The following is a 50,731-nucleotide window of genomic DNA, read 5'->3' as shown; positions in this document are numbered from 1 at the left end:
CTACGTTTAAGTTTTTAAAAAACGTTAAATTATATATTTAAGTTTAAGTTAAAGTTTCTTATTAACAATTGAGGTATAATATAATTTAACTGATTCTAAATACATATGGCTAGTATTATATACAACCATATTTTATGTTATAATTGCTTACTATGAAAAAAAAAACATACCATTTACCTATTTTGTTGTAACTATGGATACCTACATACACGGGTATTGATTAACTATTATATGTTTATTTGTAAATTTTGATAAAAAGTTGTATAATTATCAAAACAAACCTTTACCAATATCGAAAAGATGAAAGCAACTGAAGAAATAAACGGAAAATTTAGGTAATAAGTAATAATTAATGCAATAATTATATCTTAATAGTTTAACTTTATAGTCTAATGAGGAAATTTATCAGTAATTGGTAGTTTTTCATGGTTTATTATTTATCATTTGTATGATGCTAAACGATGCGCTTAATCTAATAATATAATACGTTATTGACTCGCATTTTACATTGTTTAGTCATATAATTATATAAATAGACATATAATACAAATATAATTTTTACGCACTGGGTATTTAAACAATTTTTAACTTTTTTTTTAACTTAAAAATTATAATTTTTTTGTTATTGGTATTGGTAGGTATAACCTTATTTAATTTAATATTTATAAAGAATCAAATATTTAGACTAAAATTATTACTAGATATTATTTTTTTGGTAGGTCCGGAAATTTGATGTTTTTATGTTACTAAAAATCTAAAAAAAATAGAATTAAAAAAATTAAAAAAATTATTTTATTATAATTCTATTTTACCTCTAATCTGTTGCCTAATAGTATAAATTCGTTGTATTTAATCTTAACCAGGAAAAATAAAATATTTAATTGTTTTATTATTGTGTATGTATATGTAATATAATATCACTGTAGTAAAATTATTGAATATAATAAACGGTTTACAGAATGACAAAAGAAACGCTGAAAGATATTTGCAAACAAAATAAGTTATATAATACTCCCAGAAATAATGATGTACTATATCTTCATTTTAAAGGTATTTGAAATAAATAATAGAAAATAAATATTCATTTATAAATAACTTATGAAAATATTATTGTTTATAGGTTTTTCAAAAATCGAAAATTTAGATGAATACACCGGGTTAAAAAGTTTGTGGTTAGAAAACAATTGTATAATGAATATTTCTGGACTTGACAATCAGACGGAGCTAATTTGTTTATACTTGCATAATAATGGCATATCAAAAATAGAAAATTTAGATTCTTTAGTTAAACTAAATACGATCAATTTGAATCATAATTTTATTAAAAAAATTGAAAACTTGGGTGTGTACTAAAAAATCTTAAAAAAAAAACTTGCTGACATTTTTTTTTTATAATTTTAACATATTTTAGATATGTTACGAGACCTAACTTCGTTGACCTTGTCTCATAATAAACTTTCCACAGCGGATGAAATTGCTCATTTGGCTGATTGCAAAACTTTGTCTGTGGTTGATCTTTCATACAATTACTTAGATGATCCAGATATTGTCGAAGTAAGTAATTTTATCTTTACCGTGTTATATGATAATTTTTATCTACTAATCAGCTACATTAATTTTATAATATACAGATACGCTATCCAATTGTAAAAATTGGTAATGGTTATGTGGACGCAGCCACTAGACCGCGTTATAATCGTTTACATTAAATTTGATAAAAACATATTTTCAACTATATAATAGTATTAATAATTGTTGTTTCTATTGTTGAAATTCTATTTTTATTCAGTTGAATGCTAAAGATTATAGTTACGTCTGATGGCTGCGTCCATATATAGCCGTTATCAATTCTAACAATCTGCAAATAAAATATAAATTATAAAATCAACGCTAGTTATATACATAGATAATATGTCAATTTTATTAGGTGTTTGCCAAGATGGAATCTTTGCGTGTTTTATCTTTAACTGGAAACAGTGTTATTTCAAAAATAAAGAACTATCGAAAAATATTAACCTTAAAATGTGTAAGTTGTACCGTCAACGTTGTGTTTTCGTATTTTTGACGTATTTTCATCAGATATTAAAAATTTCCTATTATTTTATTATTTTGTAAACATTTTATTTTATATGTAGTACATATTTTATTATAAATGTTAAATCGAGTTTTATTTTATAGAAGGACCTTCTCAATTTGGACGAAAGGCCCATATTTAAAAAGGACCGATTATGCACAGAAGCTTGGTGAGAATTAATTTTAAAATTGAAAATAAGTATGGGATATTAATATTTGTAAATATTATTTAGGAGTGCTGGTGGCATTGAAGCTGAGCAAGCCACGAGGGCTAAATTAAACGAAGAAGAACAAAACGCGATTTTTGATTCTGTAAACGCGCTAATTAGTTTACGTCAAAAACGTAATAAACAAGTAAATTTGTCAATTCCCAAGGGCAACGATGATAATTGTGTAGTCGATAAAAATGTCTTAACTGATAATTTAATCATTTCTAAAGATTATTACGATGAATTTGGTTCTTCAGATGATTCTATTGACGAATCAGATAAACAAAATCGATTGGCACACGATATTAGTAGTGATAGTGAAGATGATTCTTCTGCCAATGAATCACTTAAGACTAGTCCGTTGATATGCGAAATTAAAAGCGGCAATGAAGATGATTCTGAGGATGACGGTTTAGTTCGCTCAATCAATCAAGAGTTACAGAAACCTAGTGTCACCCTAGAGATTACACAAAAAGAAGGTAATAACAAATTTCGAATTGGTCACAATGATACCGAGTCAGAAAGTAGTGGCGATTTGTCAAATGTACAAAAAGAAGAATTTTTGGAAAATAAAACAATAAATGTAGCAACTGAAATGTGTCCTGAAAATGTTCAAATACATTACCCACCTAATATAACTGATGATATTAGATTTATTGGCAATGAATCAAATCAAGGAAACGATGACAATTTTGGGGAAAAAGTCTTAGTTTTTAAAAAAAAAATTAATGATGAAGATAGAGTGGAAAAATTAAATAATCTTGAAGTTACTAATGATAATATAGGTATAGAAAAGGAATACAATTTATCTGTTACGTATGAACCTAACACTGATGTAAATGATATTTCTATTAAGCTTCCGTGGAAACAACCGAACAATAATGAGTTTCACATTAGAAAAAGTTTCAAATAAAACCATCAGGAATTGCATTTATGCAGAAATATATAAACATTTTGAACAATATTAAGATAAAATATTTACAATTATAATTACTTTAAATAAACTATGTTTAATTTTTTCAGTTATCCAAAAAAAATCAAAAATATTGAAAATTAAAATAAATTATTTCATGTCATTAATTGTTGCTACTTTATATTAATAAGGTTTTAATTTTTTGAAATACGTAGAAAAATATGATATAGATATAGAGTATAATATAAAACATTATAATTGTACTATAAATTATTGTTAATTTTAATTATTGTCGATTAATGCACAAATTCTTGATCTTATTATTATTTTTTATTTTAACAATTTACTTCTGTTCACTTAATAATTAATTTGCAATTAATTAATTTAATAAAAATTATGTAATGAATAAATGAATAAATAATAAATAACTAATTTTTTAAATTCAAGTATGTTCTGAAAATAAATTATTGAGTGGAAAAAAGTAAATGTAAATTAAATCTATAATATAAAAATGAATCGATGAATGTGTTGCAAAGCGCAAATCTCGAGAGCAGCTGAACCGATTTCGCTAATTCTTTTTTTTTTTTATAATACTATTTGAAGTACGAGGATGGTTCTTACGGAGAGAAAAATTTAAAAAATTGCCTGAAAAAGTCTAAAAACAACACTTTCCTATATTCCCATATATAAGATTCGTATTAATACTTAAAAGTCAATATAAACTTTTAATTTAAGTTTGAATTTAACCATAAAGTTTTATATTAAAAATATATTATAAATTATAAATAATATTAAAAATAATAATCCATATTACATTTACTTAAAAATTTAGAAATAAAACTTTTACCTTTATTTGAATCAACTTTTTTAAAATAGTTTAGTAAACTATTATTCAACATACAAATTCAGATTCCTGTCACAACTACAATAGTTTATATCATTTTTATAACAAACTTTTTAAGAGCGTGATCGGCGAACATTTTAATACAAAAACAATAATATATTTCCAGACGATATAAGTATTTAACCAATAACCATATTATCATGGAAAATGAAATGGAATGTTATCTAACCTGTAGTATTATGGTTAGGTTAAACAAAGCCTGTTATACATATATATATATAAATTATTTTATATATCTATGTGATAAGGCAAGCATATAATCACTTATTTAACATTACTCAAAAACAAATTGCCTATGGTAAAATGTAAATTGTCTGTGATAAAATGTCACTTGAAATGTAAACGTCTCTTTGCTACGCATCTATAATATTACTAAATCTAAAAGCCACAAATTTAAAAAAGTTTTGTGTGTTAGTGACCTACTAAATATGTATCCTATAAGGCAGCGGACAAATTTAGGCACAAGAACCCGAAATGCAATGAATCAAATTAATTATCAATATAATCGTACTGTCCAGGAACGTGAAGATCCCAATGAACGTGAAAGAATTCGATTAAGAAAGGCCCGTGAAGCGCAACATTCGACTAATAATGGTACAAGTTTGAATCGTGCTGCTTTCTGTTACGATATGTCAATTGATTACAGAGCCTACAAATTATATAGAAGTGCATGTCAAGTTATAGCACGTACAATTATGAAATTTGCAAGTGCCTTTTTTTGCTTTTTTCAGCAATTTTAAAAAAAAATGCTTATTTCCAGTATTTCTGATTATTTTTGCTTATTTGACCAGTTTTTTTACGTTTTTATAGTTCATCTCCTGTAAAGTAGTTTTTGATAGAATTAAAAATAAAAATAATTCTTATCTTATCTACTTTGTCATGGAGTTCGTCGCCGTCCGAGGCATCGTTATAGGGTTAACAAAGATATTCCAACGCTGAAAATAGAACTGAGTGTCAAACGTTAGAATGATCAAAAACAGAAAGAATAATTTACATTTTATTTTTCAGAAAAATCCATATAATCCTTAAAGCCTTGAAAGTGAAGATTTATTTTTATTTTGTTTGATTTTTTAGGCAGAATTTTATAGTTTTTTTTTTAATAAATATTTTTGCTTGATTTTAATTTTTTTAAATGCTTATTTTAGTGCTTATTATGATGTTGTTAAACTCTTTTTAAGCGCTTATTTTAATGATTTTAAGTGCTATAAGTCCTAAGCCCTAGTTATTAGTTACTATTTAGTGCCTGTACTCTGTAGTGTATTCGTTATCCAACCATTTTAACAGTTTAATTTAAAAGTTATTCATTCAATATGAACTCAGAATGTTCAATAGATGAAATTGAAATAATACAATATTAATTATTATTAATTATATTTATGTTTTTCAAAAAGAAGTTGATGGTGGGTTAGAGCAGGGATGGCAAACCTTTTGAACATTGTGTGCCCAAAATTACCTTTTTATATATACATACATATATATATATATAGAGCATTCCATGAAAAAAATATTAAAAATATTATATTTTGTTATATTATAATTTGATTGTATAATTAATGTATTAGTATAAAATGGTTAGTTTAGGTACAAAATAATAATAATAATTATAATAATATTGCTTTGTTAATTATTTATATTATATTATATTATCCTATAGGTGCTATAATATTATTTAATATATAATAGTAAAAAATTTCGCGTGCCATCTCGGGCACGCGTGCCATGGATTTGCTATCCCTAGGCTAGATCATTGTAAAGGTTGTAACGACAAATCATCTAAAATTAAAATTTTAAAAATATCAACAATATTCTCATAATGTATTTATATGTATATATTATATATGTAGCATATGCAATCAAACGTTAAATTTTAATGTAATAAGCTTGTACATTGATTATTAATTATTATACTTTATTATGTTATATGAATTTATATTCGATATCAATTGTCCTATTATTGGGTGTCAAATATCCTAGATTCAATAATAATATAATGCGGTAATTCGCACACCCGTGTATAAAATAGAAATAATAACAAGAGTATGGCAAATAGCACCCACGCAATAAATATAAATAGTATAATTATATAAATAAATAGTTATAACAAAAAACAGCAATTCGTGCATATATAAATGAAAAAATTGTTCGCAACGACGTTACGGACTATCTCAAGACGACGTACTGAGAAAGACAAAGATTGCGGCGGCCGTGTTAAGGCGGCAGATAACGCGCCGATACCTGATTTGCATATTATACGGTACAATTCACAAGACACAAAATATAATCAAAACAAAATTGGAAATGTAACTTTAAAAAATGAAAATGGTTACATTTCTGTCAATCACTCGATTGGACGGGTAGTAAATAATGTGGAAGAGTTGATTTCTGCAGTTTATCCTGACATTTTTAATCTGTCCAATAAATCTTATCAGTGGTTATGTGAAAGAGCTATTATCTCTCCGAGAAATGTAACAGCAGAAGAAATCAATGATATCATCCTTCTAAAATTCGATGGATACTCAGGTGAATATCTGTTGATACAGTTACATCAACAAATGCTATTTATTATCCACAAGAATTTCTCAATTCTCTTTCTCCTTCGGGATTTTCTCCTCATAAGCTAAAATTAAAAATTAGTGCTCCAATTACATTATTACGTAATCTTCAACTATCGAACTTGTAAAACAGTACTGGATAACAAATAAAATCGTTGCAAAATAATATTATAGAAGCCGTTTTTCTTACAAGGCCAGCAAAAGGAGAAATTGCATTTATTCCAAGAATTCCAATGATTCCATTTGACTTGCCGTTTTATTTCAAACGGCTTCAATTCCCTGTTAAAGTTTCTATTGCAATTACGATGAACAAATCTCAAAGTCAGACATTCAGATACGTTGGCGTAGATTTTCGAACAGTGAGCTTTTCACATGTACAATTTATACAATTATACGTGGGGTTTCGAACTGGGAACCCGAATCATCTTATGATTTTAATTTTAATAGGAGATAAAACAAAAAACGTCATATTTCCAGAAGTTTTATAAAATTCCTTATTAACTATAAATTACTCAGCATTTCTTTTGTATTTGTATTCATTTTTAATAAAAATATATTTGTCATTAATCCCGTTAGAAATATTTTAATACGTTTTAATTAATCGTTTTTTATATTAACTTGCCGATATTATTTAAAGATATAATTTGAATAAAAAATTCTATATATCATCCGAAGGCAAATTAAACAACCAATCACGGGTGAAGCCGTGACGGGTTGGCTAGTAATAAATAAAAATAAGATTAAGGTTTCATGCATTATTTGAGTTAATTGAGTATCAACAAATTTTTGGATCTTCAATCAAACATTCATTATCTAATGATTTAATCATGTCTTTTATGTATTCTGTTTCTATTTTGTCCATATCTTCCAATTTTTCCTATAAATAAATTTGAAAATATTTATAAAGAAAAAGTGAAAGATGGTTAGCACTACCTATTCTATAACTAACGGCAGTAACTCATGAGGTATTGATGTAACAACATACCCCTTATCAAGGGCGTTCGTAGGAATTTGTCAAGGGGGGGGCGTTTAAATTTTTTAATTTTTGTTTCATTATCTAATTAGTGATAAAGTATCTTATTGTTTTTGACGTGTTTTCTATCATATAGATAGGGAACGTAAAAAATTAAATTATTAATTATATGTATAGTTAGAACGTTAGAATTTAATCTTACAGTATTAATTTTAATTAATTTAGGTATGTGCAACTTTAAATCAACAAATGCATTTTTTTTATATAAATAAAATAAAACCATTGATTTGATCATTTTAGATTACTTATACAATTAAATGTTTCTAGATAATTTAAAATAAATAAAGAAATACCAATTACCAAACCATTTGATAATTACCAACTTTAAATATTCACATATAAAAGTTGAAACAGTTCATCGAAAACCGATGACTTAAGAGGGCGCAACAATGAAAAAAATATGTAATACACCCATAAAGATCCGCATAACATTAGTTGACTAAGTGTCCACCGTGACACACAACGTTTCAAAAAATGTTTTTAATTTAAAAAAATATTTATTTTGTGATATTTTATACTACTTAATGGTTGTGATAATTGACCCATGAAAAAGCCAAGGGGGGGGGGCAAATTCCCGTACTTGCCCTCCACCCTTTCGACGCCCTTACCTCTTATCCCCAAAAAGTGGTTTAATTTTTTCATACACTCTGAACCCATCGTATTTATTATTAATATCGTATCTATTAATTTAATGATGTACTCACTGCTACTAGAGAAATTATTTTCTTTTGATTTTCAACTGTAACTTCTAACTTTGTAATATACGGAATAAGAATTGTTAGCTAATTGATAAAAATATAAACATTATAAATTATGAGGTAATGTGTGCTTCACTCTACCACAATATTGACTGCGAAAATATTAAATACCTTGTCGGTTATAAACTCATTGACTCGCGTAATATAATCTTCACAATAATTAATGTGATTCTCTTGATGCGTGACGCGTTCTTCCAGCGTTTCGACTTCTTTATCTTTACTACTAGCGTACGCCTTTAATTCTTCGATTTTGTATTTATATTTACTGGTCTGTTCATCAAAATATTTTTGGTTTTTGGATATCTGTATGCAATGTTGTTCTTTCATATAATCTAATAGTTTCATAATTTCTTTCATAATGTGCTTGTTTTCACATGCACCTTCGACTAAAGTTTTTAGGTTTTTCATTTCTAACATAAATTGACCCATTTGGTTGTCAATTTGGGTAATTGTGGTTATGAGAATTTGAAAATTTTGAAAATTTTCCATTTCCTTACTGATTTTTCTGTTGCACAGCTTATCAATGTCTGTTTTGATTCTAAAATAATGAACTAGTTAAATAGTAGTTATACATGGAAGCTGGGAAAGAAAGCTGAAGATTGAGTCTTAAAACTTTAAACTCAACCTAGTTTTATTTTTATTTTTTATATTGAAAACGACAAACCACGCATGTCTAATGGAAAAATCTCTTTTTATAATAATTACATAAAATGTTTTAAATCCAGATAATTTACAGTTTTAAATAATTTTGACAGATGTTATGAGATTTAATTGACAATATTATAATAATAATATTAATATTAATAATAAATAAATTAATAATATTAATAATAAATTAATATTAATTAATATTATAATAATTATAAACTAAAATTAAAAACACAGAGCTGAGGCTCCACTTTATTGAATATCCACCTACTCTATATAAATACCTCCACTGAAATTAATACAATACTATCACCAAGGTTCGGAACTTTATGCGTCAAAAAGTAAGAAAAAATGCAAAAATATAAAACTGACATAAATAAAGTAAATGAGGAAATTAAATTAAAAAAAATAAAATAAACGCTGTACACTTGTGTATTGTTGTGAGTTCTTGATTAAAAATATATAAATACTAATAACTAACACTTTATATGATGGTTAAATAAAAAGGTCTTGATAAATTATCTTTTTTCAAAAGATATAAAATTTAGAATTTTGGTTGTATTAGGTATATCTAATATTTTTTACTTAATTATAAATTTGTTTCGTTAAATATGTATATGAAATATGCATATAAAAGTTCTTAAACCCAAAATATGCGAATTCCTACAAAATATAGCGAAATATACAAAATTATGCAACAACAATTTTTGCATTTGGAATCTGTGTACTATGGATCGAATTTTTATCGAACCAAAATTTCAATATGCACTTTCTAAATAAATATGCAATTGCCTAAAGTACCGAGCCTTGACTATTACGACAATAAGTCTTTTATAAATACAAATACTTGATAACTTACTTATTTAACTCTGTTTTTATCATAATATTTTGGTCATTGTTCACTTTGTTTCTGTCGATGTTTGAAAGAACTTGATCAGTCATGAATTTATTTTTTATCTAAATGTTTGATAAATCAAATTGATGTAGTAATTAAACACTTAAATTACTAACTCAAACTGAGAACAAGTAAATCTTTTACCTCTAATTCTTTGAACACTTTTTCAATTGATTTTAATTTAATTTTAGTTTCAGAATTTGATTTAAATCCATCACTATTATCACTACCATTTTTCGTAATTTTTTGATTCTATACATATAAGTTAATAATACAAAAAATGTTGAATAATTAAAATTAAAAAAAAAAATGTAATGCCTACAAAAGCATCAAATTTATATTGACATTTTAAGTAATATATTTTAATAAATAATTAACATTAATTAACATAATTATACGTTAATAAATAATTAACATAACAACGAGTGGCCAAGATTATATGTATTACATTTTATTCACGAAGATAAATATATGTAAATTTATGTATTTTGTGAAGGAATACGAATGACCATATATTATGTATATCTTACGGGTAGAGTTTAAAACTGGGTAATGTACACATTACCCGAGTAAAATACACCTTATCAATATGAACAGTATAAAGTGAACATTATTCATTTTATATATATATATATATATATATATATACAATTTGTATATTAACCGATGTATTGTGAATAAAATATTAGGTAGTGGCATTTAGAATTGCAAAGTATCCTTCCAGATTTACATTTATTTGTTAAAAATTTAGTTTTACACAAACATTTTTTAAAATCTTGATCACTGGAAAGATATTGTGCAATAGCTATTTCACACAAGGATTTTTTTGTAGTGGACAATTCTAAAATAATATCGGATAATATGTCATAATATTTTGATTCCGTTAAATGCACTGAATTCTCATTCTCTTCATTAATTAATTTATTAAAATTCTCATAAAATTTTTCTTATTTAGAAGAAATTTTAATAAACTAAATAATTAAACTTTAATAAGCTGAACAAGCGAACTCAAAAGCACCGTATTTAAGGATAAAATTATTATACAATATCAGAGTGCACGTTTTATCATAATATACAGTTAATATTTTATCGTATTTTATTCTCTCACTTCAAACACTTTATCCACTCCAAGGTAGATACTGTACTTACAAATTACCCGGTTAATGTACAAAATAAACGTTTTACAAATAACGTTATCCAATAGGCAAGGGTAGTTTTCACATTACCCCTCCCATCCCTTCATCGATTTTCGTATTCTATCCGTAGTATATATATATATACCATCAGGATAATTTATTTATTTTTCGAAATTATTTCCATCGTTTTACAATTTTTATTTTCTCATTTACGCACGATTTATTACTACAATGTGTTATAATATTTGTTAATTTTCCGAAAATATCAGATGTATTAAACCAACTAAGGTTCCAAGTTTCCAATCACGTTAATTTTATCCTTTTTGCATACCAATTTCTACCACGCAATTGACCCATACTTAAAATGATGCATATTGCCAATAAGAATCAATCTCTTTTGAATATTAGTTAAAATTGTTTAAATTTCATCCTTTTCGTATTTTTTTCTTATATATAATGTATTGTTATGTTTAACAATAATTTTATTATCTATACAATGAGTCATAGTCCGTTTTTCAATAAAATAAATAAATAAAATACATAATATTTTACCCACAACTAAATTTAATTAATACTTGGGATTTAGTTATTACCTGTGTTGGCTGCACTTCTGAAGTTATATATGAGGCATCATTTGCATAATTTTCATTATTGATATCATATTTTACTAAAAAATATGTAATTGAAAATAATGTGTCTGATATTTTTGAATGACAAAGCAATTTGAATGCTTAATCACTAAAACTTACACAATTTATTGTATAGGTACTATAAATTTATCGTAGTCGTAGGAGCACAAACGCTTAATTATGATACAGTATATAAATTAATTGGTTTAATAATTATGAAAAGTTTAGAAAATAATATTTTTTTGTACTAAGAAAACAATAATTTATTATATTTTGGGATATAGAAAGTATTAATTATTTTACTTTTTGGTATTAAAATTCTTAAATTGAACTAACATTTTATATCAGAGGTTCAATAATTCATTATAATTCAAATGTTTTAGACATTCAATTAACAATACAAATAGGAAAACCAAATAATTAATTCACTTTTCTTATTTTTCATTAACTATTGAAAAATTTGTGATTAAAATCAAATGATTACAGTAAGTTATTTATAATTTTTGAGAAATTTGTTAAGAGGTTCATGTAGTTCACTATATTAAAATAGCTTCTAAGTTTAAGCAACATTGGGTTGAATAAAAAATCAATTGGATTTAATTAAATTAGAAAATTTTAGATGTAATTCTTTTATACATATTTCACAATGCTCACTATTATAGAAGTTGTGATATAACGATTGTTTTTTCTAATTAATTACCTATATGCTTGTCATAATAACCGTTTAGGTTTGTGTATTGATATTTGATTACATTAATTTAAAAATAAGTATACCAAATACATTTAAAATTATATAAATACCATAATAAGTAGATTTTAACGTGTCGTTTGACTGAGTTTCTTTTAAACAAGCTGAAAACTCTTCACTTTTTACAATTTTGTGTGTCATTATTGATATTTTAACAAATTAAATATTTATAAATCACTATAAAATATTATGGCCTATGGAAATACTTTATTATTAAATTTGAACAAAAACAATAATATTAATCTATTGATTTACACACGCATTGTTATAGCTACATTAAAATGTAAATAAAGGAATTTTTTAACTATAAACAAAAATTAAACTACGAAAAATGGTGGTTATAAAAGTACGTCAAACGAGTTTAAGTTATAACAAAATCAATGTTGGTCATTTTATATTATTAAATGTGTACCGTTCCATACGTCATTAAAATATTACTTTTAAAATACAAATTGGAATCATCATTGTTTTAAACCACAAACAAACAAATGTTATCTACACGACGCGAAGCACTTTGTTATAAAATGTTGTTACAAATGTTATAATTGTAAATTCTTTACAATTCTTTGTTCCCCATCTTATAATCTGATTTTCGCTAATAAGAAAGAAAATAATTTATCCAGTCTCTACAGCACGTTTATATTAATTTTATTTAAATAACCATTCAACAATATTATAAGTAAATGGGTAGATAAAAATTCGAAATGCACATATACTATTAAAATGGATAAGTTTAAAAATCTTATAAGATTGAATATTGAACAAATAATGTTTGAAGTTATTAAACATTTAATTATAAACTTCGGTTTAAAAAAAAAAAAAAAAAATAAAAGTAATTATAATACTCAATAATATAAAACAAATACATACAAAATACATTAGAACCTGTTTTTTATTCATTCGGAATTATTATAATTTACACATTTAAATATAAATCATATCATACCATGTATTCCAGTAGGTGCTCATTACTATTATTATTATTATTATTCACAATAATATCTATATAATGTCGTTTTTTTTTTTTTTATTCTGAATTTATATAATGAATATTATAATGGTAATGAAATTAGCAGCAGGTCACTCGGTTAGCAACATGTTTAGTAGTTATACCCCCACCGACCAACCCGTGTGTTTTTATATGTATACAAGGAAATGTTGGCGATTCAGCCAGTTTGTGAACTCAATTGGGCTGGTGTATAGTTCTCAGGGAATTAGTTCTTCTTGTAAGTATATAATATTAATTTATGTTATAAAGTTAAAGATCATATGATTGTTTTCCAAAGCTTATGATATTTAGAATAAAAAATATTTAGTGTGCAACTTATTCCTCTTGATTTTTTTTTTTTTTGTCAAATTTTAAATTAATTTTTTACTATAATGTAATCTTGTTTTTAATGATTCTTATTCGTAAGATTAACATAAAAATAATGCAATTATGTAAGTATACATAAATTATGGTTTACGTACGTCCAAAACTGTTTTGTAAATAAAAAAATCTTATCGAGTATTATTTGTGTACGGTAACGTAAGTAACTTTGAGGAGTGAAATGAAATACAATAAAAATGACTCGGTTAAATGTATTCGTGTGAAACGTATTTTAATTGGTACTTTTAAGTGTTGTAATAAATATTAATAAGGTAAATGCGGTTCATTACGTAACGATAAAAAGTATATTTCGATACGTTTCGATCGGTGAAAATATGAACACGAAAGAAGCAAAAACATTCGACACGCGCTATTAATGTTTTCGTCTTAACACTGTTGTGTCCGGTGTTGACCTAAAACTATTTGCTGAGCGCATTCAACTCCGACGAACGAATCCCGTTTCGTATTCGCTGCGGTACGACGGTTTGAATTAAAAGCGCTACGAAAGTTTTCCGTCCGCTGTTCGGCGGTGCGCGGTGCAACGCTTATGTTTCGTACGGATTTGGACGACGGACGTACCGTACGTCACACCCCGACAACCAGACTCGGGCCGAGCGTCCGGGGGCCGCGTTACGTAGCACAACCGCGCCGAACACACCCGGCAGTAACCATTAATCATCGGTGAGATAAAAAAAAAAAAATCGTGTATGCTAATCAGCGTACCGGTAAACCGGTTGGGACGGTAAACGTAGTGCCGCAGGAGCTGGTGCACACGTCCGTCACCTCTCCGCCCGCCCGCCGCCGGGATCCGTAATTAGTTGCCCGGCCGTCATGAATGGAGGAACAGTTGCTCGTGTGAAGACGTGTGCGGGGACGGTTGCCAAAAGCGGATTTACTCGCGCGCCACGGGGTCGATGATCCCCGGCGACCGGCTCGTAACGCGTACACACGGGTGTAATTACGTATTTCAACGGGCGGTCGCGCAGCAGCAGTGCAATCGTTGTGGGATTAAAGCCCGTGCTCGAAACGATCGACGACGCCGGGGACGTTACAGTCCCACCGAGTTTTCCGTTCCCCGGATCCGTTCAGCCGGTCATCCTACCTCAACCGGATCCCGGGCCGCGTCGTTTTCCCCGCGGCTCCCGGCCAAAAAACATTGCATCAATGACACCGGACCGACACTCGCGCACCTGTCCGTTCGACTTCGCGCCTCTCGTCCGCCGCCGCACGTACGCACGGGCCATCGTATCTGGTCCGGGGAGTTTCGCGCGCGGTCCGATGGTCGTTTTTTTTTTTCTCCTTCTTTTCCTTAATAATTAGGTCGCTCCCATCGGGTGTTGCACGGGATCGTACCGCATTTCAACCTCGTGTCCCGCCGCGCTTACCTCACTGTTGTCGTACGATGAAATGTTTTCTTCGCTCCGGTATTCACGTTTTGATGGATATACCGCGTTAAATATATGATTTGCACTTAAAAACCTTTATACAGAGCGCATTGATTATGTTTTTCGAGTTGGCTTGAAAGCTAATTACAAATATAATCACCCTAGCAATGGTATAATCCGTTGCGTATCAGAACGATAAATGTACGTGATGGCATAAGGCATAACGTAATAGCAACTGCACGGCTTGAATAACCGATTTACATTTCGGTGAAGACAATTGCCCAGCTAGTTAAATTTATAAATAGAATATTTCAATATCAAAACGTGTAAACACTAACCATAAATGGATACGAATTGATGACCAGTAGTGCACTTAATAATATGGTTCAATGTATTTTATTTTTTTTTTTAGTGGCCGTCTCGTTGACGAATTATTTCCAATTGGTTTTTCGTTTACGGTTCAGGATAAAATAATTGTTAGCGTCGATGGAATTTCCAAATGCTAAGAACATGAATTTTCAATACGTTTTAGTGTTGACTTTCGGCATACAACTATCGATCGGGTCGACGAATTCCACTTTCAGGGAACACAAGGTGCACCACACGTCATGATGACGATGCCAACGAGTTCATATATATATATATACTATTTACATGTATACGTATTTATTTCTACGAGTATAGGTCCATAATATCGTACTGTACCCGGACAAACATTCGTGGTGCACGAGCACGTCCATTAAACAAGTCATATCCGCCATGGACTGCGATCCCGTGGAAATCGACAACCGCGTCTGCCTGGGCGCTTGCTTCAGTTATTCCATACCGAGAACGCTTCCGGCCGACAACAGTGACGAAGTGAATTCGTATTGTGACTCGTGTCAACCCATAAAGACGCTATGGATACCCGTAAGTGTTACGACCGTTACGGCAATAATGGTCCCCTTAGGTGGAGTTGAAAGGAGTTCACGGGAGCTTGAATTCTACAAATGTTCTCTAAACCATCTAAAAAATGTCTTGAGTATACAGTGTAAACACTCCTTACTTCTCTATTTAAGTGTATACTGCAGTTAAAAAAAAAAATTTATGCCTACCTAAAATGCTACTCAATATCTTAAATGTCTTAAGTGAAATTTGCATTTACACATCCTTCCTACTATTTTGTCTGCGTTATTTAGATACAATTGTCTTGCAACGGTGGAACGAATCATACCAAACACGTACAGCTGATCAAAGAATGCAGATGCTCGTCCTGTAGCCGGCATTGGGAGTTGGAAAATCCCGTGACCAACATTGAGGACGAAGACACTTCTACTACACAAACGTCGAGGTGAGGGGGTTGCGCGATGGCCATATTTTCTAATTATTAATACTGATTAACTCACTGATCAATAATAGAATGCTTCAGATATTTGGAGCTAATGAAACTTGAACATGACGAAAACGACGAAGATGAAGATAACACTACTGACATAGCAAATACAGAGGTTATTATAAAAATAATTATTAGTAATAACTTATTACTCATTATTAAATTATTAATGTTTATAAACCTATACACACTAATTTGTGTGTGTATAGCATTGTGTGTATGTAATATTATACAGATCATTTTAACTATTTAGATTATAGCTGCTGTAAATTCGACTAGAGTGATGTCCGAAAAAACAATTTGGATTCGAGGTCCTCATCATTCGAAAGTAAATATAACGGAAAAAAAAATAATTTCATGCGTCATAACTACATTACTTCGTAATTACAGGTACTGTTGAAAAAAGAAATCGTAAACGTCCCCGATATTGCAAACGAAGAGGCCCAACAATATTTAGAAGATACAGCTGATAAGAATAAAGTGTTATAATACGTATAATTTTTAACTGTACATTTTATTATAAGTGTACATTACGATTAAATTAATTGTAAAACAAATTATATGGGTGCACCAGTACCAATTGATTCATGTAATTTTTTTAATAACAAGTCTAGATCTATAGCGTTGTTTCTGCATTGAGCGGCCATTTGACCTTCTGGCAATTCTATTGGTTCATATTTCAACAAATTCTCAGCTTGTTCCAAGTAAAACTTTGATCTCTGTAATTATATTTTAATTTGTTTAGCGAACTTTGTCTTAATCGAACCTTTTCATTATCGACTCACCAAAAGAGCTTCCATCACAGTGCCAGTGTTTTGACTAGATCTCCTTGCATCTTCCGCCATTACAGCGTGCAATTCAAACATTAAACTACCTCGGATTCGACATTCAGCTAAAAAAAAAAATAATAATAACAGATAGGTATAAAAAAAAATTAATTCTAACATTGTTTTAACACAACTACGAATATAAATATCTAATCTAACCAGAAAATAATACGTCTGCGATTTTTAAGACTTTCAAACATAGTTCTCTCTTGTGATTCAACTGTTCTTGAGACAACTGATCCAAAGGCACTCCTTCTTGCTGCCCGTAGAGCTGTGCCAAGTTTAGACGGATCTCAGTGAAATAATAATGATTTGGATGCAGATTTCCGATAGTCACATAATGATCCAAAAACATACAGCAATGTTTCGGATCTCGTCGATTCATAGCTGCCATATCTTTGCCCACGTGGGCCAAAGAAAGTTCAATGCTGTTAGGATCCACGACCGTGGAACAAAAGTTACAAGTCCATTCAATATCAAATGGATCGTTAGTAGACTGGAGGACGTTAGGTAATGCGTACCCAATACAATCCCTGAAAAATGTAACGTGTGGACTAAGCATATAATGTACTCGTACACTGTCTGATTATAAGACAACAATGGAGGAGAACACTTGTTTCCTATTGTTTAACTGCAGTTGAAAAGGTTATAATTTTTTCTGCATTTTTATTTATTTATTTTTTTGCTTTTAGAGTTTAAATAATTAAAAGGTATATAAAGGTTATGAATATTATATTTTTTCCAAATAAATTTTATAATAATATTATTCAGCTATTTAAAAGCATTTAAAACAACAACAGTTTGTTTTTTTACTGAAGAATATAGTGGACTAGGTCGATAAACTTTTGTCCGAACATGTATCAAAAATCAAGGAACTGACTTTTAAACTGCATCGAAGTTTCTTCGTATACCGAAAAGGATTCTTTATTATTGTCTATCACAAGTAATTTTGTCTATCTTCACATTCGTTTATCGACATTTTTTTTCGTGCAATAGATTGAATTACAAATTCTAAGTTAAAAAATTGTCTTCTCTCTACTATTGTCCTTTACAATATTTCACTATTCAAGCTAACAACTCACAAAACTCACTCGGTTGTGCATTTGACTCCACTGTAGTACGTCCCTAATTCAGTTGGATCGGAACACCTGGGACATTTGCAAACGAAAAATTTCGTGTCAGCCAGATGAGCAAGTCGTTGAGCGGTGCCCCACAACGAGTCCGTGTAACAAATAGATAAATGTTCTCCTTTTTTAATTGCCGTATCTCTGACTCTGATCAACAAATGGCCGTCGCTAGTGAAAGTCTTAGAACAGTTAGGTAAGCAGCTGTGCTCTAGCATAGAACCCGTATCGTAGATGGCCACGTACGGAGGGTCGGCCAATGGTACTTCGTGCCCGTTCACCTGGACGATACCGCAGACCCTGAGTATCTCATCGGTCGAGTATTCGGATGGATCCAATTTGAAAAACCTGTGCAGGTAGTTCGCAATCCAAATCTTGTCAGACTCGTATTTGGATCCGCCCTGACGACTGGAGCAGTGGGACTCCAAAGATGTCAATTTTGCCCAAACCTCTGGATTGTTGTGCTTTTGATACAGGCACCTGATCACCGTGATCGATTGGTAACTTGGATGGGGAACAGTGAAGTCTTTGATATTGACCTGTATAATAAATTAACATAATTTATTTAAATTTAATTAATAATTTCAATACTAATCTAATTCAGCACAAGGACGCGAGGGTGACGTGCAACTCTAGAATCTAAACATTAATCCTAGATGTTCTAAATGCTTTTGCACATTTAATAGTATTCTGTCATTGACATTCGTGTTTAATATCGACAAGTAAGAGACAACACGCTATTACACATAGTGTAGAATGTAATACATATTATATTATGATACTAATTAAATTTCAGGAATTTACGATATCCTGAATATGCTTTTGAAATGTACAAAATCCTTGAAATGTACGGTCTAAAGTTTTACAAAATCGTAATATACGTCCTGAAAATAAAAAAATTCCAAAATATGCAAAATGAAATGTTGTACGCAGAATCATTGGGTCGTGAAACAATTAACGTTGGTATAAATTAGCAATTGTTATTCCGATCAATTGTTAAAAATATACAAGTGCATACCTGTCCAAATAACAATTAATAAACAGTGTTGTATTTTTTTTTTTGCCAAAAGTTGAATATGTTCCTAATAAAAATAAATAAAAATAAATGTTCAATGCATTTAAAATACATTTTCCAATAATAATAACAGGATTGAAAATCGACCACCGAAATGTTAGCTCTATAGTTGCTCGTTGACGCGTCACGTGATATTACGGAAGTCAAATGTCTCTCACTTTCTGTTTCCTCCGGTTGACGGTCCAATCGCATTCCGCCCTGTGCCACTCGTCGTCCGCGCACTTAGGATCCGAACACATTGGCCATCCGCATTTCTCACATCTCGTTGCCGCGTCCGCGCTTATTGATTTCAAGCATCCCAGACAAACGGGACCGGTGATCTGCGACGGGCCGCGAATCAACGGCCGTTCGTTCAGCACCAATTGCCATTCGACCAAGTCCACGTTAGCGGCCACATATCTGCCCAGAGTCGGATCTTCCAAGATCTGAATTAATACAACGGTCTTGTAAAAACAATACACACCACATCGTTTTTAAATGAAATGTACTAGCGTACAGCATAAGTTTGTTTTATGCGTTTAAAACACTTAAGTATTAGAAAATCACTGCAATAAGTATTTTACGATTGTCGGGTGACTAAAGAACAATAATCGATAATCATTCCTGCGGGTCAGATATTACGGATATACAACTTTTTAAAAATACCGAATCGTCGAACGAAAAACAAAACTAACCTAACCTAACGAAACCCCCAAAATTAATCTGAACTTGTGAACATTATTTTGATCTGATCCGAACAATTTTTCGATCAAATTCATAGAATCGTATGGAATGTGACTCTTACCTTTATTAATTGTTTAACCATAGTGACCGGTGTGATCGAGATAAACGTACTGGGACATGATGCGATCACATAGCTTGTATCAGAGCATAAATAGAACGGTTTCAGCGAGGGATTAGAGGGGATAGGTGTACGAGATGGTGTTTAAAAATAGGATGAATCCAGAGCAGCAGAGCGCCATGGGACATCATCGTCATTTTATACCACATCATTTATATTTTCACAAAATGCAGCAGATAATTATTACAAAATATATTTTGATATATATTTCTTTATTTTATCAAATTACACAAAAGAACACTATACATAGGATAGGCTTAACAAACCACAACTATAATATTCGTAGCAGTAATGTTGATAACTGGAGATAAAAAAAAAAAAAACGATGAGATGAACAACGAAATACCAAACCTACCTGTTTAATAATACTTTGAAGATTGACCCTGATCAAGAGATATTTAATAGTTCCAATTTTTTTAAGTTTTTCTTGAAAATATTTTTCGTTTATACTTAAATGACGTTCATTATTAATAAGATTATATTTAGTTATCATCTCATTATATTTTTTATTAATTTGCATAAAAATGAAAATTTAAATTTCTAACTTGGTATTAAAAATGATATTTTAATAAATTTACAGAAAAATTTTTAATATTTAAAAAATAATTGTATTTTTAATTAATCGTAATTTTAAACAAAAAAAAAAAAAAAAAAAACACTAAATAAAATAAAAATAATTTTTTTGTACTTACAATGTCAAGCTTAAATTCTTGCCCATATTTATAATTTCTAAGAGTTAGGATGATGACATTTTTCCATCTATCAAATTTAAACTTAAATTGTCTAAGGTGGAATCAATTTTATAAACGAAAAATATCAATCAATAAACTTTACTATAATATTAATAATAATATAAATATACAAAATATGTCTTAGCAATTGATGATAGTAGTTGTTCTTTTTTTCCATCTACATGTAAGATATAAATGTTGGCTTAGATATATCTTTCAATTATAAAAATTATAGTAAAAAATATAATATATTTCTTAAATAAACACAAAATTTCTATACTATACAAATATACATAATATACACCAAGTTAATTTTATATTATACTATATTAAGTTTCTATTGATTGTTCTTTACTATTAGTAAATAGCCTAGCATACAAATCACCAAATTCTGATATATTTTCAATCATTGTAAGTCTTAAAGAATCAGAGTATGGTTTTGGTACAGAAACTGCCATTGTATCTCTCCACATACCACCTATATTGTTTCTTAAGAAAAGTGCTGGTGCAGGTATATTATCTCTGGTATAAGTCCAAACGCAATCACGCAGCATTATCAGTATCTATATTTCAATAAATAAATATTATAATTATGTAATATAATGAACCTAAACAGTAAATAGTAAAAAATGTTGTACCTGTTGTGGAGTAAGTTCTCGAACAATAACACCTAGGACGTCTAAAGGTTTAGGTAAAAGCTGACCAAGTGACATAGTGTTTAATAATTTTACAGTATCATCCAACAATTGTGGATTGTCTTTTGACTTTCCTTTAGTATGATTGACAGCCCCCCAGTGGTTTATTAAACAAGCACAGACTGCTCGTAATAGGACTGAACAATAGCAAAGTGCTGGTCGATGACCAGCCAATATTCCAAGTATTGTCCAAAGGATTGGTTTGGTAGTGATTGTATGGTATATATGAACATCTCTTTCTATAGTCACCTAGAAATATAAATATTATCATCCATTGTTTATAGTATACATTATTTAAGTTATTTTACTTTAGTAAAATCTTCATCAGGCCATGGCAAACCGTTGTACATTACATCTGGCGATACAAATTGAACAACTAATAAAGCTAGAGATACTACTGTATCTAATGTCGGTTCAAATGAATAACATTCATCAGATGAATAACAAGAACGCAAAAACGAAACTAGACGTTGCTCATTAAAACGTACACTTTTTGCATCAAAAACCGGCATTTTGTATTTTGGATGTAATCCATCTTTATCGAACTTTAAAGTTATTTTTCTGCCAAACATTGAATTATACTCCTAAACAATAACAATAACTTTATAAAATGGTTTCTCAATTAAAATTCTAAAATATAAACCTGTTGAAAGAATGATCCTGTTAATGAAGTCTTTTCAAGTGGCTGAATTATATAGTCGTTACGTCTATTATCTGGCATGACAAACAGCAATGAAAATGGTTCCTTCAATACACCATCCAAAATATATTTCATAGCAGCTGTCCTAGCAATGGATGACCGATAACTGACAGTATTGACAAATTTGTTCATTCGAAGACAAGCTTTTAGTTTAAACATCTCATCTGTAACAAAATAAAATAACGAATGAAAAATAATTTTGTCCAAAAAGTTATTAAAACAAACCTTTTTTCTTTGAAAAGACAGGTGAAGAAATATAATACGGCTGATTTAACACAATATAATACTTTGGGTACAGATAATTCTTTCATGCACAACTTTTCAGAAACTTTAGACAGTATAAATGACAACAAGTGAGCAGAGTTCATATCTCCACAATGGCAACTTTCAATCATTGATCGGCATATTTTATCTAGATGTGAAACAACTGCTGATGATACACCATATATTGAAATACCATCAGGTAGATCGGATTCCAAACTACAAAAAAAAATAAGTAGTTGTTTTATCAATAAGTCATATAGTATGATAATAATAATAACTGCGACTAACTAATTTAAATTATTATATCAGCAAATCAATATGAAATTCTAGGTAAATTACATCAATGTATCATGCACTAAGTGTATATTTAATGCATAAAAAATATATTTCACAAATAACAACAATAACTAAATAAACCTTTTAGTGAAGGATATATTTTTAATATTTGAATATTCAAAAAATATTCAAATAATTATATTTAACTTTGTGTTTTATTGTCAGCAATTAAGTACAACACATAAAAGATACTAAAAAACAGAAATTTAGTTTATTCATATATTTGTTTACATATATTTTGATACTTGATTATTCAAATGTTTAAATATTTGAATACAGGTTACACTACTAATAATATAATATTTGATAATCACTATTTTAACAACTAATTAAGTAATGACTTACCTTATTAAAGTGTTAATATTGTTCCACATATTGGATAAGGAAACATCAGTTTTGGCCAAAGCGTAAACTAAACTAGCATTAAAATAAGCCATGTTGGATCCAAATGATAGAACTTCAATTAATGTTTCTAGCTGTGTACTATTTTTAGACTCAATTAACATTGTTGCTATGTATGGTAACAAACATTCTGGATCCCTAATCGCTAAAATTGAATTAATTTTAATTGTTATTCTTATGTTTAGTATAAATCCATTCGTAAGAAAAGTACAAACCGACACGATTAAAGAGCCTAGCAGCTGGCTGAGCAACATCAACATTTGTTGACAACAAATATGGTTTGAATGTGTACAAATTAGCAAGTAGTTCTTTAACTATTGGTGGTGATAATAGACTAGTGTTAAGTGTCAATTCAATTTCGGCAAGAAATATTTCTAAAAAAAAAATATTTGACTAGAATTTGTCCAACAATATTTGAATAGTAAAAATATAATTTACCAAATAATGTCTGAGTTCCAGTTTTTAGTGTCTTGAATTTTGGATCTTCACAACCAAATAGCTGAAATATTAAATTGAATACATGTTTGATCCCTCTATCTGCATTCAACAACATTTTTACTAAAATATCCAATAAACTGCATTTTTCATCAAAATATTTTTTCCATTGCGAGTACAATGGTACTAGTTTATTGAGTAACTCAGGGGTAACTGAAACAATACAAATTAATATTTGTTAACATTTGTTTATTTACAGTCGAAGGCAATTTAATGTACATATTTCAGTTTGTATTAATTTAATAAAATAAAATTTTAGTTTAGTACATTTTCCAACAAAATAGGTAAGAAATTAGTCTTCAATAAAAAGGTAATTTATAAAATTAATTATCCAAATAATGTTGAAAACTTAAATTATACAAATATTTTGTTAATATTAAGACATATTATGAGATAAATAAATAAATACTTACTTTGAGTTAAATTTTCACACAACATAGAATTAAGTAATGTTGAAGAACACATAGCCATGTGCAATAGAAAAGGAACTATCATAACATTTTCGGCAGTCAATTTTTGATGTTCTTCACATAAACTCAACTGTATAAAAATAAATATATATTATTTATAGTATTTATATAATTTTAAGTAATTTTATAATATACCAAAAACATATTAACAAACCTTAAATAATTTAAACACTACATCTTTTATGTTGTCGAAGTATGTTAATGAAAGATGATCAATAATTCTAATAAATGAATTTAATTTTTCAGTCTAGACAAATACACGAAATAAAATATTATAACTTATAGATATTTAAATATATAATGATAACTGATACTTTCTAATTTACTTACACACTTAAACTTTTTAGTAGAACACATTTCTTTGATACCATATAATAGCATATCCATTACAACTAATGATGGAAAACTATCACCAATTTGAGCTAACACCCATTCAAAACTTGAACTTTTATATCCCAACATGATTTCTAAAAAAAAATAAATAAAAAATGTAGCTTATAAAGAATTAAAAAATAACTATAAAACACTTACCTATCATAGGGTCAACTGATCGTTCTCCTTCTGCTTTAACCATTTTTGCAATTGTTTTATTATTTATATCTACTAATATATATGCAACTGAACACTGAGACCAAAATCGAAGCATTTCTCCCAATGGCACTCTAGCAAATTCATTAACGTTATAGTGTTTGGAGACTTTGCCTGTACATCAATAGTTTTTTTTACTTTCACAAATATCAAAACTAATACTATATAATGTATTTACCTAATAACTTATATGACCAATGTAATACAACATGAGCCCAAACTAAGTGATCTTCTTCAACTAATCTCAGTAAAACATCTCGTATACTGGTCACATTTTCAATCACTTCAGGTGGAATGATTGGAGGCTCATGTCGTGATGATGAATTTGAAGATTCAACCCAAGATGGCTAAAATACATTTTTTTTTTCAATTAGTTATAAAGATACATTTTAGTCTGTATTTATAAACAAAATACCTGTACTTTGAGCTGTTTCAAGTATGTAGAAATAGCATAGTCAAAAAACTTTCCATAATACTCTAGAACAGCATCCTGTGCAGCTGGCAGTACTTTGAGAAGTTCCATTGCATGAGTAATTTGATCTGTTTGGACATTGATGAAAGGTTGTTTAGTTTCACTCAAAAACACGGCTAATTTAGCAAATTGATCTTCTTGGTGTTTTTTCATCTCCATGATTTAATATTTTTTACGAACTGAATTTGAATGAAAAAAACAAAATGATTTATTACTAGTGAATAAACACTCCAAAAACGTATGCACTATAGTCAATTTCAATGTTAAAATATCTACTTTCTAGATTGCATTTTTTGATTGAATGCACACGAGTTATAAATTATAACATGATATATTACCATTAAAGTATAAAACAGTTAAAATTGATCGAATACTAATTCAACACTAAATAGTAAACATTTTACAATTCAAGAATTGCAATGTTATGAATATACCGATGCGGCATTAGTTTTTACATGCTTTCAATGTTGTACGTTTTGATAACAATAGTAAATTAGTGATAAGATTTCATGGACTAATTATTACGTTTTTTTTTTTCAAATAGGGTTTATTATTGAGTTCTTGAATCATTTGGTTTAAAAAATATTTAATGTTTTCGGGTTCAAATGCATTATCAGATAAATTCACTACTCCAATGAGTGAACGGTTGTTGTGGATTACAGTCACAGTTTGGGCGAGATGATTTTTATCCAGTGGCGTATTTTCAAATTTTTTGTGGGGGGTCTAAATATTAAGTACCTATAAGTTTATAATATAAAAAAAACACATACGAGTTATGATGTAAATATGTAATAACTATATTATTTATATTAAATTATGTATATTTCACTACTAATATGACTCGTTTTCGTCGTAATTGTCGTCGTCGAACAGCGACGACGCGATAAAAATAACTAAAAGTTAAACCAAACTATAAACCCATAATATAAAATTAATATTCTCTTTCTCGGTACCTACGTACCAAGTTTTTTTGACTTTTTAAATTTTTTTCTGGGGGGGGGGTCGAGACCCGGGAACCCCCCTCATAAATACACCACTATTTTCATCCTTGTGAAAAAATTATTATATAGTTATATAATATATATTTATATAGTTTACCATTCAATTGGGTTTTTTATTTTTTCTACTTTGTAATAATTTAATTATTCATCCTGTATATATGTCAAAGGATATTTTAACATACAAAGTATGTGACGCTAGTGCCCCTCCAGTAATAATTGAATGTTACCTAGTGGTAGATGATTGTGCCCCTAACCTATGCATTCTCATAACGACTGTATTGACAGGAGTTCCTTTTCCCTTCAAGTTCCTTTGATAATCAATTTTGGTAAAGTGCCACCCAGTGAAAATTACTTAAAATATGTTCTGATATATGTATTGGAATTAGTTGGTCAAATGTTTATAAATAGTTCAATCACTTATGATTCAATTTATATCAAAATATATTTCTTTCCCCTAAGTAAGACTCTGAAGTCATATCAATATGTTATAAGTTTTGAATATGTATAACATTAGAATTGCATTACGCAGTTGTACAATTTCAATATATTATAAATTGTTTTAAACTTTTAATTATTCATGAGATTTCCAAATAATAATTATCCATACACTAAAATAATCTAAGAACATTTTTTTTGGCTTTTCATTAATAGTTCTCTTAAAATAGTTATACCAATTTTTTGCATTTATAAGCAATATAGTAAATTAATTATAAAAAATAAACGTAACATTATACAAATATGCAATAAAATAAAATTTGTATCTTATTCATTCAAATAATTTACATAATTATTTAATTTTTTGAAAATATTGATCATTTCTTTTATCCATCATAAGAAACTGACCACAGTGTAGGTAAATATTTCGGTTTCATTGTATTCAGGAAATGTTGTCGCCACATTGTTTTTAATTCATTCAAAGCATTTCGTTCCAAAAAATGTTCAACTACCTTTTTTGCAGCATTATTATGTTGACTATCATTTTCATACCTATAAGCATAATTCATACAAGTGTTTCATTAAATTAGACAAAAAATTTATTTTACAAAAATATTATAAAAAATTATAAAACTCAAAACTATTTATAATCTTAGATGAAATCCTCAGTGAAAATTTATATTACATCTCAATAATTCCCTGATTTTCTAATAAAAACTAACCTAATATTGTATACTTGGGTGACCTCCATAATTAACTAGAAAATTAACTATAGTTTTTGATTTATATTAGCTTTTCTTAATTGTATTTTCATAGAAAAAATGAAATTAACTTACTTTAAGGATTTAATAGTAACCAATGTTTCAAGAAAAGAGTCAAACACTCGATTTGGTTTTATATTATATATTTCTGCAATTTCTAATTTTAATTCATATATAATTTTATCTGGTAACTTATGCCGGGATTTCAAAAGAGTTTGAGCAAGACTCTTTGATCTCATTATTTTTACATATGCAGGAATCTAAAAATAAATAAATTCATAAAAGTTTTTTTTTTAACTTGAGTTCAAGACCACAGAATTAAATTACCTTTCGATATTCATTTGGGTTCACCTCATTAGTTTTACAAATATCAAATAGCTTTTTACGTATGGTAGAATCGAATGTATTTGATTTTATGTGACACCAGTAACATAAAAGTAACGTATCGTGAGGTATGTGACTTTTGTAAGCAGCTTAAAGAAAAGAAAAACTTATAACATCAAATGTATATACTCATTATGTCTTCTTCTTGTTCTATTTCACCTTTTTCCCAAATATTGATTCTATTTTGAACTATCTTCTTCCTTGTCCTAAACCTCTATTTGTCTCGATTTTCTACATCCCTTGTGTACACACCAACAGCCTTCATATTGTTCTCAATCGTATCTAACCATTTCTTTCTCTATCTATTTTTTCTTCAACGTTAATTTTCATAACCACTCTCAGGGGCGGATTTAAGGCACAGCAAACTATGTGGCCGCATAGGGTGGCAAATTTTGGAGGACGGCAAAATTATGTTGAATATTTATTTTAATTTTCTAAAATTAGGTACATAATTTTTAAAATTTTATCTATCACTTCAAAATCTTTAAATTGTGGATTTTGTATTCGTTTATTTTTAGCAAACTATTATTTATATTTTCCCAGGAACACGACAACGATGTTTGTATTTTATTATAGCTTATCTTATTTTTTATGAACTGTCTCGTAATACTATATTAAAAATCTATAAAAAGAAAAAAAAACAATTCGCCATGACGAAACTCGAGATGGACAAGTAGAAATATCAGCGAAAGATAATTTTAGAATTAATACATTCTATGTTATACTTGATAGATTAGTTACTAAATTGAGTAATAGACGAAAAGCATATGAAACATTCTGCAAATCGTTTGATTTCTTTACTAAACTTCATAAATTGGAAAACTCTGAAATAATGGTTAAACCAAATGAGTTATGTTACATTTACAAATCAGACTTAGAAAAAAATGAATTTATTAATGAACTACTACATTTTCGTTCTCATCAAATTACAAGATTTAATGAAAAGAAAATTACACCATTATTACTATTGCTTGCAGTGGCGGAGCTACATACAGATAAAGGTATGATTTCACACGGGCCTCGGCATAAGAGGGGCCTCAAACAATTTAACTTAGAAAATTATAAACATTAAAATTTAACTAAAAACCTCATAAAAGTTTATTTTTAGTTTTTAGCCTTCCATTTATTTTTGTAAGTAAAGCATTGCATAATTAGCTATGGAGGTTCAGAATAATAGTAATCTAGCATGATAAATTAATTATTAGATCTTAGTATAATATGAAGATAGGTAGATATTTATGCATTTATTCGTTATAAATTAAATATCCTAGAAAAAAAGGAGTTATAACTATCCTAATAATAATATAATAATAATTTTATCACATAAATAAATTATCGGTTGTAACTTAGTATCCTAATGACATTTAATTCGGGTAGAATTAACCAATCAAATCGAATCTTTTAGAACACTATTTGCTTTTGAGCTCGAAACATTATCCAATGTTTTTGATATAATTAAATTGTTAGTCGTTGAAAATAATAATCTTATAACAAACTTCCCGAAATTACTAAAGGCATTTTATTAATTTCTCACTTTACCAGGAACTGTAGTCAGTGCTGAGAAATCATTTTCAAAGTTGAAATTAATAAAAAGCTACCTCAGAAACAATATGTCTCAAACGCATGTAATTTATGAACGTAATATGAAAGATCTATATCCAAATATTAAAATTGTCCTTCAATTATTTGTATCAACACCCGCTATTAATTGTACTGCCGAACAAGGGCGTACTCAAGGGGGGATATTTGGGATTCGAACTCCTTCCCCATTGAAATTTTTACATACTCAACTATTTAATTGTAAATAGTTTAATAATTGTATATAGTGTATTTTAATTTCCCATTATCAGATAAAATAAAAATTTTGGACCCCCCCCCCATAACAAAATTCCTGGGTACAGCCAAACATTCGTTTTCGGTGTTAAAAAGAATGAAAAATTATTTACGATCAACTATGTCGCAAGAAAGTTTAAATTCCTTGGCCAAATTAACTATAGAAAGTGATTTAAAGTCATCATTAGCGTATGAAGTTATTATTAATGACTTCTCAATAATCTAGAAAAAAACCTATGTAAACTGTAAAAATTAACTATGAATTAAAAATTTAAATATTAAAATTAAATTAAATGTATTAAATTAATTAAATTATGTTTTTCTTATAAATATTGTTACTTTAAAAAAATATGTAGATGTTATATTTGAATCAGAATTTTTTTTAGTTTACTTAAATGAAAAAATAATTTCATATTAGGTATTGAAAAAAATAATTTATTTGAGGATACTTTATTAAATAGGAGTTTAAAAGTTTTTTTTTTGGATAGAGGCGGCAAATTTAATTTGGCATAGGGGCGAAAAATTGTCAAATCCGCCCCTGGCCACTCTTACTGCTTTTGATTCCTCTCGCCTTATCACATGCCCAAACCATTTGTCTATTTTTTCTCATATTGTTTCACTATCGAAACTACACCAATACTACCTCTCACATATTCGTTCCTTATTCAATCTTCTCTTGTCACACCGTTCATCCATTTAAGTATTCTCATTTCCGCAACACTCATACTCTATTCTATTCTCAATTAAACCACCCAACACTCTGAACGACATAGCATAGTTGGTCTCCTTAACTCCTGTACAATTTACCTTTTAGTCTCATTGAAATTCTTTTATTACATAAAACGTTCAACACTTCCCTCCATTTCATCTAAACAGCACTTAACCCTATGTTTTATACTCATGCTAAAGTTTCCATATTTTGTTCAATGATATGAATAATAAATATTTAAAGTTCTCGACTTCACCTATCACATAATCGCTTATTGTTGTTGGTTTCTTCGTACCCTCAACTTCTTGGTATCTTCCTCCAAAGTCATACTCTACATATTCTATTTTATTCTTATTAATTCTCAACCCCTTTCTTTCAAGAGCTAACTCATCCAACCTATTATTAACTTCCAGATTTTCTACTACCCAAACTATATCATCTGCAAATATCATACACCATGGTATCTCACCCTGCATCTCTTTCCATTACCACAGAAAACAAATAAGGGCTTAGAGCCCAGGTGCACACCAACTCCTAGGTTGAAATCTTCTGTTACTCCAAAGTCTTGTCACTAGCTCTAGAGCCTTCACATATATCCTGAATCAAATATATATATATATTTTTGGAACCTCTTTTCTCATTAACGTATGTCAGTTTTTGCCTTTATTTTTCATATATTCATAGACTTTACTAAACTTAATTCATAAAGTTTTATATAATCAATGATATAACTAATTTAAACAATATTTAATAGCAAAGACATATTTCTTATAACTAAAATATTTTAAAGAAATATAATAATATTTATATCCTAAATGAATCAAGATTAGGCTATAAATAATTACCTCCACTCTGTAGTAAAAAAATACTATCATAAGAATAGTAATCAATGGAAAAAATATCCCAAAAATAATCAAGAAGGTAACAGATTGATGTGATAAGAAAATATTAAGAAATAATTGATGCTACAAACTGGAGAGATAAAATTCAGGACTAGGATAATCAGAGAACAGTGATGGCAGATAAAATTCTTAAGGTGCGTCCACACTTGTGTAACATGCAACTGCAACATGCAACTTGAAACACGTTTTTGTAACATATTCTTGTAACAATACAGTGAACTTGTAACACATTTTTGTAATAAACCAGCAATCGGCTGACAGTCGGTATTTTAGTGAAACGTCAAAGGATGTTACACGAACATTTTACGGCCAGTATGGACAGGTTCGCAAACCTATTACTAATAACTAACTTATTATTAATAATTTTTGTTATTCCAACTGGCAGTTGCCATTTAACACAGAAACGAGTTTGTATTTATTGTTTATTAAAGGGTTTATAATAAGGTAATCAAAGTCACTAGAAGACATTCTTAAAAAATTTTGAAATTGACCATTTATTTCTTGAGCTCTCAGGTCAGTCAATAATGTACTTCCACCAAAATGCAATCTGTGAGCGAATAGTTGAGTTTGCTACCAATTACACTTCCTTCAATTTTTCTTTCAAGTTTGAGAAATAAAGATATATACAACTGCAGCTAACCAAGTAGACATGTTGGCAATACTCTCAATTTTAAGACCCTATTTTTTTTTACATGGATACATATTTATTTTATATGGAAACCACTAAATTATGACTTGTAACATGTTGCAAACTAATGTTGCAACATGCGAATGCAACAATGCAAAAGAACACCGAACACTGTTATAGTAACACGTTAAATATTGCATGTTACGCATGTTGCATCTAATGTGGACGTACCTATAAAAAATTATAAAGCCAAAAAAGAAGCATATATTTTTATTCTAAGTAAACTCACAAAATGTATAGAACCCTTTACAGAAACCTCAAGTATACATACTTGGCATATGCCGGACAAATTCTTTCGGAATAATTTTTTTCTTTCGAAAATATTCAGGACGGCCACAAACTGTACAAATATTTTCTCGGGGAAGAACGGAAAATTTGTCTTTTCGATTTTTTAAGTCAGCTGAAAAATTAAGTCTTATAGTTCTAGGATTATCTTTAACCAATTTAGCTAAACCTTGAGATATGTACCTATAAAATAAAAGTTAAATATAAATGTACATTTTATACAACTATTTCAAAATATTTCTATACCAATCAACTTTTTTATGACTACAAGTTGACATCACTGTTCCATCAATATTTTCCATCAAACAATTGTCATAAACTTGAGCAGCTTTTATTGTTGATGTTGAATAAGAACGTATATTCGATTTTGATTTAAAGGTAGTGTTACCATTACTTTTCATATTCTTGTATGGAAGATCTATATACTCTGAATACTTTACTATAAAGTCATTCCATTTTTGTTTTTCTGTCAAAAATAACCAATTCCACCATGATATCTAATTAAAATGTATATATAATTTATTGGTTCTAATATTATTTTACATAAATTACTTTTATATTTCTAAATTGTTCAAAAATCTTGATAGCAACAAAAGCATCCATTGCTGCATATTTAATTTGACGGTCGTTCAATAATTCAGCTTCCCAATTACTAGCTCGAACACGCCAATCTTTATCCAATTCACATCCCAGTAATTCATAAGCAAGAGCTGACAGACTTCTTTCTTGCAAACTACATTCCTTAGCTAAATATCTCAAATCAATGCATCCAGATACTTGAATATTATAATCATTCATAAGCAAATGAGCATCATCCAAAATAGCAACACCAACTTTAATTATATTAGAATTGCCTAGAATGTTCTACAATATTCAAAAGTAATATAAAATTAATAATAATAGAAGTATAAGTTTTAATCAAGCAATATCATACTCACAGATAAAGACGTTGGAATAGTTTCAAGCTTAGACAATCTAATCAAAGAACACATTCCATTATTGTCCGCAATTTGTAACATTGCCACAGGATGACGAATATCATTTTGTGTTACCCACTCGCAATCAAGTCCAAGAATCGGCAGGTAAGAAGTTGATCTAATAATAAATTCTTTAAATAAATGATCAAAACAGTTGAAGTTGTATTAATTACTTTTCTAATTTATTTGCTATTAGTTCACATTCTTCAATTGTTTCCACAATATCAATTTTTCGTGCACGTAACTTTATCAATGACTTAAGAAATGGTATTTTATTAAAAACTTTGATCATCATTAATCTAATGGTTGAAAATAACATTTTATTTCGTAAAATTTTGTAAAAAATAATTATTCTAGTAATAATGTTTAAATAACTGTTATTACTTGATATTATTCTTACCGTTATCACTTATCATGTGTCTAATCTAGTTATCTTCATCGAGATAAAGAATAAATTAATTAATCTTTATCTCGTTGGCTATCTTATGGGTTTATTATTATCAGAGGGTGACTTTCCCTATCAAATGACTCATGTTTTATATTATATATTATTGTTATCACTATGACTTATTGTAAAAATATTGTGTATTTCTTTTTTCATTTTAAATAGAAAAATAAAAATAATCTATCATCACTGAGGCATTGAAGCGCACCAGCACAGAACAAAAGTAACAGTCACAGATATCAATATTATACTGATAATAATTATAATATATATGTTACAGTTAAAACTCGAAATTTGTCAAAACTTGTTTTAACTAGTCAATACTAGTTTTCATAAATCAATTCGTCAAAACTGATATTGATTAATTAACCAGGACTTCATTATTGTTACTAGTTTTTAAATACAATATTTTAACAAGAGTAAATTTGAAATACGAGTAAGTATAATTTTTATTATTTGTTTTTACAATGCAAACTATTGTGACATTTAGAGTTATACAAAATTTTTTTTTTTACATAAGGAGCAATTTATTCTACATGAATTTTGAAGCAAGATACTTAGTCATTACAGAATTCTATATTAATACCATTGTTAAGTATATTGTATGACAGTCGATATTTACGCCGACCGGTCGAAGTTATCTTAATTTATTTTCATAAATTATGATACGATAAACGCCATATAACTTTAAATGCTATGATAGTTTGCTTTATCAAAACAAATAATTATACTTATTTCTGATTGACTTTAGTTACGAAATTGTGTTTTAAAATTAGTAACAACATTGAAATACTGGTTAATTCTAGTCAGTGGCGTATTTACGGGGGGGGGGGGGGTCCAGGGGTACTGGACCCCCCCCCAGAACCTCTCCAAAAAATAAAAAATTAACAACAATTCTTACATATTTGCAGAATTGGGTATGTTAAACATTCACAGGGAAGTTGAAATGTTGATGAAGTGATAGAGGAGTTGGCCAAAAAATCGAGACAACTGGAATTTATTTTATAACAATACTTTATAATATAATGATAAATACAATATATAGGTACATATATATATATATAAACTGTGGACCCCCCCTCCCAGAAAAAATTGAAAATACGCCACTGATTCTAGTTATAACTAGTCAAAATCAATCAGTTTTAACGAAATTGAATTGTGAAAACTAGTATTGACTAATTAAAACTAGTTTTGAGGAATTTCGGGTTTTAACTGTAATATATATATATAATAAATATAATATTAAATATTGATATCTGTGGTATCAGCACATTCAATACTCAGATAACCGGAAGAATGATACGATCATTTAATATTTAACCATGACTAAATATCAGCCATACATTTAATATAATTTATTGATGTTAGTACAACCAGTACCGGCATGAAAGGTGTGCGGAAAGTGCAATGGCACAGGGCCTCGCACTTTTGGATCATCTCTTAGGTCTCACGCTTCTATTTTGTAGTATAATAAAATTTAACTAAATAGTATAAAACGTTATATAATAAATTTTTTGTAACTCATGTAAATCATATAAATTATATAAATCGCCTGTAATGAATATTATGCCCAGGAAATGTTTTTTATTATTTGATAAGTGATTTTATTTTTGTTTAAACACGGTTGACGACGCCAATTTTATATACGTACCGGCAACCTGCGTCCGGTTGATACCAATTAAATAGTTCATAGCAGTATTAACTACATTTGATTCTCCCATAATGTTTGAACCCGGTACAGAATATGGCGTATTGAAACATAAATATAAGAGCACAAATTTCCCCATGCAAAGAAAAATTTATTGACCTAGATGAAGCCATAAAAAATATTAAAGATAGGATAATAACTTTACGTGAAGTAGCAGGACAAGGAATAGCTGGCTATTAAGGCTTCAATTGATGCAACTGCAAAACTGGTTTTGGCACTAAAAAATGTGCTTGCAATGCAGCAGAAATGTTGTGCAGTATAAAATACCATGGTAACCAAAACTGTATAAGTAAATAATTTTTAATATACACCTATTTTATTCATTTAAATTAACCTAACCTTTCATTAAATTAAGTACCTAAAATAAAAAATGAAACACCCATCAACAATAAACAATTTTTAAATGTTACTTATAGTAAATCAACCCCAATGTATTATTTGAAATTTATCATAATTTACCTCCAGTCTTGGTAAATGACGTCAATGACCGGTGAATGATGTACATTTGAGTTTAAAATGTGGTTCTTTACAACATTTATCTACAAAATCAAATCATTTTGGTAAATTATGTCATTTACCGGGAAATGACGTATTTCACCTTAACATATATATGTATATATATTAGTGAGGGGTCGAACTGATCGAATGTCAAATCGAACCGAACTCAAAATTAAAGGAAATCGAATCGAATTATATACCATTTAGGTATATTCGAAATTTGAACTTGAAAATATTCTTAATCAAATAATCTAAAATTAATTTTCTATACTTTATAGTTTATAGTAAGTATCATAGTAGTATTAATTATTTTTTTTTTATATTATTACGATTAGGTATGATAAAATAAAATAATTCCATGTTGAAGCATGTGATTATTTTTGTAAATATCTATAGGTAATATTATCACAGATTATTTTTTATATAATGTGCGATAATAAATATTTTATAGTAAATATTTTTATGATAATAAAAACCACAAATTTATTTTTGGGAAAGTGAAAAGGAAAAATATGAATGTTGTTTGTAACCAAGGGCGTAACTAGGGGGTGGAAGACGGGGATTCATCCCTGGGCGTATAATTTTAGAAGGTGTAATTTTTGTAATTATTAATAACTAATTTGATATTTTAAAAAAATGTTGGTGGGTGAGATTAATATTTTTTTGTTTTGGGGATGTGTGATTCAAAAAAATTTAGGAATTGCTATTATAGTACATATATGTACACCATAACTACATGAATTAATACATCAAAGTCAGAGATGGTTTCCAGTAGCAAATTGGAAACCAAATGTGCATTTTAAAGATTGAATTTAGAAAATCTCCAATAGTTTTCAAAAGCGTCAGGAAAAATCCTAAAAAAGCAACAGAAAAACAGGAATTTTTATTCAAACCCAGTTTTCGACAAAAATGATTATTTTATTTTACAATAACTCAAAAAATAATAAGTTTAAAAACATAAAATTTTCACCAAATATTTATATTAGTGTTGTCTATAGACAGTCAAATTTTCAAAGCATTTTGACTTTTTTCGAGCTATTTATTGACAATTTAAGTTATGGATTTTTTTTTAAAATATCGATTAAACATTTGGCCGCTCAAAAAATCTTGAAAATTTAATACAGAGTGCCTTATAAGTTTTCCTTATCGGATATAAAAAAAAAACAAAAAGTGTAAGTCACAATTGTATTTTTACAAGTACATAGAGTTTAAATTTTTACGAAATATGTAAAATTCGCGAAAATATGCAAGTGATAGTCATGCAAATTCATGCTAATTAAGTGCTAAACGATGGCGTAGTTGAATTTTAGGAAATCGTAAAATTTCGATTTTGGGCGGTGCTGGCGAAACGCGCAAATTCTTGGGTACGTTATTGCACGGAAACAACGATCGAGAGAATTTCGGTGATAGTCGTGCAAATTCATGCTAATTGCGTGCTAAACGATGGCATAGTTGAATTTTAGGAAATCACAAAATTTCGATTTTGGGCGGTGCTGGCGAAACGCGCAAATTCTTGGATACGTTATTGCACGGAAACAACGATCGAGCGAATTTCGGTGATAGTCGTGCAAATTCATGCTAATTGTGTGCTAAATAATGGATATGAAAAAATATATGAAATTCCATTTTTGCGATTGGGCGGTGCTAGCGAAACGTTTCGCCAGCACCGCCCGTTAATTTTTGCGATTCTGGAGAAATGGATGACATGCAAATTGCGAAATTGGTCATGCAAATTCATGCTAATTACGTGCTAATTATTGATAGAAAAAAAAATCAAATTTTCCTAATGGGCGGTGCTGGCGTAACGCACGTGAATACTTACACGAAAACAAATACATATATGTACAGTATATATACGTAGTTTGTTATATTATTGTAATAAATAGTTACATATAAGAACAATTTACCACTCTTTATATCTGAGATTCTAAAATCCTGTTTTAATTTATTTATAAATACTTTTTTTATAGGCCATGAAACATTTTCTTGTTCCCCTTTTACAATCGAATCAATCTGTTATTGAATCTGTTACTTCCAAAAAAATTCGTAAATCTTCTACTTCAATAGGTGTCATTGATCGCGATGTTCAAAACAATATTTTTGATATTAGTCAAAACGTTGAAAAAGGGCCAAATCCACCCAACATTACGTTTCCAAGACGAAACATCGGCGGAAAACAGAGATCATTTAATATTTCGTAGTATTCAAAATACGAATGTCTAGAATATTCTAAAATGAGAGATTCATTAAATAAAATCATAATTTTACTGTATTTTCTTTTGTGGTTAAGTTTATGGGCCCGCCCAAAAAAATATTCCTGGATCTGCGCCTGCATAAAACAATTATAGAACTAAGACAAATGAGAGAAAAAAATATATATAATATAGATATATAAAATTGAAACTATTAAATGGTAGAACCGGCCTCCTGAATAAAAAAAATAATAATTAAAACAACCTGTTCGGAATTGGATTTTAAAATAGAAGAAAGATCAAATTGAACATTTAAGGAATTAAGAGAGGAAATTAGATTAATACGTTTTATGGAGAGTGAGGGACAATAAAAAAGAATATGAGAAAGGTCGCAAATGTTTTCCTTAGTATGGAGCGTACAAAAAGGGAAATCATTCAGATTTAATTTGTAAACGTGAGAGAGTAAAAGATAATGCCCTATACGTAGACGACTGAAATTTATAATGTAAGATCTCGGTAGTGATATATTTCTGAACCAAATATCATTGGCAATATTAGGCACAATAGATTTAAGTCTAGTTGCAAAGTTAGCAGGTATATTATTCCAATATAACGACCAAAGATTGAAAACATGACGTCTTAAAAATGGAGTAAAGTCGGATCAAAATTAAAGAAATTAAAGAAAATAAAGAAAAAGAGGGGCTGACAAAATTAGCTGATGCATTGGCTAAAAAATCGACAGTTTCATTTCCGTGAATACCAACGTGGTTGGGGACTCAGAGTAATTGAACATTAAAGTCTAAATGAACAAGACTAAATAGGTTAGATTTGATGCGAAGAATTAACGGAGACACATGTGAATTATGGTGAAAGAGAAAGAATTAAGAGATTGTAAAACTAACAAAGAATCGAATGCAATTAAGAAATTTTTAAAAAGTAAAGTTGAGATAACAGTAAGTGCTTCTATAATAGCAAAGTATTTGGTTGTAACGGAGGAAGCGGAAGGGGGCAAATTACTAGTGAAAGACATATGTATTTTGGGAATATAAAAAGAGTAACCGGCTGAATGAGGGGAATCAGAGCCATCCGTATAAATCACAGTAAAATCAGTGAAATTATTACCAATGAAATTCGAGAAGAGATTGTTTATTATCACGGGAGAAGTAGACCTTAAGTCTATGGAAGTGAAACCTGCAAAGATATTAACAACATGTACCTGGGTAGAATACATAAGTGCTTCATAAGCTATCTCATAAACAGGAAATTTCATATTAGTAGAAATATATTGATGAAAAGGGGATATATTGTTAGCTGTCAAGGAGAGGACCGGAAGAGATTTTGGAATATAACGCCAAATTAAAAACAGCGAATAAAAGGTATCAAAGATAAAACAATTAGAGCGAGATAAAGATTTCAGGAGGAATTTACCTGCAATCCAATGACATCTGATATTAAAAGGAGGGCATAGGGCTCTACTTCAATACCTGGAAGAGGGGATGACCTAACATAACCCATAATGCATCTTAAGCAAAAACTTTGAACTTTGTGTAATATTTTTCGATTAGAGTATGATGCCGACCCAAAAAGAAAACAACCATAATCCAATTTGGAGTGAATAATAGATTTATAAATCGATAAGAGGGAAGTCGGATGAGATCCCCACCAGGTACCGGTGACCGCTCTAAGAAAATTACCCCAACCACAGCTAAAAGATATGAGAAAAATAATATGTGGTAACCAACGCAACTTGAAGTCGAGAGTTATACCTAAGTAGGTGGTGTTATCCACAAAAGGAATAATATTACTATCGAAAAAAAACATTAGGGGAATAGTAGGAGTATCTACGTCTGGTAAATATAACAGATTTGCATTTGTCATAAACGTCTGAAAAATTTAAATCATTAAACATAATATTAAATTCGTCAAGAGCCTGATCGAGGGCTGAAATGGCAACATCAAGGAATTTATTGGAGAAAAACACTACAATATCATCCGCATATATGAGACATTTATAGCCGAGACTGAGAAGGTGATTTGCGATAAAGCTCATATACACATTAAAAAGAATCGGACTTAGGCAACTTCTTTATGGAAGGCCGGAGAAAGTATCACGTGAACAATGTTTACCAAAAAGAGATGTGAAAAATAGATTCCTATGTGAAAATAGAGATAGAATAATATTACAAAATGTAGTAGGTAAACGAAGGAAAAAAGTTTAGATACATACATATGTACTTTAAGTTGCCGATTTCACGCATTCGGCGACAACGTTGCTGATTTCATAAATTCGGTGTAACATAAACACTGTATTACGAAATATGTAATATTAATTTTCCGTAAGTAAAATTAGGTCTTTCTAGGTTATAATGAAACAAGTCCGACTGCCGACTGGTGTTTTCATTAAGGGGGTGAGACACCCTCGCAAGACCCTCTTTCGGGACAGCCCTGCGTATACTATGTACCTATACTATGTATTCTTTGTACGCTATGTTCGCTATACGGTGAGACCACTTACAACACGCTAAGTATACTACGCACGATATTTACTACTAGTCTGTAGTGAGTAGTCACTATAGCGTGGATTTCTATGCAATTGCATATTTTTTTCCTTCCAATATTTTTGGATTTTTGTCAGTTATCTCCACGAATCATCATAATTTGAAGCTAATGGTGAAATTTTTTCTTGCATATTTCTGCATATTTAGAGGTTATTGCATATTTTTGCATATTTTGGCAAAATTCAAAATTTATTGCATATTGAAGTGAAAATTTAAAAAAAAAAAATGTATAAAATAATATTTTGTCAAGTAAAAAAATTAAAAATAAATTTCATAGTCACTAAATAATAATTTATATATATATATATATATATATATATATATTTAGTTATAAAATAAATAATCGATTACGACGTAAACTTAATCGCTCTTGCTGTGTTAGTCGATTATCGACATACTACTTGCTTCAAATATGCCTCAATAACTTCGGTTGATATCGAGGGTTCGTTTTTAGTCTTTAAAAATATGTTAACCGATAAACAACACAGCTTCACAGAAGATAAAATTGAAATGCATATAATTATTTATTTTAATAATAAATAAAATTTTAAAAATAATCTGTTAAAACTACTTCGGAAGGATGAAGTTAAATTTAAAGAATATTTTCATATGTCACGTATGTTCTGGTTTCGATATTTATCCAGAATTTTCTTCCAGAGACAAGGGTATCTGTGTACTTCCTCTACTAGCTGCTCTAGTAACGTCATTTCGAAGAATGACGTAGCACTTACAAAAATTAATAAAATATAAATATTTTTCAAAAAACCTTAAACTTTAAAACTGAGTTTTACTTATAAGTTATAACAGCCGAGATGGCGTGAATGCGTGAAAAAATAATTGACTGCTCGTAGTTTGAATATCATATCATAGGACACGCTGTGTTTAATTGCCGATATCGGCACGAGCAATATAAATAAACGGCTGCGACACGATTGAGCATAAAACACCTTTCTTGCGACACGATTGAGCATAAATTGTCGGCGTATCAAAGGAAATTGAAATACAAAAGAAAACCAACACGATTGAGCATAAAAAACTCTGCAACGTTGCCATTTTCAATTTTGAACTGTATCGTATAAAAACATTTATTTAAATAATTATAATAAATCAAAATATAACATGACAAAAAAATATCATGTTTTCATAGTCAATATTTAATATGCATGAAAATACTTATGATAGTAGTATAAATAGCTGTCACAGTATATAGATATTTTTGTTAATAATAAAATAATAATAATAGTTATGACTTATGACTTATCAAAATAATAAAATCAAAATATTTATAAATAGTTGTCACATTCATATTATAATACAGTATAATATACCTAGCTAGATTTTTTGATAATAATAAATTAAATTGATACACCTTGGTATCTGCTTCCAATTTGACTTAAATAAATTAATAAAGATTCCGTATTCTTACGATTTAAAAACTGGCTGTAGGCTTGAATATTCAATTCATTTTTTTTTATTTCTTTTGCGGATTGTAATTTTCCAGGCTTGTGTCGAATTGAATTGATCTTAGTCGATGTTTCCGCTTGTGTTTCGATCAATACCCTAACGACTGTATGAACATGGGGGTGAGGTGAATAAAACTGTGAATTGTACGTGCGATGAAAGCTTTCAGCTGCATTGGTCGTTCTAAAAAAAATTAAATAAAACAATACAAATTAGTAAAAAAAGTTTTTATAATAAGTTTTAAAAAATATTGTTAAAAACCTTGGGTTTAGCGAAGGAGTTTCCGCCCAAATATTTGGAGGAAACTGGCAGTGATCTTCAATATAGTTGTGTATAATGTAATCAGAAAATATGAAACCGTCATCATTTGGACAAATTGATATTAACTCGTGAAATGCATCAACTACTTCTTCTGGGGAAATAAACGCCAAACCAAAAAACATTTTCAACCATTTCCCTAGTTCATTACTGTTGTCCATGTATGCTATTCTGAGTGAAGGTTCGCCAACAATCTACAAACAAATTATTATATTTTAGTAAAAAAGCACTATATTATATAACTGTTTCTTACTTTTTTCCACCATGATTGTCCTAAATGAAATCTACATCCAATTATTTTAATATTTCCAAACACGTCTGTAATTGCCTGATGAGCTCCAATTTCAAAATCAACATGAAATGTGTTAATTTGCAAACTTTTTTCGCATAATTTCAAACATAAATTATTTAAAAATTGCCACATTTTAATATAAGTAGACCTAGTTTTATTTGGTAAAAAAAAGTAAACAAGTGGTAAGTAGTATCCATTTTTATATCCATGTATTGTGTACAATTGAATAAAATATTTTGGAGCATAATTAAATGTGCCATCGCCAAAATACTCAGTACAATTATTTGTCATAAATTGTAGATTTTGTTCTGTAGTTAAACATACAAAATTATCATCAGTCGGCATGTAAATGAATTGTTGACCCTTATATTTAAAACATTCTTCATTTTTTAAGTCACTTAATTGATGAATTGTTTCATCCAAAGAAGTTGGTAATTTAGGATAGGTCTGCTTCCGTTTATCATACATTGCTTTCCGTACATTTCTTACATTTTGATTGTTTAAATTTGATGTTGGAGAAGAATTTAAAAGTTCGGTGCGAATAATTTTAAGTGGCCGTGTGTAAATTGATTCTTCAGCTTTTCTTTTGCAATTTTCTCTTAAAACTTGCGTTTCTATTTTCTCAATAGAATTTTTATCGTGATTATGTTGTCCAGCAGTTTCAATCACTTTACGTTTATCGAAACCCGAGAACATTATTGCCGAACATTTATTATTAGTACACCTCCATCTCAAAAGATTGTCTTTTTTTCGCTCTCCAATTAATTTATACTTGTATAAATTAACTAGGGCCAATTCTTTGCCTCTTTCCGATAAAATAATTGTTATATCCATATTTTAAAAAAATAGAAAAACGCACTAAGTATACACGCACTATACACTACACAGGTGATCGAACACTGATATTATTTCTATAATAATTTTGGATTTGTATCTTAATTATCTTATATTTTCCCCCGATGCTAAATGTTTAAAACGTCGTTTTGCTCCGGAACTAATTTATTAATCGATAACATTGTCGATAAGATTTATAAAGCCGATAAAGCTCACGGCTCGCGTCAGATATCATAATAATTGGTGTAATAATACGAGAAAATAATAAATTACAAAATTTTGGCAACGTGAATGTGGCAACGTCGCATAAAATATTCTATGCTCAATCGTGTTGCTAAAAAGGTCTATGCTCAATCGTTTTATGCTCAATCGTGCTTTACCGAAATAAACATGCCTGTCATAACGTGCAAATGCGTTCGCGACACATCGCTTAAAAATATAGCTACAAATCAAACACTCGGCGATGCATCGTAACGTATACGTTTAGCTATAGCTAAGAACAAAACATAGCGTATGCTATTCTGTGTGGCCATTCACGTCGTTAATATGGAAAACAATTTTTTATTCGTATAGCGAACATCGCGAACATAGCACGCGTAACGTTCTGTGTGGCCTTATATTAATGTAGTATCAGTATGTATGTATTGTACGTAAGAGCACCCGTATTTGATACAATTTTTTTTTTTTTTTCGATAATATTTTCAAATAATATACCAATTACCAACTATATTATGATGGTTAGAAGAAATACCAAAAGCTATTAAATTTTAAATTTTTCTTCTTTCTTTCAATTTTGTAGGTGGGGCACGTGCCCGTGTGCCCCATAGTACGAGTCGCCACTGCTTGTGAATATAAATAAAACAAGAAGGAAGTATAAAAATTCTACTTGAGTTTTGATATACATCACGTTGTGTAAGAATATCCCCGAATTTTTGTTTTATGTATTCTGATATACTCGTATTTATTAATACTATTTTAGATTGAATTGATGATTTAAAACCGATATTAATATAATATGTATGTACCATTTTAGTGTCTTTATAATGAACAAATATTTAAATTACAAAATATTAAAAATTTTACTTTAAGAGAAAAAAAATGCTTTGGCCGACGAAACAATTGTTTCTCGTGTTTCACTAAAAATGAAAAATTATACGCCTCACATCAACAATTTAATAGCTTTAATAAACTTAAATAACAAAAAAAAAAAAAATTAAATATATTATATTAAAATTAAGGATATTTAATAAAAATATTGTAATAAATGAATAATTTTATTTTTATCCTTAGAAAATATAATTTTCTTTGAGCACGTGAACAATTTTCTAAACCTTGATTGAAAAAATTTGGCACTTGACCCAAAAAAGGTTCGCCAGCCTTGTTTCAAACGGTTCATTTTCATACAAAGAGATGCATTGAGGAACATAATCTGATAAGTTTCATCAATAGACATATGATTAACACAATCTTGTTCACTCCACTTTATGACGTACCCATCAGATTCCGGTTCAGGTGGCATGCCGCGATGCCGGTGACCCGTGCATACATGCAGTTATTTCATTCATGACCTCTGCACTTGCACCTATCACCACAAAATAATGTGTTGGTATTTTCAATGCGTGTATTCTTTATAATCTACTATCCAATCAATGAAGTCTAAATGGGGAAGGCAGTTGGTGCAAATGCACCACCTGAGAATTTTAATAATTTAAATTTTTTCAAATAAATAATAAAATTTCTTTTTCATTAATTTATAATTGATGACCATGATTATGTCCAATATAGGAAATAACTAATAAAATAACTAATAATAATTAATAAATATAACTATATAACTATATAATAACTAATATGAGGAACAAACGTCTATCGCACTTTAGTACTGACTAATGAGGAGTGTACAGTCTCGAAAAACACTAAATTGACACTATATAAATATCTTTTGCACTTAGTGAGCTACTTTTCTGTGGACGTTCCTGCTTCCAATATATCTATGTAGGAACACCTAGGTCTATATATTTCGTATTCGGTCGTCCTCAAATGTACCTATCTATTTTCTCGCTTTTATAATCGTGATTCATGACTGCAGTAGTAAATAAATGTTTTACAATCATAACTAGGGCTGGGATTTTGATGCAAATGCATTTTTTTTTCTAATGTCCCAACACGTAGGTCCGTAAGCATGTTATTCAACTGATTGATTAAATATAGTTTTTATTTTGTATTTTATGAAAATTTAAATTTATATGCATTTTCAGGGTTTATTTTGTTGTTTTTATGGCATTTTTCAAGTATATAGAACATTTTTCAGAATTTATCTATTAATTCTTAAATATTAGGGTATTTGATTTCGTGTTTCGGCATTTATTCGCTCAAAACATGCATGTTTAATATGTTATCTACTAAACTGATAAACTAATAAATACGATCATATCTGTTCATGTACATATTTTATTAAAAATAGAACAAAATTAAAATAATTGAAAGACATATTTCTATTTGCAAGAGTCCAACGATCAAATTTCAGTAAAGTTAAATAAAATGTATTTATTAAACAAATAGGTGCCTATTTTATTATTAATACTATTATTTTTATTATTATATATGTTAAATAAATATAATTAAATATGTTTGGTAATATGATTTTTATAATATCCTTTTTAAACTATAATAAATGATTTTTAACGCATTTTATAGTTCATTTGTTGTCATTTTAAAAAGATTTTTGTATTTTTTGTTATTTTTTAGAGAATTAAAAAATCCCAGTCCTAATCATAACACATGAATAAAAACTGATTACACATAAGTATTTTTATGAAATTTGACGTAGTTATTCATACCACGTGTATAAAATATATTTACTGTGATATCTTAAATCTTGATTTAATAACATCATACAAAATATATAAAATTAAAAGAATTATATTAAAACTTGAGTATTGTGGGAGACATCACTGTAATGTGATGTGATCACGACTCACATGCAAGGGCGCCCATAGGAAAAATTCTCAAGGGGGGGGACAACATTTTAATTTATCAATCTATTCATAAATAGGAATGACACACGGTAGAGGAAGGGGCTTACAATTTTACATTATACTATTACATTATATATATATATATATCAAACTGGAAGACAATAAAATAATAATTATTTAACCAATTTACCATAAAAGTAATTTATTAAAAATTGTATTTAATTAATAATAAAAATTGGACACTTATAACATTAGTTATATTTATTAAAATATTAATTTACAAATATTTTATAAATATTATGGTGATGTATACACACACATATACATACCGTATTTCTAGAGATACACAATATTTTAAGAATTAATAATTATCCATAGAATAGAAACGAAAAAGTGTATTTTTATTTATAGCTGATAACCTGATTTTCTAAACTAAATAGGTTTTTCATAAACAAATTATAGATTTTCATATATTAAATTAATTTTTTAAATTCTATTTAAATAAATATATTCTTATCATAGTAAACAATTTTTCAAGATTTTTGATATATTCCAGGGGGGGACATGTCCCTCCCTTACCTCCCCATATGGGCACCCTTGCTCACATGGACAGGACACGCATGGTGTAAGGAAGAATCGTTGCTAAGAACCATAGTAGGTACTAGAAAATGCTCCACAAGGAAAAATACCACTGAGACGCCCGATATTACGGTGGGAAGACATGGTAAGAAAGGACGTGGAAAGAGTAAGACCAGGAAAGAACTGGATGGTAATAGAAAGGGAAAACTGTAGACAATTATGCTGGGCTTGAAGGACGAATATCACAAAGCAAAAAAAGGTACAAATATGTATATATTCATCTGTATAGCTTACAGGTATTTGAAATACTCACTAACAATTAGAAACATTCATTTTCATAATTTATACTATATGACTAACATAATATGATACACCCGTGACGCGCATACAAATGTAGGTATCATATTGTATATTTCAGTTATAAACTTATTCGTAAATACGTATAGTACTTAAAATTTTTAAAACTGATATTTTCTTTTCAACGATTATACTTATTGTATCTTATTGTTTATTTTTCCTTTACATATGAAACTATATTTTGAATTAAAAACCGTAAAATTACTATACTATTATTAAAGTATTCAACTTCAACTATTACATTTGATAACTAGGCAGAAATTAATTGTTTATACATTTGAATTTCAATTGTATTAAAAATATTCATTAACATAGAATTTTCAATATTTATAATATTACATAATATCTAACATGTATTTTGTGTGTACTGTTGTATTTATATACCTATTATATAACCTATTACTTACTACAATTAAACAATGTTCAAAGTGCTAATAAAATATTATATTGGTAATTACCACCTACAGTTGATCCCTAATTATTATTTTTTTAAACGATTATTTTTATTGTATTACGCCATATTGGATAATATATTTATTCATTTTAAATATTAAATTGTATGTTAATATTTATAAATCATAAATGATGTTTAGATTATAGCGTTTATAATTTGGGATGAATTTACATGCTATATTAAGCAAGCGTGTTGACTGTTGGAGTAGGTAATTATGATACATGTGCACGAATACAACATACATCTATCCAATGCATTAGATTAATTTATACATTTTAAAATTTGTGTATAGCAGTGCATTTTTTAACTAGTTAACTAGGCGACACAAATGTCACCCAGTGATTATACTCTATCGACAGTGTTTTAAATAATTGAGCGAAATAATGTGAAGCAAACGTGTAATACTTTAATCGTACTATGGTATTATGCATCGACTATTTTGAGAAAAACATTTTTTGTCGGCGAGTGAAAATTCCTTATAAAATGCACTGGTATATAGTGTGTACCAATAAAATCTATATTAAGTAATTATACATATGTATTTTTTCACACTTAATTTTACATTAAAATATCTGAAAATTATTTAAAAACTATTTGCTTTAGATGTATAATAATGATTGTTGTTAATACATAACATGGAATTATCGTTAAATGTATCACTTATGAAATCATGTTTAAAAGTTTATAATTATGTAATACATGCAAATAATTTTGTTAAATATATGATATCTACCCTTTCTACGAGCATAAATAATATGTACGTATATATATATATATATACATGTATAAAATATATAAAATTTAAATAAGAAGTAATAATTTAATAGTAATAACCATTAAAAAAAACCATATATTATAGATCAGATAACATAACAGATACAAAATATAAGTCTGCAAATAAGGTTTTATAATAGATTATAATAAAATCAATGGAAATACTAGCCGCCTAGATTTATCAAGATATTTTAAAGCTTGTAATCTTATTCATACAATTGATTTGATGTAAAAAAAAAAAAAAAACCATGTATACTTTAAAACCTTCTTAAGTACGTCTATATAATATATATGTAGAACCTAGTCCAAGTGCAACACATATATACCTAAACATTTTTATGCAGCGCATATATTTTATGTTTTACGAAACGTGTGTGGGACTGATTTAAGATTTAAGGCGGGTAATAAAAACACGTAAAAACCACTATATGTGTATAAAATTACACAACGAGACACGATAAAAAGTATTAAGAAATTTCAAGAGTTTTGAAAAACATTTAAATATAATCTTTATCGGATGCGCGTCAAGAAATACTAGCGTTGTGTCCGAAGAGAAAGCAAATAAAAAAATATTAATAACAAAAACAGTCGGCGGCCTGCGGTAGACTATTACTATTACTTGTACAGTAATATTATTATCGAGTTTAAAAGCGTTGTACAGAATAGAACTGCAACTCTACCTCTACCACGGCGGCATAACAGTAACGGGTAATTCCTCCCTCTTGAGCTCATTTTTTATTTCTCCGAGTAATTATTTTTCGACAAAACCGTCGAATTTGTTTTTCGACGAGTGTTTAAAATCCTTAAAAGTATGACAAAACTGAGCATAATTTTATCGTTATTTTATTCAGCTTGATTGATCTACGGTCTACGTTATTTCTAAAAGCACGTTGATTATGTGACCACAGTAAATTAGGCAGTAGAACACCACAACCTCTTGGAAAATACAAAATACGCCGCTGTTGCGGACCAGCACGAAATAAACGAGCGTGCAGGCACCACACAAATAAACATATGCGATAAAAAAACCGAAGCGCATATTACGATCGCCGGGGAAAATGTCTGACTTTCAGCGGCCGTGCGTGTACCATTTGACTGTGCGGACGATGACGTACATAGAAACGTGCATTATTATTATTATTATTATAATAGTAAATAGTAAACAGTGCAATAATTATGATAGTGTTGTAAATGGCCGACGGCGGCGAGGTGCGCGAGAGGAGCTGCAGCTGTTGCGCCAAGGCTAATCGCGCGACGGCGGTCACGTGCGTTTCGTCAACAGCCGGCGGCGGCGGCGGTGGCGGTGCAACGGATCGCGCGGAAATTTCGCCATTTCAACGGACGGGCGGCAGCGACTCGCGAGATGTTCGCGCGCGCAACAGCATCGCCGGCCGCGGTCTAGATTTCGTCCCCGCGCCGCTGCCCACTCGTCGCACCGCCACCACCACGTGATCACGACTATGCCGGTTTGCGCGTACGAGAACGTAAATTACACACACACACACACACACGCGCCTGCGAAAAATGTTGTAAGCCCGTACGTGTGCGCGCGTGCGTGCGTTCGCGCGTACGCACGCGGCGGCAGCAATGCATACGACAGAGATTGCACAATAATTTAATTTCGTATATCTCGTACGTGGTTTCACGTCAACATCCCCGTCGCC

At 29.2% G+C, this 50,731-nt stretch overlaps 7 protein-coding genes across 8 annotated transcripts; 2 read left to right on the top strand and 5 right to left on the bottom strand.

Moving 5' to 3' along the window:
• The first annotated feature begins 251 nt into the window (after positions 1 to 251).
• On the top strand, positions 252 to 3,243 carry LOC112679350 (dynein assembly factor 1, axonemal). The gene is made up of 7 exons (XM_025549123.1): positions 252 to 335; positions 959 to 1,050; positions 1,121 to 1,342; positions 1,412 to 1,554; positions 1,928 to 2,026; positions 2,179 to 2,243; positions 2,307 to 3,243. Exons 1-7 carry the CDS (start codon positions 301 to 303, stop codon positions 3,193 to 3,195), a joined length of 1,545 nt encoding a protein of 514 aa, XP_025404908.1. The 5' UTR covers positions 252 to 300; the 3' UTR covers positions 3,196 to 3,243.
• A 4,183-nt stretch (positions 3,244 to 7,426) lies between these two features.
• On the bottom strand, positions 7,427 to 12,639 carry LOC112679397 (rho GTPase-activating protein gacN-like). The gene is made up of 5 exons (XM_025549187.1): positions 12,532 to 12,639; positions 10,115 to 10,237; positions 9,950 to 10,047; positions 8,554 to 8,980; positions 7,427 to 7,528 (listed from the first exon to the last, which is right to left on the bottom strand). Exons 1-5 carry the CDS (start codon positions 12,637 to 12,639, stop codon positions 7,427 to 7,429), a joined length of 858 nt encoding a protein of 285 aa, XP_025404972.1.
• Positions 12,640 to 13,619: 980 nt separating this feature from the next.
• LOC112679365 (neuroblastoma suppressor of tumorigenicity 1-like) lies at positions 13,620 to 17,181 on the top strand. Its single transcript, XM_025549145.1, has 7 exons — positions 13,620 to 13,724; positions 15,665 to 15,846; positions 15,937 to 16,161; positions 16,431 to 16,582; positions 16,661 to 16,739; positions 16,878 to 16,952; positions 17,015 to 17,181. Exons 2-7 carry the CDS (start codon positions 15,739 to 15,741, stop codon positions 17,111 to 17,113), a joined length of 738 nt encoding a protein of 245 aa, XP_025404930.1. The 5' UTR covers positions 13,620 to 13,724; positions 15,665 to 15,738; the 3' UTR covers positions 17,114 to 17,181.
• Positions 17,118 to 20,455, bottom strand: LOC112679364 (SET domain-containing protein SmydA-8-like). The gene is made up of 6 exons (XM_025549144.1): positions 20,435 to 20,455; positions 19,809 to 20,075; positions 18,543 to 19,114; positions 17,611 to 17,984; positions 17,410 to 17,516; positions 17,118 to 17,343 (listed from the first exon to the last, which is right to left on the bottom strand). Exons 1-6 carry the CDS (start codon positions 20,453 to 20,455, stop codon positions 17,182 to 17,184), a joined length of 1,503 nt encoding a protein of 500 aa, XP_025404929.1. The 3' UTR covers positions 17,118 to 17,181.
• A 1,040-nt stretch (positions 20,456 to 21,495) lies between these two features.
• LOC112679297 lies at positions 21,496 to 26,114 on the bottom strand. The gene is made up of 15 exons (XM_025549045.1): positions 25,921 to 26,114; positions 25,588 to 25,823; positions 25,351 to 25,519; positions 25,116 to 25,286; positions 24,915 to 25,051; positions 24,739 to 24,831; positions 24,528 to 24,654; positions 24,058 to 24,267; positions 23,835 to 23,993; positions 23,563 to 23,764; positions 22,845 to 23,097; positions 22,561 to 22,782; positions 22,226 to 22,501; positions 21,861 to 22,166; positions 21,496 to 21,785 (listed from the first exon to the last, which is right to left on the bottom strand). Exons 2-15 carry the CDS (start codon positions 25,801 to 25,803, stop codon positions 21,552 to 21,554), a joined length of 2,775 nt encoding a protein of 924 aa, XP_025404830.1. The 5' UTR covers positions 25,804 to 25,823; positions 25,921 to 26,114; the 3' UTR covers positions 21,496 to 21,551.
• A 1,268-nt stretch (positions 26,115 to 27,382) lies between these two features.
• Positions 27,383 to 34,115, bottom strand: LOC112679298 (exonuclease 3'-5' domain-containing protein 2). Of its 2 annotated transcripts, XM_025549047.1 has the most exons (9): positions 34,020 to 34,115; positions 33,793 to 33,918; positions 33,581 to 33,737; positions 33,195 to 33,506; positions 32,889 to 33,139; positions 32,629 to 32,825; positions 28,169 to 28,314; positions 27,917 to 28,101; positions 27,383 to 27,632 (listed from the first exon to the last, which is right to left on the bottom strand). In XM_025549047.1, the coding sequence occupies exons 2-9, from the start codon at positions 33,912 to 33,914 to the stop codon at positions 27,467 to 27,469; spliced, it is 1,536 nt and encodes a 511-aa protein (XP_025404832.1). In that variant the 5' UTR covers positions 33,915 to 33,918; positions 34,020 to 34,115; the 3' UTR covers positions 27,383 to 27,466. The 2 variants fall into 2 exon arrangements, with proteins under 2 accessions (XP_025404832.1, XP_025404831.1); XM_025549046.1 differs by lacking the exon at positions 34,020 to 34,115 and having other exon boundaries at positions 33,793 to 34,013.
• An 8,203-nt stretch (positions 34,116 to 42,318) lies between these two features.
• On the bottom strand, positions 42,319 to 43,214 carry LOC112679339. Its single transcript, XM_025549108.1, has 3 exons — positions 43,053 to 43,214; positions 42,743 to 42,993; positions 42,319 to 42,664 (listed from the first exon to the last, which is right to left on the bottom strand). The coding sequence occupies exons 2-3, from the start codon at positions 42,958 to 42,960 to the stop codon at positions 42,376 to 42,378; spliced, it is 507 nt and encodes a 168-aa protein (XP_025404893.1). The 5' UTR covers positions 42,961 to 42,993; positions 43,053 to 43,214; the 3' UTR covers positions 42,319 to 42,375.
• Positions 43,215 to 50,731: the final 7,517 nt, after the last annotated feature.

This window comes from Sipha flava, unplaced genomic scaffold (genome assembly GCF_003268045.1).
Source record: "Sipha flava isolate LNK unplaced genomic scaffold, YSA_version1 134_pilon_pilon, whole genome shotgun sequence".
NCBI lineage: Eukaryota > Metazoa > Arthropoda > Insecta > Hemiptera > Aphididae > Sipha > Sipha flava.
Note: the sequence above shows the minus strand (reverse complement) of the source record. Positions and strands in the feature narration are given on the sequence as shown.

Coding starts and splice junctions, on each gene's coding strand:
- LOC112679339 (XM_025549108.1), bottom strand. CDS start 42,960: ATGGACAACAGTAATGAACTAGGGAAATGGTTGAAAATGTTTTTTGGT. Junction 42,665..42,742: donor ACTCCTTCGCTAAACCCAAG/GTTTTTAACAAT, acceptor AATTTTTTTTAG/AACGACCAATGCAGCTGAAA.
- LOC112679365 (XM_025549145.1), top strand. CDS start 15,739: ATGGAATTTCCAAATGCTAAGAACATGAATTTTCAATACGTTTTAGTG. Junction 16,583..16,660: donor TCTACTACACAAACGTCGAG/GTGAGGGGGTTG, acceptor AGAATGCTTCAG/ATATTTGGAGCTAATGAAAC. Junction 16,740..16,877: donor CTGACATAGCAAATACAGAG/GTTATTATAAAA, acceptor TTAACTATTTAG/ATTATAGCTGCTGTAAATTC.
- LOC112679297 (XM_025549045.1), bottom strand. CDS start 25,803: ATGGAGATGAAAAAACACCAAGAAGATCAATTTGCTAAATTAGCCGTG. Junction 25,052..25,115: donor ATCAGTTGACCCTATGATAG/GTAAGTGTTTTA, acceptor ATTTTTTTTTAG/AAATCATGTTGGGATATAAA. Junction 24,655..24,738: donor TAGTGTTTAAATTATTTAAG/GTTTGTTAATAT, acceptor ATTTTTATACAG/TTGAGTTTATGTGAAGAACA.
- LOC112679298 (XM_025549046.1), bottom strand. CDS start 33,938: ATGTTATTTTCAACCATTAGATTAATGATGATCAAAGTTTTTAATAAA. Junction 28,315..32,628: donor ATTTGTCCGGCATATGCCAA/GTATGTATACTT, acceptor CTTTTCTTTAAG/CTGCTTACAAAAGTCACATA. Junction 27,633..27,916: donor GTTACTATTAAATCCTTAAA/GTAAGTTAATTT, acceptor TTATGCTTATAG/GTATGAAAATGATAGTCAAC.
- LOC112679364 (XM_025549144.1), bottom strand. CDS start 20,455: ATGGTTAAACAATTAATAAAG. Junction 19,115..19,808: donor TCAACCGGAGGAAACAGAAA/GTGAGAGACATT, acceptor TTTATTATACAG/GTCAATATCAAAGACTTCAC. Junction 17,344..17,409: donor CTGTGATGGAAGCTCTTTTG/GTGAGTCGATAA, acceptor ATATAATTACAG/AGATCAAAGTTTTACTTGGA.
- LOC112679397 (XM_025549187.1), bottom strand. CDS start 12,639: ATGACACACAAAATTGTAAAAAGTGAAGAGTTTTCAGCTTGTTTAAAA. Junction 10,238..12,531: donor GTATTTATATAATTTTAAAT/GTATTTGGTATA, acceptor TTATATGTATAG/AATCAAAAAATTACGAAAAA. Junction 8,981..9,949: donor ATAAAAACAGAGTTAAATAA/GTAAGTTATCAA, acceptor TCATTATTTTAG/AATCAAAACAGACATTGATA.
- LOC112679350 (XM_025549123.1), top strand. CDS start 301: ATGAAAGCAACTGAAGAAATAAACGGAAAATTTAG. Junction 336..958: donor GAAATAAACGGAAAATTTAG/GTAATAAGTAAT, acceptor AACGGTTTACAG/AATGACAAAAGAAACGCTGA. Junction 1,051..1,120: donor ACTATATCTTCATTTTAAAG/GTATTTGAAATA, acceptor TATTGTTTATAG/GTTTTTCAAAAATCGAAAAT.